This window comes from Abramis brama (genome assembly GCF_963993115.1).
Source record: "Abramis brama genome assembly, chromosome: 16".
NCBI classification, from domain to species: domain Eukaryota; kingdom Metazoa; phylum Chordata; class Actinopteri; order Cypriniformes; family Leuciscidae; genus Abramis; species Abramis brama.
This window is the reverse complement of record NC_139978.1, coordinates 3,131,578-3,203,666: the sequence shown is the minus strand read 5'-3', so window position 1 is coordinate 3,203,666 and position 72,089 is coordinate 3,131,578. Positions and strand designations below refer to the sequence as shown.

Sequence of the window (72,089 nt, the reverse complement as noted above, 5' to 3'; positions counted from 1 at the left end):
TATAGTCTCCTGAGCTTAGGAGAAGCAGCCACATTTCTCCTCTGGGTGGTGGCCATATTCTCTGCTTGCCTTTCACTATTATTAATGTTTCGCACTGAACAATGTTCAAAGTAAATACAGTGTGATATGAAAGAGTAATGCTGATGCCAGTGTATTGCTATTTTATGTTTAATGCAGTATTGTCACTGAATATGTCCACAAGGACCCTAAATTTGGTTTCACATTTGTTGACCCTTGCGTTTGGAATTGATCAGCCAATATTCAGAGAAACAACACAGATGGCAATGCATGCATCAGGGTCTCTTTGGTTCAAAATGGTCCATAGATTGCCTTGTGTTTCACTTACCCTGAGGGATATTAAAGCCTCAGAGTATATTCTCAGGAGAGCAGACTCTTGAGTCAGTGGGTAAGGGTATAAGAGATCAATACTGTAATGGCTAAAGCTGCAGAACTGGTTTGATCTGAGAGCCATGCCGCCTTATTCCTCTTCAGTGTGCGAGTGTGTGAACCAACAGACACTCACTCTGATGGCCAAGGGTCATGCCTTAGGGTTAAATACTTCACTGTGGTCAAGTGTGGATTTTTATTTCTCAATGGTTACAGTGAAGTTCATTTTTGTTCATCGCTTGAGGTAAAAAGTTTGAAATACCTGTGCAGTGATATATACTCTAAGTGAACATCTGACGCCGTCCACGCTGATGAGAGCGACGTTTGGATGAATATGAATAATAATCAACCATGAAGATCAACCAAGACATGCAGTCTTAAAGGTATAGGTCACCCAACAATCATTTACTGGCTCATGTCGTTCCTAAACACAAATGATAAAAAAACATATTTGCATGTTTGTGTGAAAACATTATCATGTAATCACGGGGACTTTCATTCACTCTTTTAAACTTTAAATTAACAATAAAATATCCCTTTATCCAAAAATGAACACAAGTCCAAAGCTGTTTTAGATGTCTCAGATCTAGAGCCAGATTAAATCTCATCTAAATGAAGGGTTGAAGGATGTCAGAGACACAGAAATAACGTTAGAAGCCTCTAACCTTTAACTATATCAGCATGCCTCCACTTCACATTTCTCACTGAAACCTCATTCATGCTGGACTGAGTCTTCTGTCTGATAGATCAATCGCACCTGATTAAATCATCGTGATTCCACATATATTTCACCCATTTAGACTTGAACTCAGACTTTTCAATCTGATTGGTTTTAAGTATGATTCATATCAGACTCTGAAATGTCAGGCTTGCCCTCTCACTAAAACCGAATTTGACAAAAAGCATGGATGATAAAAGATCATAAAAAATAACGTTCTTCCAGTAACATAAATAAAATGTTTCTTTAAAGTTTTCTGTTTTTTTAAAAACATTATTTATACATCGTTCATGGATAGGATTGGGAATCGAAAATCAATTCCAATTCTGGAATCGGATCCATAAGTTCAGGAATCGGATGTTATAAATTTTTTATTAAAATTCCTATTATCAATTCCTTTCTTTGCATTTTATTGTGATTTTTACACCATTCAAGCTGTTCTTGGCTGAATAACATTTGTATTTGTAATGTGTATTTTATTTATAAGGTGCAGTGTTATTTAACATTTGATTTCAGTTTCTGTACCTGAATACCTGAAAATCTTAAAACATGTGTATCTTGTATTTATTTGTATTTATTGTATTAAGTCTTATTGAGTGTTTACTTGTAAGCGTTCTTTAGCCTGTAGATTTTTATTCATGGTATTCAGCTGCGATGAAATGCTTTGCAAAAAGACTTTTAATAAATGTGAATAATATCTAATTTTTTTTTTTTTTTTTACTTTTTGGAATCAATACTATCGATAAGAATTGGAATCGCTAAAACTCGAATGATTCCCAACCCTATTCATGGAGCGTTTTATTTTATGAAATGCTTTAGTTGGACATTCACCTAACATTTTTAAACGTTACATTGTTTCAAGGAACATTCCATAATGTTTGAAGAATGATACAATGTAATTTTCCCTCAACATTCATTGAGATTTTAACATGCAGAGAATACTCAAGCAAATCTAGTTGTTTCTCTCATTTGACGAGCACATAAATGAAGATACTTTGAATGACTTGCTTTCTTGGAGTCTGTGGGCGGGTGAATGCTCAGCAAAAGCCTTCAGTTCTCTCAGATTCCTTTCATCCGGCCATTAAGCCTTCCTTGCTTGATCTGCGTTACAGTTAAATCAGCTTACCTTCAGTAAAGCTCAATACAGTGACAAAACCCCTGAGCTCTAATGTAAAGCATCCATTCAGAAACACACACACACACAGATGTGCAGCCATCTGTCACACAACCTGTCTTTACTGACGCATACACACTGAAGACACTCTTTCTTTCTGAAGGAAACACACTGGATCGATGTTGTCCAAGAGAAACAATGAACCAATCATTGCACTTTCACAAAATCATATGCATTCATGGTAGACGAGCTGTTGTTTTTGAATGATGTGCACCCGCTCGTATGTGTGTGTGTGTGTTTTTGTGAGTACATGATAGTACATGAACAGGTGGCAGGTCCCATTATAGATACAATATGTAAGATTTTTTTAATAAAATATTAAAAAACCACTTGCACAGTGTGATATATTTCATGCAGTTATTATCCTAAAAGTTCCCAAGGATTTGTAAATTCCAGAAATTTCAATAATGTCACATCCCTTATCATTGTTGCCTATCAATGACGTAATATCCGCGCTATCCTTGGTTTCCGCTTGTAGAAACCATATATATATATATATGTAGCGGGTAGGGTGGTTGAGACGGGAAGTGTAGCTTGAAGGCCGGCCCACTGGCACTGATTATTTGGATCAGTTGGACGGGAGAACATTAGTGTGGTGTGAGCTGAAGAGTGAGCCTCTTGGAGTGTCAGCTGTGCAAAGGGAGAACCTCGGCCTGGCGTTTGTTCGTATAGGAGACCAGTATATAGTACACGCAGTTACGAGTCTACAGAAACTACAGAAACTTTGCTGGCATAATAGCGAGTAGTGATTCTACACGGGTTTGCAGCAACAAGCAACGCTGGCGCAAGTGTGCACAGCTGTTAGTCATCCACACCACTGGCCCACCGGTGGGCCCATTTGCCATTGCATGTTTAAAACAATTATATCCTATACTTAACCAGGGGGGTATTCCAGAAAGCAGGTTATGTGACATACCCGGGTAAGTTTAAGGGTAAGTTAGTGGATAACCTCAACTTTCGGTTCCAAAAACGGAGGTAACTTTCTGGGTAAAATGTAACCATAGGAACTTACTCTCTGAAGATAACCTGCTCGGTAGCAGGTTATGTTCCAGGGTTAGTTTGTTTCAGAGAGGTGACGGAGCATGGCGTGCCCTTTTGAAGACGATCCAGTGAATGTGGAAGCACAGATAATACGAAATATTTTCCGCCGTGAGGGTGATACGACCACGTATCGATGTGTTTTCGTATCCAAATGAATATTTACCGTTTTTCAAAAGAATCGTTAATTTATTAAACGAAGATAATGGAGTTAAATATTTAACTCCATTTATTTAACTTTTTTGCGACGGGGAGTTTTTTGTATACAATAGGCGATGCAGAGCATGTGGGAAAGGCAACTGTGTGTAGGGCTGTTCGTACAGTATGCATTGCACTCAAACGGTTCCTACACACTTTTGTGCAGTTCCCTGGCCATAAACCACTGAGGGTCATTAAAGAGGAATTCCACAGAGTGGCGGGTTTGTCCATTCTATGATATTCTATGAAAGACCATTTTAGTTACATAGCACTACTTAATCTATTCATACTGTATACAGTCACAATAATTTTAAATGTTTCTAATTATATAACTTTCAATTTCAGGGTTCCCAAATGTGATTGGGTGCATTGATGGAACCCACATTCCCATTAAAGCTCCTTCAGTCAATGAAGGAGACTGTTAATAGGAAGTCAATCAATAGATTTTTTGGGTGCTAAATGTTTGGGTGTTTAAACCATTAAATCACCCTCATTACTGGTCCCCACTAACTAGGTAATATGTGATGCAACCCCTAATGTTGAAGCCAAATGGCCAGGGTCTGTACATGATGCCAGAATGTTTAGGGAGTCATCATTGTGCCACAAATTTCAACAGGGTATGTTTTGCCTTACACAATGTTTTTTTTTTTTTTTTTATGCAATTATACACTTTAACTACCTTTATATGACACTTCAATGGTTACTTGCTGGGGGACAGAGGGTACCCTTGTCTGCCCTATATGATGACACTCTACCCTGAACCTGAGCCTGGACCACAGGCACAATTCAACCTGGCCCACAGCAGAACACGGGTCAAGGTGGAAATGACCATAGGCATACTGAAGGCAAGGTGTCAGTGCCTGTGTGCTCAGGGTCAGCCCAGAAAGGTCATGTGACATCACAGCTGCTTGTGTTGTTCTTCACAACATTGCCACACTGAGAGGTGAGAGGGCCCCCTTCTCTTGAAGATGGCCAAGAGGAACCCCCAGTGAACCCAGTAGACCAAAGAGATGGCAGGGTGGTATGAGACATGATTTGCCAAAATCACTTTAATTAAAACCAGTTAACAGTCAAGTGTTGCTCATTGTTTCTTTATTTCCTGTAACAAAATACATTTGTATTTATTGCTTTAGATTTCATTCAACAACAAATGACAGATTAATGTTCACATACTGTTTCCCACCTTAAGCTGGTGCTCCAGCAATTCAAGTCTGGCCTTTTTTAGGTTAAGCCTTTTCTCCTCCATTTGAAGCTGTATAAGGTCCATCTCCATGTCACTTTTTCTGATTTGCTTTTGAAGGTGGACCTTATACAGCTATTTGTCAGGCAACTAGAAAGACAGAATAATTAAACATGACTGATAAAGTCTGTAATACAAACACAGGCCAAATATTTAAATGAGGAAGGAGAACTGCAGAACATTTCTTACACTGCTAAGATTCTGTGTGGAGGTAGATGGACCCTCATCTGTATTAAAATCTCCTGCCATATTCTGTAAAATGACAATGACAATTTATTTATTCTCTTATGCAAAAAAGGGGGAATGCATTCTATGCATCATACCTCTATGGGCCTCCCCACATTTTCTGTTTCTGTCACAGCAGAAGTGGTCTCTTCATCGTCAGCCTACAGTGAAAATAAGGAATGCCTGGTCTAGCAAACAGAAACCTAAAGACACTAATCACTTACAACTGTGACAGAGTGTGGTGTTGCAGGAGGATCCAATAATACAATGTGGCCATCAGCAACTGCAAGATAATTAAACCAATAATATAATCATGCATATTCAATACTCAATGTATATTCTAAAACAAATACAACTAATAAAGAAGGACATTAGGAACATCTAAGAGTACTAGTAATACGATTACAGTACACAGCATATGCAGTCAAAGCAGCATGCATACTGCACAAGTGAATCAATGACTGTAAAATGCATTCAAAATGCCTATTTAAAATGGTGACAATGTTGATGATTTTCTTTATTAAAACACTGACAAAAACAGTGAAAACATCAATAAATCATAAGTATTAATATGGTACACCTACATTTTACTAAGCCACTTGTCTTGGTAGCTGAGTCTGACGAACTGCCCCCTGGAATCCCATCGACCACAGGTCACCCTTTATTAAGGGACAGTGCCAGCTCCTCAGCTGGGGTGAGGGAAGGTGGAGGTGGACCCCCACCTGTTTTACGGGCCTCAGCCTTCTTTCTATTGGCTACATAGAAAACTAAATTAGGCTACATTAAATACTAAATTATATTGCTGGAGAATGTTTTTGTGTTTCATTTTGACTTGGCTCACACTTCTTCTGGCTCCAGAAGGATTACACCTGATAAAACAAGAAGCCAACATACTAGCCAATTATGTGCATTACTACTGTAATATTAAGAAATGTATGGAGGCCAGCAAGTAAATACTTGTCTATTTTTACTACATGCCCCAAAGAATTTTTGCGTCACAATGAAAGGGAAAAATAGCCCATTTATAATTTTATAAACTCATGCATTTACTCAGTCCGTTATTTTTTGCCAAGCCAACTCTCTTTCTTTTGCTGATGCAGCAGTATTGCTTTTTTTGTTATAATGGGCTTATAGTCTTCATAAGCAAACATTAAAACCTCCAACTCAGTTTCACCGAAATATGTAGCTCGCTTTTTTTCTCCCTGGGTTTCCATGGTGACTCCTGAAATCGGTGATCCATTGAAAATGTCTTTATGTACTCGCCGTGTGCGCGCATTAACTCTGGGTTACCAATAGGAGGTTGATTAAACTAACTCCTCAAAGGTGTTTTGGAACCGACATACCCAGAGTAAGCAAGTTTGGGGTTAACCAACCAAGAGTTCAAGGTTTATCTGACGGTAAGTTAACCTTGCTTTCTGGAATACCCCCCTGATCTAATATTGACAAACAATATATCGTTGGAAAGCGCTAAGTGTGTACTTTTCATATTTGACCACTGTTTTGCAGGTAATATTATGTAGTGACAAACATTTATCAATTTGTGATGAGAAAGTAGTGAAAAAATCTAAACTATACCAGGAGTTGTGACCGTTGTTCTGAAAAACCAATAAACAAACTTACAGTGACTTAAACTTCAGTTTTAATGCTAATAATCCAAACTAAATATATTTTTGAAAACAATGTTTTGAATAATAAAAAATAAAAAAGGATATCAATCTGTGTTGTGGTGTCAAGTGGTAACAAGTGTCCTTTAGGAATGCATGATTGTCACCTAGTGGCCTTTGTTGGTATAGCAGCTCATAAAAATCTCATTTTTTTATCTCAAGATATTAGTCTCAAATTTGGAACACAACTTCTTTAGAACTATGGCTTTTATTTCATATAATTTTTAGGGTGAATCAAATATTTATTTATACATTATTTTAATAAACTATAAAAGTTTTATTGCAGTACTTTTTTATTACAATAAACTTAAACAGCTATAACTTTTTTGTTATTTAATAAAAAAAACTACTTTAAAGTCTCTTCTTTAAAGCAACACTAAGTAGAAATTGTGTTTTTGTCAAACAGCGACCCCTAGAGTCGCTGTGGAATACTTGCACTGTCGTAAATATATTATATTATAACGTTTTTACATGATTGCAGCCAGTGCTTGAAGTGGGGGGGGAAAGGTGCCGGTACTCTCTTGCCTTACTCTCACCGCCTTCACCCAGGGCCGGATTAACAATTTCCTGTGCCCCGTACAACCAGACTCAAGGAACGCATTGCCGGTGTCGTGCCGAATTTTGACTCCTGCCAAATTATTACCCCCCTAGTATTGGTAGGTTTAGGATTAGGGGTGGGGGAGGGGTTAGGATTAGGGGTGGGGTTAGGATTAGGCAATCAGGTACTGACTTCAACGAGGGGGGTAATAATTTGGCAGGGGGTCGAAATTTGGCACAACACCGGTAACCGCCCCACTTCGAGCACTGATTGCAGCTAAATCACAAGTAAATAGTCTATAGTCTAGGCCCAGGGCCGGCGCGTCCATATAGGCGAACTAGGCAATTGCCTAGAGCGGCACTTTTGTAAGGGCGGCAAAATGTGTGCCAACCGGGAATGAACAATTCACAAAATAGGCTATATGATTTGCTGAGCTGCCGCTCCCCCGCCCCGCCCCGCCCCGCCCCCCGCTCTCACGAGTCATGACTGAGTGATGGGAAGTTCGGATCATTTTACTGACTCTCTTGTTCGATCTCGTTCATAAAAATGAACCAATCTTTATTTGAGTAATTTCGTTAATTTAAGTGGCTTTAAATGTTATACTTTTAACAGCCAAATTCCCCGATCACATCCACCTACGCAATGTTGATCATATTCTGAATTAAGAAATCATTATAATGCAGTCAAAAATAATTTACAGGGAACATAATAATACTTTACCTTCCAAATCTTTCGTTCATTTGTCACCTGACATACGCAATGAACATACGTTCATGAATCGAGACTTTTGAACAAGCACACCAACAACAGAGGGGTTCGTTGTTAAAATATATTGATCCAGGGAGTATTTGCAAGGATGACACGCCGTCAAGTCCACCACAGAACCAAGAGACCGCTACAGCTAACGTTACCGGAAATTCTATAAAAAAAAATGTTGCACACCTGGCATCCGGGATCCCTCTCAAAACCTCATTCGCGCTTGAATATGTTCAACACTATGGTGAAATACAATAGGCCTACTCTTTTTTTTTCTTTTTTTTTTTTTTTTTTACAATCTTATATAGCCTATAGCCATTTTAATAGGATGGACAGTTGAAGGAACCCAACCTAATATATTTGCTTCCTCTTGGCCTACTAAAGTGTTCATACAAGGGAGTATTCTCTGGCTAGAGCAGAACAGCGGAGTGTGTGTGGACAGAAGTGCCTGAGCTTGTGTTTTGGATTAAGCTGCGTTGCTTTGACATTGTGGAAAATAGAATAACAGAAACAAAATGTATTAGTCTTTTTACCCGTTATTATCAATCTAAATTAATTTCGTATTTAATTTAACTTAATTTCGTTTTTCTTTATTTAAATTTCGTTTTTCTTTATTTAAATTTCGTTTTTTCTTTATATAAATTTCGTTTTTTCTTTATTTACATTTCGTTTTTCAAATTTCGTTTTCTCTTTATTTAAATTTCGTTTTTTTCTTTATTTAAATTTCGTTTTTCTTTATTTAAATTTTATTTTTTCTTTATTTAAATTTCGTTTTTCTTTATTTAAATCTACCCTTACTGTGTCAGTAATTTTTTAGTCAGAAAAATATTAGACTACCTTAAAAGTAGCCTTGATTAAGTTAACAGACCTGTGAGTGTGCGTTTAATAAATAAGCAAATAAGTCCTGCCCGCGTGAGGCGCGCCGCTTCCCGCTCGCGCTGATCTGTATAGCCTACTAAAAGTTTATTTATTCTGAACGTGTCGCGTCTCGCGCGTCCATCTATATTGCACCAAGTGCGACACTGTCGACTGATGAACGGTTCTCGAAATAATCAAAATGCAAACAGACAGACAGACATATGGAGATTCCTGCCTTTATTAGAGAGAATAATATGTTTGTTCAGCCCCCTCTCCCCGAAGCTTCAATTTAAATATTCGATGTTCATTACTACCGAAGCTTCGAAGCTCAAAAAAATGGTATTCGGACCAGCAGGGGCGGCACAATTGTTTTTCGCCTAGAGCGGCAGAAGTGCACGCGCCGGCCCTGTCTAGGCCTACTGTATAATTTAATTTGTGTTGTTTTTATTGGAATGTAAACATTACAAAATGCCAGATAACATCAATTAAGTTAAATGTACTTGCATTATTTCATAACATTGGCCGTTATGATGTCATTAGACATGATTATTGCAATTTATCATAATAGTTTGCAAATTGTGCTCGTTTACACTATTTACAACCTCTACATTAGGCTTATTTATGTCCTGATAATTATGTGAGATATTGAAAGCTGTTCTCATGATAATCGCAGGAATCAACGTCAACAGCGTCGTCTGATATCCCTCAGGACTACGTGATAGATACACCTCACAACACCTGAGTTCAGCTGGCAAACTAATTCGTGAGGCATAGCTATCTGATTTATCAAAACGATTCCATTTACACCTGGTCACATAAATGTATTTTTGCGAAACGGATTTAAATTCGATCTCCAGTTTCTCGCACTATATGCAGATTTAATGGAGTGCACGTCACCGAAAGCAACAGATATGAGCTGCATTTTATTGATCATCAGCTAAAATTTCAAAATCAAAGACCGCAATAAGAGAGAGCAGCAACAGCCCTGGTAAGATCATTTCGTTTCTTTACTTTTAATGATGAAGATTGTGTGTTAAGCGTCTGCGACTTACTTTCACTTTGATTTGCGATAGTTTGCACGTTGGCTTGATGCAGTTGCTCATCTGCGGTGATGCGTGTTCCAGCGCGTCGTCATATCTGGATATAACATATAGACACGCTCTCACACGTTTTTATTTTATTTATTTTTTAGCATTTTTGGGAGGAGTACAATTTACATATGTGGTTGCAACAACCATATGCATTTACACTTGTCCAGTTTCGTCTGGAATGCGTCTCAGATCTCCTCCTGAAGTGGTTTGAGGGATCGGACTCAAATCCGTCTTGAATGCGTTTCGGAGGACATTTACACCTGGACTTTTCATGATCAGATAGCTATCCGATCTGAGAAAACGCATGAAGTGGCCAGGTGTAAACAGCCCCATGACAAAAACATACGCACAAAAGCCGAAAACAAACGCTGGTTGGCCTCTCACGTCCAAATTTGACGAAGTGGTGGGGGAAGTGACGTATGCCGTAAAGCAGTCGAATTTTGTAGTTCTTTTTGTGCTCTGGTTACTACCCGAACCCCGAAGTTACATAGTGCCAGTAAAAGCGATACAGACCCCGTCAGGCTATGGCAGACGTGTCATTCAACCTATTGTAAGTCGATGTACCATCACAAGGATCTTGGAAATATATTATGAAGGTTGAAAAGTTACATAGTGTTGCTTTAAAACAAGACCAGAATGAGGATTATATTCAAAAGCGTTCCACAATTACATTCCTTTGAATTTCGACATAAACTTTGCAGGCCTACACTCAAAAGTGATAAGAGGCATTGGTACGGTGCATATATAGCTCTAATTCATCGAGGCTGGTTTCAAAAACGAGGATTGCCTTCGTCTGTCCAACTAGCCACTGTTTTTCCTGGTTTTAACCAGTTTAATTTTTTTCGTTTCTTTGGATGTATGTGTGTGCCTTGGAAACCTGCCACCACCGTTCTGTGCGGACCTGGGCCTAGGGTGGAGGCCTGCTAGTGGTCGCCTGCTAATTTGGCAATCAGTATATCCCCGTATTCGGCCTATGGGCATTGTGCAATATCTCCTGTGGGGACAGTGCTTATTTTGCAGTGTTCACTAGTGTGATGTGTGAACCGCCATGTTAGTGTGTGTGCACGGCCTATTTGGTTTGAAGTGTCTCTTGCAGTGTTGGAGTGTGTGTATTGGCGCTTTTCCATTACCAGTACCAGCTCAACTCGACTCGCCTCGGCTCGGCTCAGCTCGCTTTTCGCTCCGTTTTCCATTGCAGATAGTACCTCCACAATAGTACCTGGTCGTCATAGCGACGCCGCAGGAAACTGCCGTGACTTAATCTTTTACGCGAGACGCGCGAGACACACCCGCTACCCACACACACAGGACAATGGAGGAAATCGAGTGTATGCTGTTTTTGGATGTTTTTATTTTTGTTTTTGCTGTTTTTTTATTCAGGATACTCCGTCTGGCGCGTGCAATGATGACGCAGTGAATAGTGACGATTCTCTCTGACCAATCAGCAATCTGTCGTGTTTTCACGTCACATTTTAGTATCGCCTCAGCTCGTCTCAGCCCGCTTAGAACCTCGCCGGAGGTGGTACGAAAAAAAGTACCTGGAAGCAGGTACAGGTACAACTTTTACACAGTGGAAAACCAAACAGAGCCGAGTCGAGTCGAGTCGAGCCGAGGCGAGCTGGTACTGTGTAGTGGAAAAGTGCCATATGTGAACTGTATCTATTTATTCGACTTCATTCACTGTAGACTAGGTATTATGAGATTTTATACACTGTAACTGATTTTATTGTAGAATGTTGTCCACTGTTACCTACGGGGAATATTTGCCTGCTCTGATTGCCAATCAGCATATTATTGTGTTTAGTGTTTAATAAAGTTTTATTTGAGTACATCAGTCCCATTTCTTTTACTTCATTGGACATAATCTGCCTATATATATATATATATATATATATATATATATATATATATATATATATATATACAGATGATAAATTATCTGATGGTGGGTTAAATGTTCTTAATTTGACTATTTTCAATCAAATCTTAAATTAATTGTCTTAAAAAAAATCAAACAAATATATTCAATTTTTGTTTTTTAAAACTTGGGTTATTTTTTTTTTTTTTTGCAATGTCCTTATTTAACTGGTAAACTTCCTATTGCTTTGGCCAATTATCACAAACAAGCATTCCTGTTCTGCTCACTTTTGTTCAAACACAGTTTTGGTGTTTTATTTGGAACAATGGTGATATCATTCATAATAAGAAGTCGTTGTACATGGAGAATGTAGAAAAGTTAGAAAAGTTTAATGAGGGTAATACAAATAACACCAGGACAGGACGGGCAACACACACTTAAAGCTGCAGTCGGCAAGTCTGGCAGATTGGGTCGACTTAGCGAAAATTTTGAATGTTTACAACTCTCATGCCCCTCCCCCACTACCAGCGAGCACCCTCCCATCGAGGTCATGCTCGTCAGTGCGTGTGCACCAGATTTTCTGTGAACGCGTCCGTCTCTTCAGCATCAATCAACACCATGGACTCGGAGGTAGGCTGCCCTGGCTAATCTATCCATAGATAGCAATAACCGAGGAATTGGAAGCTTGTTAGTAGATTTTCTCTCCGCCATCACGCTTCGTGCAATCTTCAGGCAAACTTCAGGCATGTGCATGTGATTGTAACGTGCGCGAGGGAGGGGAGATCTGTGCAAGTGGTACTCGATGCAGAGCCAAATGGGAGGAGCTAGAGCTCCAGCTCTTCCGCTCATTGTTGCTCCAGCTTCACCTCACTGGATTTAGTGGGCGGGGCCGCGCAGTCGCAGGTTAACTTTCGCGATAAACACTATCAAGGAGTTACGTCACGAACGATCTTTTCACGCAGCGTTGCATTCCGGGAAGGCACCACCATATCCGTTGCCATGGTTACTTCTACAGTGAGGCCGAGAGAAATAGCAAAAGAGAGAGAAAGAGCGGCTTGATATATACGCATATATGCGTTTGCATTTTAGCGATACACCACATTTTCTTTTGAAGATATGGAGAAGGAGGAAGCGTAAGGAAACGGGCTCTATCGGGAGAGACTAAATAACTATGCTAGGCAGCGTTATTTAGAGAGACTGCTTGTCACTAAATTGACAGCAGCAGCGACTACGGACACTCAGCACGATTTCAAAAGCAACATATTTCAGCGCCAGATCGCTTTTTATTTAACACAAATGAACAAAATGAATACTCTGTTAGTCAACAAGAGTTATTTCATTTGTTATATCTGTACCGCGCAAGTTATAAAAAGACACATTTTTAATGACGTGCGACTTTTGTATTGACAGAATGTATAGCGGGTCCGCTTACACGGCAGGTCCAAAATGCACATCCAATTCATATCAGATTTATTTCCACATATTTCCACATATAAATGACGCCTGAAACCTTCCTTTTTTACCGGAGTCTGACACTGCCATTTCTGTTTTATAATTGATAAGTCTGATACTTTTGTGCCATTTCTGTTTTCTTATTTTATATTTTAAGTCCGATAATGTTTTTGCTACTCCTGTTTAAGGCTGCTCTTAGCTTTGCTGCACTCATCTGTGTTGTGCTGTTATGCAAGTATTATTCTCTTTTAATTTTGTAGTTCTGTAAAGCACTTAGGTCAGTCAGTGACTGTTAAAAAGTGCTGTATAAATCAAAAATAAAACTTGAACTTGAATCTACCAGTGGGGGTACTATGAAAAATAATATGCACAGATAGTTAGCTTTCACATTGCCTTTTAAGTCTAGTAATTTACATAATCATATAGCAGACACTTTTGTCTAAAGCGGCTTTAAAAAGTGAGGAAAACAACGAAACTGTTACATAGAAACAAAAAAAATAATACATAGAAACAAAGTTTCAACAGTTTTTAGAAAAACACACACATAGTGTGAGCAATGTTCTTATTAAGTGTTTACGCGTTTGTCACAGAAACGATAAATAATTAATCATAATCATGACAAATATTAGAGAAAAATACAATATTATGTATGCCAGCATCTTGCGCATCAAAACAAACTTGTCTTTTTATCACGGTTGAACTCGCACTAACATTAACAGGCTTGATAGCGCGTCATGTTCTGTCCACTAGATCCAGCGAGGGTGAGCTAGAGCTCTAGCTCCTCCCATTTGATGCTGCAGCGAAGCCCCGCCCACTAAATATAGCGAGGTGGAGCTGGAGCTCCAGAAAAGGGAGAGCTCTAGCTCTAGCTCCTCCTATTTGGCTCTGCATCGAGCACCATCTTGATCTGTGGCGTGTGCACGACCTGTGATTGACAGCCAGATCTCACACCCCCCTGCGCTGATTGGACCCGATGATCCGGGAGCAGTGGATTTTTGCAAAACAAATAACACGCTCCAGGTGGAGGTAGAAGCTCGGGTTTTTTTTCTAAAACCACCTTATTTATGTTGTTATGTCGGATTATAGTGTCAATTTCACTGAATATGATCAAAAAAATGTTGCCGACAGCAGCTTTAATACAACATAGACCGAACAGAGAATGAATGTGAGGGATGAACTATAAAGCAAACACACACGAGGATAATAATAGAACACAGCTTACATGGATAAACTAACATAATGATGACAATTCCCCTCATTTATTTCAAAATATATATATTTTTTTTGTAAATGAAAAAGAATTAAACAAAGTAATTAAGGCTATCCCCAGTGGCATAATTATCTTAACCCAGTTCTCAAATGTATATATTATTAACAATCTTACAAAATCCCCAACTTTTTGTAAATGGTCTCTCCTGATTTGATAAACGTTTTAATAACAATTTTATAAGAAATTCCTTTAATGTCAGATCCAATCCTTTATGTAAATCAAAATGGCTTAAACATCATTGTATATCTTGGCATTACCATATAAATATGTTATTTCCAGAGGTGGAAAGTAACGAATTACATTTACTCGCGTTACGTAATTGAGTAGTTTTTTTTGTGTACTTCTACTTTTTCAAGTAGTTTTTAAAATCTGTAATTTTACTTTTACTTAAGTACGTTTTGTTTGAAGTATTGTACTTCGCTACATTTTAAATCACATCCGTTACTGAGTAAAAAAATAAAATAATAATAATAATTTACAAAGTAAAAAAAAAAAAAAAAAAAATCGCGCTCCGGAAACTGCTACATTGATTGAAGGGCGGGAGAACAAACGTGCAAAAAAGGTGACGCTGACTCAGCTGGAAGAGAAACGCCCTCGAATTATTATGAAGCGAACCATGGCCAGTAGGTTAGGCTATGTGAATATACTTTAGATGTAGGAAAAACGCGTGGTTAGATATCCAATTTGCTGAAAATGTGGACGCAATGTGGCTCTAAAATGAGGAAACATAGACCATCTATCCATGCAGATAAAGGTATGTCCCGTTTGCAGAGCGCATCCCCAAATCCAGTCATGCAAATGGAATTAACATGCAGATGTCACGTAAAACACGCAATGATGTAGGCTATATGAATAAATTGAAATTATAGCTGTGCAATAAATCCAATCGCGACATGGTCTCAAAGCGCAAAAAGACTGCTGTGTAAATGTCCTGTGTGCCTGTGTGAACGAGCTGCTCCGGTTTGTCTACTGCATACTCAAGTATGCCTGATGCTCGTTGTGTTTTCGGCGTCTAACAAACAATATGAGGACATGATTTAATGAATGAACATTTAGAGAGCTGCTCTGAGAGAACGCATAATACACTCTGCTGAAACAGATCTTCACTACCCGTCAAAATAAAAATTTGGTTTAACTAGGAGAAATTAATATCAGAAATATGTTACTATTGTAGGCCTACAATAGAACGTACTTATCAAAATAATAACAATAATATGAATAATAATAAAAATATTATTTAAGGAATATATTTTTTCACCCAAAAATGGAAATTAGCCCATTATTTACTCACCCTTAAGTCATCCTATAGGTGTATATGATATTCTACTTTAAGACTAATACAATCGGAGTTATATAAAAAAAAATCTTTTCCAAGCTTTATTATAATGGCAGTGAATGGCCGTTTCTGTTTTGAAGTCCATAAAAGTGCTTCTATGCATCATAAAAGTGCATCTATCAATGATAAAAGTGCATCTATCCATCATAAAAGTGCATCTATCCATCATAAAAGTGCATATATCTATTATAAAAGTGCATCTATCCATCATAAAAGTGCATCTATCCATCATAAAAGTGCATCTATCAATGATAAAAGTGCATCTATCCATCATAATAGTTAACCTATCCATCATAAAAGTGCATCTATCAATGATAAAAGTGCATCTATCCATCATAAAAGTGCATCTATCAATGATAAAAGTGCATCTATCCATCATAATAGTTAACCTATCCATCATAAAAGTGCATCTATCAATGATAAAAGTGCATCTATCCATCATAATAGTTAACCTATCCATCATAAAAGTGCTCCACACGGCTATGGGAGGTTAATAAAGGGATTCTGAAGCAAAGCAACGAGTTTGTGTAAGAAAAATATCCATATTTACTATAGCTTCCAGCTCTAAAGCGCAATTTATGCGAGTAAGGAGACGTACTGCTGCTATTTACGCTACACAACGCTACTTCGACGTCATAAGTTACGCAAGTTGTGCTTTAGACGCAAGTAGACTCCGTATGGCTGTGTGGCCGGAAGCTAGAATTGTACATTGTAACATATTAATTTTTTTTTTTTTTTTTTTGGAGATCATTTTTTTTTATGAGGAAAACTCATTGCTTCGCTTTAGAAGGCCTTTATTAACCCCTCAGAGCACTTTTATGATGAATAGATTCACTTTAATATACTTTTTTTAACATAACTCTGATTGTATTTGTCTGAAAAAAGAATGTCATATACACCTGATGACTTAAGGGTGAATAAATCATGGGCTAATTTTCATTTTTGGGTGAAATATCCCTTTAATACCATAAACCGTAATATTTTCTGAGACAATATCATACTGTGAAAATCTCATACCATTACAACCCTACACGGGAGAAACCCCCGCTGTTAAAAAAGTTACTCAGTAACTTTTACTCTGAGTAAATTTTAAATGAGCTACTTTTTACTTTTACTTGAGTAGATTTTTTAGACCAGTAATTTTACTTGTACTTAAGTAAAATTTTATTCAAGTAGTAGTACTTTTACTTGAGTAGAATATTTTATTACTCTTTCCACCTCTGGTTATTTCTAATAAAGTAAAAGAAATCATTTCCAAAATTATTCATAGATGTTATCCTGTAAATGCAGCCATTAGTAGATATATTCATACCGTTTGTCATTAATGTACTTTTTGTAACACATAATTTGAAGATATTGAACATTTCATTTTTTATTGCCCCTTTTCTATTTATTTTTGGACTGACTTTAAAATAGACATGACACAAAAATTCAACAGAACTCTTAATTTAGAACCTCATGACATTTTTCTTTGTTTTCAAAACCCATATTTTTCTGAAAAACAAAATTATATGATTAATCTTAGTTTATTTTATTTTAAGTTTTATATTCTAAAACACAAAAATAACTCAAAAGAAACCCTCATATATTACCTTTTATAATATTGATCTCACAATATACTTTGAAACTCTTTCAAACATGAAATCACAAAACAAAAAGCTTATAAAAATATGTTTTAAAAAATCAAAAGCTTTTCAAAATCATGTTACATGCCGTAATATTATATAGCACCTTTTATTATTATTTTTTTATATTATTATTCTTTGTTGTACATACTCTGAACTGGACCACGATGCCTTGTGTTTATCTTGAACTTTTTAAATTGTACTTGTCTGTAATTGTCTAAAATGGTCTCTAATTGGTATAATTGTGATATAATCATATATAATTATGATGCAAAAAGTTTAGAAATTAATAAACACACATTGACTGAAATAATCCGGTAAATGTCAATTATCCTGAAAACATGAATGCTAAAACGGTCTCTAATCGGTCTAATTGTGTGAAGTGGAATATAAATGAAAACTTCTTGTTTATTGATCTGAGTGTTGCTGTAGTGCTGGATATCAGTCATGTGATCATCACGGCCCAATCACAGCCACCGTACTGATATTCAGATCAACAGCACTCTTACTCATGTGATATGGATTAAATATTGGAAACATGATGAAAGCAGGAAGATCCAGATCCACAGGAGTGACGTTTACTGACTGTTGACCGGTAAGATCCTCAGAGAGCCAGAACAACAATAGAAGAATGGAAAGAGTGTGTGAGTGAAGGTGGTTGTGAATGTTTGTAGATGTGTGTTAGTTACAGGATCAGAGAACGACACCGTTCCTCCGTCATAGTCCAGATTCACTCTCACACGATCAAGCTTCTGTTTAACATGAAAAACAGAACTAGAAGACACTCCGTACTGATTATACCACACTCTCCAGACATCAGTCTTGAAGAAAACACGTCCCTTCCTCTGGTTTGATGCTGTAGTTACTCCAAGATTCCAGATTTTACTCTCTTTAACCTCCACATCCCAGCAGTGTGTTCCTGAGTTAAAACCCTCTGAACCCAGAACACAGGGATACCGGTCAAATCTCTCTGGATTATCAGGAACAGGTTGATAGCCCCCGCTGTATCTCACACTGGTCAGATCATCAGACACGACGAGATGTGAATCTGCCGTGTTTGGATCCAGAATCACAGGAGCTGATGAGACACAATCAACAGATGCTTTTATTCTGATCTTCATAAAATGATCAAGAGTGAACCCAACACAGATTATTATGAATTATGACACTCGTCCTGTTAATCAAACACATTTTCCTCTGATCACTGTCAGTGCTGTTATTAGTTTCACACTCGTTTTTATCATCGGCGTTTAACGGCATCAACTACAAACTGTAGAGGTTTGAAATCTTGAGATATGCAATGGCTTACACTAATAACTGTCTAATATTATTCCAAGCAGCTAACGTTAGTCCCATTTGCAGTGTCCATTGCCAGCCCAGCAACACAGTTCAATAAATCCACTTCAGAAACGTTGTTGAAATAAAGATGAAAATCTCCGGTTTTATTCCTTGGTTTCAAATTTACAAAAAAGAAAATGTGAGCTGACTAATACACTTATTCTAGTTGCTAATGAAATGAAAGATTCCTAATAGAAGTAGCTAGAAGTTAGCAGTTAGCAGGTAAGAAAACCATTCGCTTCCACAGCTCTCAGATCTGAATCACATAATGAGAATCAACGTAATATAGCCGGAGTTGGCCTTTTCTTAAAGAGGCAGTGCACTATTTTACCAATATGTACCAAATCCTATAAACACATGAATTCTAGTATGCTTTTAACCTTTTAAGTATTATTTAACATTTTAACCATTACATGAACTTCTAAATGAAATTATTTACCTTTTTAACATTAATTCTTATTCACATTACTATGAATTGTACTTTGGCCTCTACATACCCGGCCCCTAATTGCCTTCTATCCTAGAAGCAATTACAACTTTAAATGTCTTTCTTTTGAGTAAAACTCAGTAACAGTCCTTCTCATACTGCTTCCTGAAGTAAGCAGAGTTTAGTTATCGGCCTCTCAAGTTCATTCGTCTTTGTCTTGACTCGAACCTTGCGGACCACTCCATGCTCGTCCTCCATAGTCTTAACGATTCTTCCCATCAGCCATGATCCCCTGGGTGCTGATTCATCGACAATCAAGACTACATCTCCCGGGATGAAGTTCCGTGATGGATGGTTCCATTTCTGTCTCTTCTGGAGTTGAGGCAGATATTCCTTGGTCCAGCGCTTCCAGAATAGATCGCTCATATACTGGACTTGCCTCCATCTTTTACGCGCATAAGTATCATCCTTATGGAAGAGTCCTGGTGGTAAGTTGGGGTTAGTCTTGAGCAGGAGTAAGTGCTGTGGGGTAAGAGCTTCCAGATCATTAATATCATTGGAAGGCATGGTAATAGGCCTACTATTCAGAATGGCTTCACATTCACAGAAGAACGTCTGAAGACCTTCCTCATCCAAGTTTTGTTCTCTCAGCGTAGCACCCATGATTTTCCTGATGGAGCGGATGATTCTCTCCCACACCCCTCCATGGTGGGATCCGGATGGTGGATTGAATAACCATCTGATGTCACGTTGGAGCAAGCTGTCCTCGATTTGTGAAGTATTCCACTCCTTTATTGCCTTTCTAAGCTCATGATCAGCTCCAACAAAGTTGGTCCCATTATCAGATCTCATCTCCTTCACCTGACCTCTTCTTGCAATGAAGTGACGCAGAGCTTGAATAAAGGAGTCTGTTTCCAATGATGTTGCCATTTCTATGTGGACCGTCTTCCACGTTTAATGTTGAATGGCCCAAATAGATCCACTCCAGTTCTGGTGAAGGGTGGCTCGTCTGATACAACTCTGTTTCTTGGTAAGTCCGCCATCATTTGTGTGCCTGATGCACCATGTTGTCTTCGACAGATAGTACACCGTGACAGCATTCTTCTGATTGACAAGGGAGCATCGATAATCCAGTACTTTTGACGTACATGAGACAAGACATGATTACGTCCACTGTGTCCCAGCCACTCATGTGAATCCTGGAGAATCAGATCAGCCACACGATGGTTCTTAGGCAGGATCATCGGGTGCTTGGCTTCGGCTGGCATGGATGCTCGACTGAGCCTCCCTCCAACACAAAGGATTCCCTCTTCAAGTTGTGGATTTAGTCTGAAGATTCGACTACTTTTCTTGATGGAGTCCTTTCTCCGAAGAGCAGATATCTCTTCCTGGAAACTACTTTGCTGACAATGGCTGATGATATCCGTCTCAGCTTGTCGCAGATTGTCCACAGTCAGGTAAGTCTGTTTGAGACTCTTTTTGTAGCTCAACATCTCCCTGTTCACCCGTTGTTGATCACTGTACAATCCATTCATCTCCTTTCTCTTCCTTGACAGATTTACCAGGGTTCCCTTGAGTCGTGTGAGCCACGCCACAGCCTTCTTGAGGTGTATCCATGAAGAATAGTATCCAATTAGTTGTTGCATTGCATCAGTGCTTTCTTCCGCTGTTGTAGCATTGACAAGTATGCCTTTCTTGACCTCAGGATCTTCAGCCGTGAGCTCTTCTAGGTAATCGTGCTTGTCTGGCCATTCCCTTTCAGGTTTATTGAGGAAGACAGGCCCTGCAATCCAAACTTCTTTCTTCATGAAGACACTCACCTTTTGTTCCCTGGAGGCACAATCAGCAGGATTCAACTGACTGTTGACATTGCTCCATTGCTGCACTTTTGATGCTTGCAAGATTATGGCAATCTTGTTGGCCACAAATGTCTTAAATCTGATGTTCTCATTTGCTAAGTACTTGAGTACGGCAGTACTGTCCGTCCAAAACCTGGAATCTGACAGTGGCAACTGTAGTTCTTTCTTCAGCATGACATCCACCTTCACAGCTAAGGCAGCCGCCGTCAGCTCCATCCGCGGGATAGTTGGTGGTTTGAGAGGGGCAACCCTTGCCTTTCCCAAGACAAATGAGCAGAATATTTGGTTGCTACTGTTCTTCTGGACTAAGTAAGTAACAGTACCGTAGCCTGTTTCGCACGCGTCATAAAAGTGATGCAGCCGAGCTTGCACTGTTTTCCCAAACTCAGGTGGCTTAAAGCACCGATCCACTCCAAAGTCAGTGAGCTGTTGAAGTTCTTCAGTGCACTCCGTCCATTGTTGTGCGAAATGTTCTGGCACAGCGTCATCCCAGCCTGTTCTTAGTCTACACAATTCTTGCAGGATGTTTCTAGCAGGCAGTATGACTGGCGACAACATTCCCAGTGGGTCGTAGACTGAACTCGTCGTAGACAGGATTCCTCTCCTGGTGAGAGGCTTCTGCTCTACAGATGTGGCCTTTAGAAACGCGCGTTTTCTCCCGCGGCATTCGGCAATTCGTCTCGCACAGCCTCGCAGAATTCTGCAAGTGCTTTCGGGGGGCCTACTTAAAAAATCCCTCAATGTGTTTCGCTTCACAGAATATCCACCAGGTGGCGCATAAAAAAACAACAACTTTACATTAGATTTTTTATTTTACTACAAATTACGTCATGATTGTGAGAAAACATCCACAATAAAATATAAATTATAAATAGTAATAGACACAAATATTTACAGTAGGCTACTGTATTATACAGACATTTGAAAATATTTGTAAATGCAAAAGGTTCATCAAAGTTGTCTTAAGACAAGAAGGGGTATTGGACAACGTTTACGAATTTTTATATGCTTTGTCATTGTTGTGGTTTCCAGGAGATGAGTGCATGCAGAATATTTAACATTGCTTTTATTAAAACAGCAAAGTGACGTTCTTGCCAGCGCATAACTTTTTTTGTACAACTATTAAGATGATTGTGCATGCAATGCGTATTTATATAAGTGCAACAGAGAATTTAGTGTGAGCATAATACACGTGACTCTGCCTGTAAAAACCCAGCAGTATTTTTTTATATATATACACAAAATCATCCTAACATAATGAAAGGCTTAAATAATGCGACTTACCCAGATTCTTAATTCGTGCAGATATTTCTTGTGTGATTGTTCTTGGGCAGATATTTCTTGTGAGGTAATGTTGCAGCACAACGCGTAGCATTTATATTTTGGGCGCATCTGATTTGCCATTACATTATTAATAAATATTTTAATTGAACTGTCTTAATGCATTAAGCATAAAGATTTTTCCACGTTAGTCTCAGAATGTCCGGGGTTGGTTTGAGGTCTTGCCGACAGTTTGTAAATCTTCTAAATATTCATATTCACAAATTCCATATAAAGGGTGATCAACAGTTATGACTTCTAAAATAAAATAAAAATGACCAGATAAGAGGTATCTGATTGACAGTTTGACAGATGTTGTTTTAAAAAAATAATTACAACATTATGGGGAAGTGGTATTAAATATTTGGTAACACATAATACAATTATTTTAATTACGCATTTTGTTCAGTTTTGCTTTTACAAAATGTTCCCTGTTTTTTATATAATTAATTTAACCTGAGATGTGTGTTATATCGCTTTTTGATCATTCTTTGTGTTGTCGAATTTTGACAGTTTCATTATTTGTTCATAATAATTTGATTCATAATTATGTCATTTTTTTCTAAAAGTAGCAATATTCTAAAGAGATACAAAGACAGTGTACGTGTACCCACCAGATTTCGTCATTAGTCATTTTGTACCCACCACTTTTAACTTCCGTTGACCGTTTTCAGTGGTTATGAGGAGCAATATGAGAGAAAAATTTGGTGTATGACACAACAAAAAAACATTATAATATTAATTTCATTTTAATTTTCGTGTTCGCATTTATGAGGGAAAAAACAACGTGTCAGTTCACGGTTATGGACGCGAGCGCTCTTGAAAGCGGCATTAAAAGACTGCTTTAAAACTTTCACAGAGACCTCAAACAGAACAGCTGCCTTTCTTTAAATTGAATTTCGTTTTTTATTAATTATTTCTTAATTTTAATCAATGTTTCGTGAACCAATTGCCTGGATTTAAGAAGTAAATATAGCAGACAATCACGACATTGGAGGCGCCGGCGAGTGAACTGGAGTTCGTCTCATAAATGAACCGAAACTCGGCGTATAATGCACATTCACAGCGTATTTAGACATTTAGACATATTCATAATCATTACTTTTACCGGTTCTTTGTGGCAAGCTTTATGCGTGCGGTCGTGCGCTTGAGTGCGGCTATATTATAGTAAACGGCATGGTTCGAATTACGTGGGAGCCAGTGGGAGCTGAGCTCCCATAGAGAGAGTATGAGCTCCCATGAAAGCAGTAAAATCATACACCTGTGGGGGTCTCTAAAAATCATCAGCACCATTATTTTAAATTACAAATAAAGCACTTTTTCCTTCAGACTACTGTAGCATGACTTAAAAGATAGGACAAGATGCCAAACACATGGATCTCGCGGGATCTCGGATCGTCATCACACTACGGTACATCCTTATGCTTAAATCAAGTGATAAAAGTGCCGCTGCGATCATTGGCGCGGATACTGTGTTTGTTTGTGGCTCGCGCACAGTCTTCACTCGGGCGCGCTTCAATCCGTTGTGGAGACTCTCTATTCGTTCCAGTAAAATTACAAAACAAAATGCACACAAACGTGTCTCTGCCTGATATAGAACCACTTATAAACATAATCGGATTTGATGAAAAAAAAAAAAAAAAACTTATATGAGTGCGGATTCGAACCCAGAACCTCTAACGCGTTTGACAAATGTTCTACCACAGGACCACTTAAGTACACGGTCGAATCTGTCGGATCTATCTATTTACTCAGGTGAAAATTCTCACAACTAACAGCATATATTAGACCTCATTAAACGAGTTCCATTATTTCGGGGTATAAGAAGAAAAAAGTATATACTGTATTGATAAAACAAAAACACATAATTGTACTAGACATGTGGGAAATGAATGTGGGAAAAAATAAATACTCTGAACCATAAGTAGATTTACACAAACTGAGTAAACTGAAGTCAAAAAGCGTTACTTTGTGCCCCGCTCTCCCCCTATAGTAGATTTGCTTAAATAGCATTTAAACAAAGGAACGCAAGGGATTAAAACCCCGTCCACGCGCTGGTGAAAACAGGAAAAACCGGTTTTCTTTTGATTCCCTGAGAGGAGATCGATTAGCATTGGGGGTTGAATCGGCAGACCTGGGGGGTGGGTGTAATTTCTTGACTCTGTGTCAATCGGTAGCAGCTAAAACAAGCAGCTAAAACAAAGACTGTGCAATTAATTACATTTTGGAAATAACTTCCTTCATGTCGTTTTATTTATACACTGTAAAAATATTTTTTTTTGAATTTGTAAGTAAAGTATTAAATATGTTTTACAAACAATTGGTTTACAAACTCTTGGAGGTTTGTGGTTACCATCATTCAGAAGAGTGGTGCTTGTGTTTAGACTTGTTTTACATGATTAAATCAGGAAGATTACATTGGTTTCTGTCCACACGAGACGCATTTATAAGACGATTTAATCAGGAAATGGAGGCACCGGCGCGATATAACTTGCATTGCTCGTGAACTGAGCTCGTCTCATAAATGAACCGAAACTCAGAAATGTATCTAGAAAGCTTGAAATGTCCACTTTTAAACAAAACAATTCTGTGGTCACCCGCGGTTACGAGTCATCCAAAAATATTTTTAATGATATTCGGGTTGCGGTCGGTCGGGTCGTTTGAAATAAAGATGCCAATTAAACCTTTGTAATTTATATAGTACGAGCATATGAGCAGAGTGGAGCGGTGAGAATCTCCGCTCATCACTCACGGAACTGTTCACCCCTCCGCTCCCCCGCTCAAAGCTACATCAGGCCGCTCCGCTCATTATCGCTCAGCGCTCAACGCAGTTTGCTCCGCGCTCCACTCAAATCGCCCCCCCCCCCCGCTCGCTCCAAAAAAAGGAAAAGAAATCTACATGTATATCACTTTTAGCTTAGACCACAGCCTTACCTCCTAAAGAACTGAGCAACAACAACATTTTTCAAATAGAAATGTTTTATTTCAAATTACAAATTAGGCCTATGTAAGAAGGAATAGCCTACAAAGTCCTGTAAAATTAAACAAATAAATGGGCCTAATAATATAAATAACAATTATATAAACAAAAACATAGCCTACATAAAAATTTTAAAAGTAAATTTTAAAATGTTAAAAGTTTAAAAAAACTATTAAAGTTTATCCATTGTAGGCCTACACACAAACTGCTGTAAAATAAAACGAATAAATGGGCCTAATAATATAAATAAAATTTATATAAACAAAAAATATTTAAAAATATAGTAGCCTAAACGTTTTAAAAATTAGCTATTAGGCCAACATTCTAATAACTGAACTTTTGCGCAGCGCGCAGGATTACAATTTAAAAATGGGCTTGTATCAATTGTTTGAATATTACGCTATATTCAATTTACACTTTGTTACAAGTTACCGTATTCAATTTGCGAACCTTTTGCCAAATTTCTCTCTCATATTGCTCCTCATAACCACTGAAAACGGTCAAAAAAATCGAACCAAAAGTCAAATTAATATGGACTGAAGTTAAAAGTGGTGGGTACAAAATGACTCATGACGAAATCTGGTGGGTGCGTGCCCACCGTCCCCACCGAAATCGACGCCTATAAGGGAAACATGATAATATAAAAAGTACTGTAGGCTACAGTAATGCAGAAAAGCGAATTACAACCATGTTAAAGCTATTTAAAACGTTAAGATGCAAAAAGGAACTAAATTTAAAATTAGATAATGATATTGGGCAAATGCTCTCGGTCTCTTCAAAGGTCTTCGCAAATTATTGTGCTATAAGACTCAGTTATCATACATCATGTCTCTTCTACTGTAAGTACACAGAAAAAAAAAAATAAGAAAAATGATGCGCGTTTGAGTCGGATTTTTATGAAGAATATGTGACTGTTTATGTAACTGGCAAAATAAAACATTGTCTTCGTCATACTTCGTCAACTCAGTATGGCCACATGAAACACGACTGCCATCTACAGGTTTTAGTATTTCCTGCGTCCAACACCTAATCCCCCTTCTGCACGATCCCGCAGAATTTCGGAAGTGCTCGCGGCATTCTTCTCTCTGAGAGATTTTTAAAGGCCACATCTGTATGTGCATGTGGAACTTGAACTGATCTGACCGGATACACCACTGTACTCCCAAAGCTCTCTTGATGGCGAGTGAATCCTGGTCAAGATCGAGATCTTTGACTTCTCTTGCCCGGTCCTCAAGTGGAATGTTTAACAACACATTTCGATTGTTCGTTGTCCATTTTGTCAGTCTAAAACCTCCTGTTTGACAGATGGCCTTCAAGTCTTGGAATAGTCTGACTGCTTCTTGTTCAGTGGCAACTGATCTCAAACAATCGTCTACATAAAAATTATTTAAGACTGTATCCACTACTGCTGCACCAAACATGTTCTTGTTGTCCTCGGCACACCTTCTCAATGCATAACTCGCACAGCTTGGTGAGGAGGTGGCTCCAAACAAGTGTACCTCCATTCTGTACTCTTGCAGCTCTTTTGAGGTGTCGCCGTCCGGCCACCACAAAAACCTGAGGAGGTCAGCATCTTCTGGTGGGACTTTGACCTGGTGGAACATCGATTCCACATCCGGCATGATTGCGACTCGCTCTTGACGGAATCTAGTCAAGACACCAACTAGACTGCTTGTCATGTCAGGCCCTTGCAGTAATGATATGAAGCGCCACAGTCGAATACTACTCGCATTTTATGCTTCTTAGGGTGGTAGACACCGTGATGCGGAATAAACCACACCTTTCCATCACTCCGTTTTAGTTCTTCATCTGGGACCTTTACAGCGTAGCCCTTCTTTATCGCATCATTCATGAAGCTGACATAATCCTCTTTGAACGTCTGATTTCTCTGAAGCTTCTTTTTCATGTTGAGCGCTCGTTGCTCTGTCATTGCTCTGTTGTTGGGCATTTTCACATCTTTGTTCTTCAACGGCAGACCTATAGAGTAGTGGCCGATGACCAGCTTTGCCGATTTGGAGACTCTGTCCATAAACAGTTGGTCTTCCTTAGACATTTCTAACTGTTCTCCTTGAGCATTCTCAGGAAAATCATACTTGAGTTGCTGAGTCCATAAGTCTTCGAGTCGAGCCACTGAGATCCGATTCATCTGGATCTGCGGGTATCCATTCTTTGTCCAGCTTCTGATGTTCTCACGCAGCGGCCCGTTTACTGTCCATCCCAAGGCTGTGCGTACTGCATACGGCCCATCCTTGACACTGCGGATGCCTATCTATCAATGTCCTCTTCTGGCTCCAAAGCCTTTGCCACATCAGTCCCAATCAGAAGACCGATATCCGCGTTGATCGATGGAATTCGTACACCTCGTAGATGTGGCCACCTATCCACATCTTCTTGGGTTGGAATGTTCTCTTTACTTGCGGGGATAACCTTTTGTGCGAAAACACCTGTAAGCTCGATAAAGTCATCACCTTCTAGGCTACTCACTTCTAGGTCTGATACAGCTTTGCATGAGACTGTCTTTTGGTCTCCCATAGTAGTGAGTAGGATGTTCACATTTTTTCCTTGCAGGTGAAGGTCATTCGCCAGCTTGTTAGTGCAGAAGGAGGCGTTGCTCCCTGGATCCATGAATGCATAACAAGTCAGTACCTTGTTGCCTTTCTTTGCCTTTAATCTCACAGGAACGATGGCGAGGACACTACCTGTACCCCCGACCCCAGTCTGAGAGCATGCTTCCCCTGCATCCACGAATCCACTCACAACGGTTTGCTCTTCCTTTGGAGACTCCTCTTTTGGCTCCTCCTGTGAAGCCTCTTCCTTTGGTAAGTCTTTAAATTTCTGCTTTATGTGTAAGAGTGTAGGGTGTGTCGCTGAACATATCTGACAGCTCTTCTTTTCTTCACAGGCATTACTCATGTGTCCTCCTATAAGACAACTGAAACAAAGTCCTTTGCTCTTAAGGAATTCAAGCTTTTCTTTGTGCAGCTTTCTTTGGAGTTTCTTGCACTGTTCCATGGTATGATCTCCCTGACAGAAGATACAAGGTTTCATGAAGGCTTTGTCCATGTTTGTTCCCTTCTCCTGAGCTTTCTTGTTTCGGGCACCAGCAGCATTTTCTCAGCTTTCTGTTCTTTTACTTCAGTGGCTAGTGTTGTGATGTTTTTCTTTCCACTTGACCTTTCAGTCTGGCACTTTGTTTGTCCTGAGATTTCACCAAACACAGGGTGTGCTGCTATTTCAGCCTGTGTGTTGACAAATGACACTACGTCTTTGTCCGCCGATCTTGATTTTTCTGAATGTCTATGGCGACACTCCTGAATCTCTCTCTCAGCCTGTGTGGGAGCTTTGAGATGATCGTGCGCATGTTAGCAGCATTTTCCATCTCTTCTAAGTACTCCAGATCTGACATTGCATTATTGCAATTTGTCATAAAGAGGGCGTATGCTTCAAGTGCCTTGGTGTCATCTGCTTTAATGGCAGGCCAGTTTAAAGCCTTGTCAAGGTATGCCATGGATATCTTATATTTATCACCAAAGCGTTCCTTTAGCAGTCTCTTGGCTTCAGGGTAGCCCTGATCTGGATCCATATGAAAACAGCTGCGCACTAAGTCATTAGGCTGCCCATTTGTGTGCTGTTCTAGATAGTAAAGCCGATCTTTGCTGTTTTCAGTCTTGCTTTCTATGCGGTGCTCAAAGGCTCTCATGAAGAGACGATAGTCTAATGGATCTCCCTTGAAAAATGGAATGTTCGGTGATGGCAATGTAGATAGCCTTTGCTGCTTTATTAGGCTTTCAGTGATGTCGTTTTGCCGTTGCATGACGGTAACCAGATTATCTGTGTGATTATCTGAAGTGACAGGAGCTCGTATCGCATCTGCACCTCTTCCACTAGTGTGGCTATGCCAAGTTCCACTGCTAGCTACACTTCTCTTACTGTGGCTAACATCATGCTTCCTTGGCGCAGACATCAATATTTCCACCCTACTGCTTTTGGTTCTACTTGACACCTCTGAACTTTCATATTTTCTTAACACGGCTAATCGTGCATCAGTTGCAGCGAGCCCTGCTTGCAGCTCCAACTGTTCTTTTTCAACCTTGAGCTTTAGTTCGTGCTCCTCTAAAGTCTGTCTCAATGTAGCTGACTTGGCTAACAGAGCAGCTCTCTCTAATTCGACCTTTAAGCGCTCAGCACGAGCTGACGATGTTGCAGAAGTAGCAGAAACAGACTTAGATTTTCTAGACTTACTGGATGTGACTGACACACTATCTTCAGGATGTATCTGCTCACTAACCTTGTTAGCCTCTTCTCTGCGTAGTATTGCATTCTGTATCCATGCATTCACTTCTTGCACAAATTTTCTGTGCTCCTTATTTCTTGGCTCAAACCAATCCCTTTGATCTGTGTTCAAATTCTCTACTCATTCAATCTGGCAGAATATGTCTTTAACGTCAGCATTTATTTTACTGAATTCCTTTTATCAGTGTTTCATATTTGGGCAACAATTCCTTTGCTATGATTTCCACGTTTGCATCATCATCCATTAAAGCATGCAATTCGTTCTTTTTCTCAGTAAGTTGTCCTAGTATGGCTCTTCTGGAGCTTATTTTCGTTTGCAGATTATATTCCAATGCTTTAAGTGTTGGCTTAACCACTCGTTTTTTCTCAGTTAGGCTTACCGTGGCTTCTGTTCCTGTCTCCATCATGATTGCTTTGATAGTCCGATTTTTTTACAGGTTCCACTTGCAACAGTCGCGCAGCAGCAACGACGAACTCTTGAGACCGTTAGCAATCCACTTAGCACTCACCAGCCAGGAGTACAGCACATGATCAGGCTAGTTGAGAAAGTCAGTCCCTCATTGAACCTTCATTCATGTTCCGCAAACCTCTCCAATGGCTCGTTGTCCAATGTCAAGCAGGTTTTCTTACTAATGTAGAGGTTTGAAATCTTGAGATATGCAATGGCTTACACTAATAACTGTCTAATATTATTCCAAGCAGCTAACGTTAGTCCCATTTGCAGTGTCCATTGCCAGCCCAGCAACACAGTTCAATAAATCCACTTCAGAAACGTTGTTGAAATAAAAGATGAAAATCTCCGGTTTTATTCCTTGGTTTCAAATTTACAAAAAAGAAAATGTGAGCTGACTAATACACTTATTCTAGTTGCTAATGAAATGAAAGATTCCTAATAGAAGTAGCTAGAAGTTAGCAGTTAGCAGGTAAGAAAACCGTTCGCTTCCACAGCTCTCAGATCTGAATCACATAATGAGAATCAACATAATATAGCCGGAGTTGGCCTTTTCTTAAAGAGGCAGTGCACTATTTTACCAATATGTACCAAATCCTATAAACACATGAATTCTAGTATGCTTTTAACCTTTTAAGTATTATTTAACATTTTAACCATTACATGAACTTCTAAATGAAATTATTTACCTTTTTAACATTAATTCTTATTCACATTACTATGAATTGTACTTTGGCCTCTACACAAACATTAAATATGAGATTCAGACATTTGTGTCCATCAAGAGAAACTGATACTTTGGGAAAGTTAAATAACAATAAATCACTGAGATCTGTTGAGATTTATGCTGTAGATGAAAAACTGTAAGTGTGTGTCTGATCTTCAGCATCTGATCATCTTCATTTTATTGGCTCTTATAGTCTATGTTTTGTTTTAAATTAGTTTATTATGACTGTCTGTTGTGTTTGACTTACAAACATGAATCACCTTCAACACTTCCTAGCCACACCCTAGCAACCATTGTCGAGCACCCTAGCAACCCAAATCCAAAGAGGGACATCTTCTAATCTGAATGTCATAGAGGAGTTGCGGTTGGTTTATATACTTTCATACTGGCAAGCAGCCTTTGAAGTAACATCATTGGCAGCTGCCAAGCCACTCCCTAGCAACTAAACAGAGTACCCTAGCAACTGTTCAGCAAGATCTATAACTCTGCAACAGAACATCGCTGAGACATGGTGGTTGGCTCCTTTGACTAATGCTAGCAAACAGGACTTCCATCATGCTTCACATGCTAGCAGAATTGCTACATGCTAATAGCGATTAAGTAAGTGTTGAAACATGTCAACAATGCTAACTAAAACGCAGTAGCATCATTCTAATCATGTTAGCACCATGTATGTTAACATGTTAATTATGTAAGCATCATGTTTACAACTTGTTAATCATGCTAGCATCTTGCTAAAACATGCAAACAACATGGAGATTGTGTTAGCATCATGCTATCAACATGCTGATCTTGTTAGCATTTGGTTAAAAGCATGTGTGCAAAATGATAATCATGTTAGCATCATGCTAAGAACATGCTAATCATGTTAACAACATGATAAATGTGTTAACATCATGTTAGCAAAATGCTATTTGTGTCAGCTTCTACCTAGTTTCAAGTTTTGCCACTGCAAGCACCACTCACATTTTCTTCAGGAAATGTACATTCTAGTTATTATTATTAATATTATTATTATTATTCTGAGACTATTTTTTTTTATTGTAACCTCCTAACAAACATCAAACTCTATCTATCTATCTATCTATCTATCTATGTCAAGAAAGAGCCTTTAACTCTCCACCCATCCATCATGTCCAGCTCCGATCTCCTGCCGTCAGACTCACTGTTTTGGACGATGTCCTGCATCTTCTTCCAGACTCTGAACGGCAGGTTGCCCAAGTATCGTGGCACATGAATCAAAGCTCCAGAAGCCATCTGTGGATCCGGCTGTGAGCTCTGGACTCTGGAAGAACATTCAGGAGTCAGAACTGCAGTGGCTTTGGATCAGAACCAGAGAGACCAGAGACAGGAGCAGATCACTCACCTTTCCATTGAGACTGGAAACTCCTGCAGAACAAACACACCATTTATCATCAAGAACTCAATCAATCATCAATCAACCAATGATCTGAAATCAGACCTTCAGAAAGCAGACATCATTGGCTTTCATCATCTCCTCCATGTCTTTGATTGTGTGTGAAAGAGCTGAGATGTGCGTGTTCATCTCCTCCAGCTTCTCCTTCATCCTCTGCTTCTTCTGCTCCTCTTCCTCCCTCAGTGCAGTGACTGTAGCTTCTTCTTCATCTCTGAGAAACTGATGAAGCTTCTCAAACTGCTGTTTAATCTGACGCTCTGTGTGCTCAGCTTGAGACTGAAATCAAAGCACATTCACTTCAATCATCTCAATCGACACACATCATTAATATCCAAGATACTCGGATACCCGACATAAAACGGATCCAGAAGCAGATTGCTGCTAGACATTTACAGAAAAAATAAACTTATATCCATTATATCAAATAGGGATCGACCGATATGGATTTTTTAGTGCCGATGCCGATACCGATTTTTTTTCATCAGCCTTAGCCGATGACCGATACGGGCTGCCGATTTTCTTGAGCCGATATTTGGAGCCGATACTGCTTTTTCTCCCTCAATTTACATCATAAAAATGACACAATGATCATGATGATAACATGTTGCAAGTCTCAATCTTAGACCCCTCTCGTGGTTTAAACAAATAGGGCTGTGCAACAAACTGAAGCTCCTCTTCTATAATATATATACGTTGTGCGTCGAGTCAGGGGTTAGTCTTCCACCGTAAATCGATGCGTGTGGTCGGTCGTCTGGCTGAAGCTAGTTATTTTAGATTATAAAGTTATAAATATGGGTATTTTCCTTACACAAACACATGGCTTCACTTCAGAAGGCCTTTATTAACACCCTGGAGTAAAAGTGGAGCACTTTTATCATGGATGGGTGCACTTTTTTGGGCTTCAAATTTTCTCTAGCCATTCACTGCCATTATAAAGCTTGGAAGAGCCAGGACATTTTTTAATATAACTCTGATTGTATTCATCTGTAAGAAGAATGTCATATACACCTAGGATGGCTTGAGGGTGAATAAATCAGGGGCTAATTTTCCTTTTTTGGTGAACTATCCCTTTAAAGACATACATCATTCTTATGAAAATACCTAAGATATCGCTATCATGTGTTTGTCTTCATGTTTCTTCAGTCAAATGTCTCTATTTGCATGTTATTATATCCACATTGGCATTTCCTGAAACGTCATAAGTGAATCACTTCTATGAATCTCACTTGTGGACTTTCTGCGCGAGGTATGAATCAGTGTGTACTGGGCTTCCAGTATGAATGACACAGAATTGACATGAGAGTGTTTAGCGCTCCATATCGCTATCATCTCCCCATTTTGGGTAAAAATAGAAAAATAATACTAATAAATAAGTACTTTGTAACGTAGTTACTTGAGTAGTTTTTAAGCAAACTACTTATTTACTCTTACTTGAGTCATATTATTTTTCAGTACTTCTACTTGTACTCAAGTAAATTATTTCTTAAGTAGCAATACTTTTACTTAAGTACAATTATTTAGTACTCTTTCCACCACTGATGACCAGTGTTCGTAACAGCTACCGTATGCATACGAATAGCCTACAACTTCGCGTTTTCCATTTGGACCCACAAACTTGCTTAGCTATAGTTGCACGCACATATAGAGCTACGTGTTTCCACTTTCAAAGTGTATGGCAATATTTCAGCTAAGTCAAACAGTTAAAAGATGCTTTGGAAGTTTAAAACGTATCGTTGTCTTGAAGAGCAGATTCCAGCAGCACTCTGCTAGTGGAGGAGGGGCAGTGCAGCGTCTCCAGCAACACAGAGCTGCCTGCGGACGCCTGTCTGTAAATAATGCCGGGAAAAAACTATCGGCGAACGCAGCAGTGTATCGGCCGATGCCGATACACGTAAAAAATGCAAATATCGGTCGATCACTAATATCAAATCATAACTGTATATAGTGATCCAACAGCTGTAATAAAAATGACTCTCGTTTCTGTTTCCTCACCTTGATCTGTTGAACTGTTTTCTCAAACTCTGCTTTCATTTCTTCATTGTGTTGAAGTTTCTCTTGTAAGGACTTCAGTGCTGTATTGAGCTCCTCCTAGAATTAAACAAAAATACATAAAACTCCAGATTACAGTGAAGAGAAGACAATACAGTGATATGATGATATAATGCAGTGAAAAAGTATTTGCCCCCATCCTGATTTCTTCTGTTTTTGTGTACATCTCATACTAAATTAGATGGGTGGGCTCTGCATTTTCTGGATCAGATTCGGGCTCAAATTGATAAGTTTGTACGGTACCGACATTATCATCTGTCATTATTGCTTTGGGAGCTGATGTTACAAATATGGTAAGGGGCGTGACATTTCTGTCACACGCTTAAGGTATTTGGGCCAATCACAATGCACTGGATCGCTGGCCAATCAGAGCACACCGTGCTTTTCATAACGATGAGCTTTTCAGAAAGGCGGGGCATAGAGGAGCAACAATAAAATTATTAAATATTACAATAATGACTTTTTTTTAACCTAAAACCCTGTAAGCCTATTGCATTAAACCAAATACACAAAATAATGTTCTTTTTCGAACTGTCATATGACCCCTTTAAAAGAGCAAATTTGAGCGACATTTGTTGCAAAATGCCGTGCCACGAGTGTTGCTCCTGCAGGCTGTAAGACTGGAAAAACTGGAAGAACTGGCTAAGGAACGACCATTCCTCGAGTAGACAAAGGACCTTGTTGGAAATTAACATTTGAACTCCCCCTTGTGCACTATCGAGACGAAAGTCTCACCTCTGAGTCATCCTAATCTACATTTCATTCCCTCATCCCTCTCTCTCTCATGCTAAGATCACCTGAATTCACCCAATTAGGTATTAACATGGTATTATACATGTTTAGTATCATTTTAAATGCCTCAGGGCGACTGGTACAAATGTCTCATTTCCAAATAAGTAAAACAAAAGGTAACAAGTTTTTTTTAAGAGTTTAGAGATAACTGGCACACAAAGGAAGGTGGTCTCTAGGCAAATGGCCGAGACTCTCAGCCTCATGTATTTTAATGTCGGGTTTGCATCTCTTCTCTTTAATCCAGAGCTTTTGATGTTTTGTATTTATTATCTTTGAATTGATTCTGAAATTGTCATGATACATTTACCTGACATAATAAATTGTTACATTTGATTATTCTAACTGACTTTGACATTATTTTCATTAAAGAGTTATTTAATAACTCTTATATTTAATATTATTTTATTATTTAGATATCTTATATTATTTATATTTATATATTTAAATATTACTTTGATGACACTATGTCTCTGGCTGCCTCTGAAGCGGAGGACTGAGCGATCTGGCCATTGGATAGGTCGGTCCTGCAGCCCCATTATTCCTAGAAGTCCATGAAGAACTGAATAAGTCATGGTGCGCTCCCTACTCATCACACGTCCACTATTCCTCCTCTTCTGCCTTCACCTTTGTTGACGGCGCGAAGGAAAAAGGATACACCAAGCTTCCCCCATTGGGAGAGACCGTCGCCCACGGCCCTCGGCTGGAAGATTAAAGCTGCCCATCCCTCTAAGCCGTGCAGAACTAGATCTGCCCTCGCGGACAGAGAGTATGCAGTGAATGTTCAAGCTGGATCTGCCCCTCATACAATGGCGGTCCTTCAAGTCTACCAGGTCAAGCTTCTCTGCACTATGGATGAAACTGGCCTTGACCCGGCAGCCTTCAAAGAGCTGTGCAGCGTGACCGACCTCACCCTGCGTGCCACTAAGTCTACGGCCCAAGCGATTGGTCGTGCCATGGCCAATTTGGTGGACCACTTTTGGCCGAACCTGACAGTGTCAGAAATAATCAAACGGAGTTACTCACTCCAGTTCTCTCGCAGGCTCCCCTGCTTCAGGAGTGTGACTAACACTTCAGTCTCGGACATCGACGCTCACGTCCTCCGAGCTGAAGCACAAGCTCTGCTAGCGAAGGGCGACTCAGGCTTTTACAGCCGCTTCTTCCTCGTTCCAGTGAAGGATGGCGGCCTCAGGCTCATCCTCGATTTGAGATGTCTGAACCGCGCTCTGGTAAGACGGCCGTTCAGAATGAACTTTGAAACAAATGCTCTCACAGATCTGATTGTTTTTTTATCAGTGGATCTGAAGGACACATACTTTAATATCCAGATAGCCCCTCATCACAGTTCTTGAGATTCACGTTCGAAGGGGTGGCTTACCAACCTACAGTCCTACCATTCGGACTGTCTCTTGCTTCGCGCACTTTTATGATATTCGTGGATGCGGCCTTCTCCCCCTGAGACAGATGGGAGTTCGCATCCTGAATTACCTCAATGATTGGCTGCTTTTGGCCTAATCGAAGGCCTGATTGCACAAAGATCTCTGCTCTTCACAACGGCCGACCTTCGGCCTCTCTCGCTAAAGACGCCCTTCTGCCGGCTCTGGCATCGGTCAAGCGAGTTGGTGATCTGCAGGCTCTTTCAGTGGACACATTCTGCCTTGAGTTTGGGCCTAATGACAGTAAAGTCGTCCTTAGACCAAGACAAGGCTATGTGCCTAAGATGCTTTCCACACCCTTTAGAGCTCAGGTCATAAAGCTCTCTTCTGCTCTGCGCTAGTAGCACAGCACTCTTGGATTGCGTTCCCCATAAGTGTCAGCTATTTATGCAAGGTGAGTGAACAGTATCGAAAGGGAATGTTCCAGTTACTAACGTAACCCTGTTTCCCTGAGATAACAGGAATGAGTATTGTCTAGTTTGTCGTGCAACTGTACACAAGTCGACGCTTGTCTGTCAGGTGCAGAGACGTGAACCAATCAGGCTTCAGTATTCAGGAAAAAACTAAGTTTTCCTCATAAGCGTCAATTACTGATGCAATGCTCATGATCTCAGCGAACTGAGGATACGTTAGTAACCAGAACGATCTGTGTTTATGACTCGTTATGATTCTTTACATGTGAATCAAGAAACATTTGTCTTACCTTATATGATGAAACCATTTCACTGATGGGTCTGAATTTATGATTGTCATGTTGTTTAGAATCTCTGCACACTAAACACACAGGCTGTTTGTCCTCCAGACAGAAGAGTTCGAGTTTCTCACTGTGTAAACTGCAGATCTCCTCAGACCCGGATGAACGCCTCTCATTTCTCTCCTCCTGATGTTCTTCTACAGATACATTTAGTGAAGCCATTTTCACTGTTTGAGCTCCAGCAAACTAAACTTTACTTTAACTTTCTGAACAAAGGTTTAAAAAACAAATCACCACGAGAATCACAAAGATCAGAAACAAACTTGTTCAGAAAGAAACTTCTCAAATTCTTCTGTAAAGTTTTCCCCTTCGTACTCCACTGATCGCTGATTCTTTATTGCTTTTGTCGAGACAAAGTCAGTATGGCAGAAAAGAGAAATAACAAGTCAGCCTCTTCCTGGTTAGTGTTGTAAGAGGGTGGAGCGTCTGATCAAGGTGTGTTGAAACAGGTCAAACAACAACATCAGGGGCCTGTACCATGATGGTACTGTAGTTGAACAAACTCAGGGTTACAGGATGATTTGACGAAATCAATCCAACCAGGCTTTGTTGGTACCATGATGCTGTTCATCAACATTCTCTGTCAGCTCAGGCTTTGATCCTGAGTTTAGGAGTTTAGGAGTGACATCAGTAGCGAACAGCCAATCAAAGGCTGAGAAAGAGGGAAACTGAGATTCATTTCTCATGAGAGAAGCAGCGCGATTCACTACAGAATATTAAGAGATTGAAAAATATAAAGAATTTAAACAAATTTACACAAGAAGAAAATAGCTGTGTATGAAAGAGGACAACTAAAAGAAAAAGTCTTGCTATTTCAGTGCAAGTAAAAGTTGTGAAGTTAGTTTATACAGTTGATAAAGGTATAGAGAGAATTGAACATTTAAGCTCACATGCAGTCATTTTATAGCTTTATCTATTGATTATAAAGCGTATTTATATTTCCTTAAAGCTGCAGTCGGCAAGTCTGGCAGATTGAGTGGACTTAGCCAAAATTTTGAATGTTTACAACTCTCATGCCTCTCCCCCACTACCAACGAGCACCCGCCCATCGTCAGTGCGTGTGTACCTGATTTTCTGTGAACGCGCGCGTCTCTTCAGCATCGATCAACACCATGGACTCGGAGGTAGGCTGCCCTGGCTAATCTATCCATAGATAGCAATAACCGAGGAATTGGAAGCTTGTTAGTAGATTTTCTCTCCGCCATCACGCTTCGTACAATCTTCAGGCGAACTTTAGGCATGTCGTGTGCATGTGATATTGTAATGTGCGCGCCTGCGCGAGGGAGGGGGGATCTGTGGCGTGTGCACGAACAGTGATTGACAGTCAGATCTCACACCTCCCTGCGCTGATTGGACCCGATGAGACGGGAGCGGTGGATTTTTGCAAAACAAATAACACGCTCCAGGTGGAGTTAGAAGCTCGGGTTTTTTTCTAAAACCTCCTTATTTATGTTGTTCTGTCGGATTATAGTGTCGATTTCACTGAATATGACCAAAAAAATGTTGCCGACGGCAGCTTTAATATATTTATACAATTAAACTGTGCGTAATAATAATAATAATAGTTTAACTAAAATTGTACATGTGTGATCGATTAAGGGTACAATTACATAAATAATATCTAAATCATACAAAATTATGATTCTAAATAAGCATTACTAAAAGCCGGACGATTTTGTCTCTAAAAATCATTTGCTGTGTAGTGATCTTGGAGTGGAAACAAGTGGAGTGACTTTATCGCATCAGACATGTGTCATTTTGCTCACAGCTGATTGGTCCAAGTTTGGTTTGCAACCTCTCACCTGGAACATCACCTGACCCGGACCAGGTTACCGTGGAGCGTTAGTTACTATGGCGATGAACACGCTGAAAGCCAAACCACTTTCATCCCAGTTAACACAGAACGTTCCCCTAACGTTAGTTTTTGGCTCCCGTTTGATTATTTTTTTGGGAACCAAATTCTAGAGTTAGGGGAACGTTCTTTTTTGGTTTTATTTGTATGTAACCATAAAATAACATTCCCAGAACGTTGCAGGGTGGTTACTTTTAAATAGCCTAAAAATAATTTATAAAGAACGTTCCCAAATGGTTAATTTTAAGTTATTATTTTGCAACCATAAAACAACGTTCCCAGAACGTTGCTGGAAGGTTATTTTTTGAAGAACCTAAAAACAACTTATAGAGAATGTTCCCTAATGGTTATTTTTAAGTTGTTATTTTGCATAATTGACTGGAACCAATTGTAAGACTTAGTACCACATACTGCCCTGTCACTGAACGGCACATCAGGGACCAAACGCTGCATATTATATATATCTGTATCATGTCTTATAAGGGTACAGACAGAGAGTGATAAAATACTATGAAAATCTGGACAAAATAATACAAATAAAGAAACTGTCATTAAGAGTGGAACACCGTGTACTCAGCTCACTGAGGTTATAATTAAACAGGTTTTATTAAAATAGGAACAAATGGAACAAACCAAAGTTTTCAAGATATTTTATCTGATTATCAAATAATTCCCTCCATCAATTCTACTTTTATGTAAATGCTGCGTGACTTTTACGTGTTTTAATAGGAGCGTGCGCTGAACATTCGAGTTGCATTTCAACCAGGGGGGTAATCGAGCTCTCGGATAGCGTACCATCCCCGAGGGCCGCCATTAGCTAACAAGCCTTCACCTGCTGTTAGCATTCCATTGACTCCCATTCATTTTGACGTCACTTTGACAGCGAATAACTTTACATCTGAGGCGTTTAAAGACTCCATTTGTCCATTGTTTATTTCTAAAGAAACACGACAATGTATAAAAGGCTCCATTACCTTGAATCTTACGTTATGGCCCCGTATGGCCCCGTAAATTACCGTATAGACAGGAGGAGAAGCTCGCAGTCAATCGGGGGGACGTGGAGGCATAAAGTCCGATAAAGTCAAGGGAGAAGCCCATAGAGAGTCATAAAGTTGCTCCTGCTCCTAGCTCATGGACAACTCCTACTCACACTCTCCGTCTCTGCAAGATTCGGAAGGGAATGATTCAGATTTCTCTTGGCACAGCTACTAGAAGACAGACGGGTTGCTCACGTCACATCTACGTCGTTAAGCTCAGCTTGAGTCTGCGCAGTCGCTCAGCCATCAGGAAGCGAGTGCCTCTAATTTACTTCACTTTTCTCCGTTGAATCCAATGGGGTCGCGGTGTCCAGTTTATAAACTGTCTATGATCTGAACTGGAGCGGAGGGCGTTACCATGATAACGTGGGCAGCTCAACTGACACAAGCAGTAACTCCGTCTCTCACTGCTGTTTTCACTACTTTCAGGTAAGTTTAGTCCCCAAACTTAGACAAATAGTACATACAAATGCTTCTGACACATTCTTTCATGTATATGACACGCTTCCGTTGAATATTTACTTTATAGTCCGCTTTAAAAGTCCGCTAGCATCTCAACAGTTAACTGTTACTAGCTAGAGGTAGGTTAACTTGAGCTGTAAGTTTAGGCTTTTAATCACATCTTATGTGTATATGAGAGATTTTGATAGATTTGAAAAGGTTTTGCTGGCAATTTTTCAATGTGTGAATGAAAGTAAACTAATTTATTTAACTTAAAAATATTCACTGGACGGTTAATTCATTGTTTTCACGTGACGTCACACCATTATAGGAACGCCCACCTGGAGGGCAAATGAAAGGGGTGTTATAATGCCATTTGTGCCTAGTATTAACATGAATGTCACGCAACCGCTTAAAGTCAGTTGAATAACCGATACCGATAACTCTTTACATTTGAAATCCGATAACCGCAATAAATCTAAATTCAAATTTGTATATACTTTAAAAGCCTGAATACATAAACAAAAGGCTCACCATTAAAATCCATGTCCCAAACACTTCAACATCAAACATATACAATACAGTAGCCTAGTTTGAACCAGTTTAAACCAGTTTCCTTAACTTTTAAAATTAATTTTATACTCATATGGCCAATTCTCTCTTTAGAGACATTTTGTTAGCTTTAGTTAACATGAACCAACAATTAGTGAACAATTAGTTAACAAAAAATAAACCATAAAAAATAACGTTCTGAGAACATTATGGGAACCAAAAATTGTTAGCAGACATGTGACACTTTTCTTACAGCTGATTGGTCCAAGTTCGGTTTGCAACCTCTCACCTGGAACATCACCTGACCCGGACCAGGTTACCGTGGAGCGTTACCCAGACAGCATGGTAACATTGATTCAATATTGAGTTTTGATCCAAACCATCATTTTGGTTGACATCAAAATTTCAATGTTTAAAGTGTGTTGGATCAGCATTGAAATTTTGATGAAAGGGAACAGCACACATGGGTGAAGACAGTGACATTGAACTAACAGTGAGTCTTAGTTTATGAGCACAATATCTTGCAGGCATGTATCTGTGCAAAACACTACTGGGTGTTTCCCAATCAGTGGGGCGTTTCAGTTCATGATGGGCACTTTCAATGGTGTTACCTCATTTGCTCTAATACACTGGGGGTTTGGTTTAGGGGTGGGCCCTCATGATTTTAGCAAGTCTTTTGAAAAATGGTTGAAAAACACCAATTGTAGTTTGAAAATTGGCACTAATTGGTATATGCCCATTTTGGTTTTGCATGTGGGCTTCTCAGTAGTTAATTGATGCTTCCTTATTAGAGAGAAAACACAAGGTGCATCCTGTACGGAAGTCTTGTGTGTTTGACATGCATGAACTCTCCGAGTTTCAAACAATGGTGCATATAATGTATTTCTGTTTTTAGCATGCTTTTTACTTGCATTTTATGTATTGTTACTAAATCTACTAACATACATTAATTTTCAAAGTAAGTAAAGTGTTGAAATAAATCGCACAGATAGCATGGGAACATTGATACAATGTTGAGTTTTGATCCAAACCATAATTTTGGTTGAGATTGACATTTCAGTGTTTAAAGTGTGTTGGATCAGCATTTACATTTTAATGAAAGCCAACAGCACACATGGTTGGAGACAGTGACACTGAACTAACAGTGATTTGTAGTTGATGAGCACAAGATCATTCAGGCATGTATCTCTGCAGAACACTAGTGGGTGTTTCTCTATCAGTGGGGCGTTTTCAAACCAAAATGGGCATTTTCAACCGCTTTACCTGATTTGCTCTAATCCACTGGGGGCTTGGTTTAGGGGTGGGGTGGTTTAGCAAGTCTGTTGAAAAATGGTTGAAAAACATTTATTGTAGTTTGAAATTGGCCACTGATTGGTAAACGCCCATTTTGGTTTTGCATGCGCACTTCTCAGTAGTGTAACGCTTCCTCATTAGAGAGAAAACATAGGTGCATCCTATACAGAAGTCTTGTTTGTTGAAGCACCTGACATACTTACATGACTTCTCTAGCACAGTTTCAAACAATGGTGCATCTACATACTTAAAAAAATGCACATTGCTTTAGTAAAGTTTATTACAAATTTCCTGAATAAAGTTCTAACGTAATTTAACACATTTCTTGAAGTGCAGGAGACATGAACATAAGCAAGAAAGTTACACTGCAAACATAGCCCATGTCTTCCGTCAGTGCTTGCATGCAGAGCACATTGCTCCTTTAGTAGGAATGAAGGCCGACGAAGATGGACAATAAAAAAAAAGCACCCCCCTCCTGAAAATGCTGACATTGATTATACACCGAGTTGCTGTTGACAGCATAATCAGCTGACCTGGGACTTGATGATATCCTGTGCCTTATCACTGCTTAATCAGGTAATCATTCATATTCCTAAATCTGTATTAAATTTAAAAAATGTAACTGATTTCCAATCAGTTTAGCTTGATTCCACTGAAACACAATAACAAAAAACATCTTGTGTTTATTAAGAAAGTGACTGACATGGCTATTTTGTGATACCGTGCTGATGGCTTACACCCAAGCAGATTCGGATCGGATCTTCTGTCAGATAACATCTCCAAAATGTTAAATACCTTTTGACTAGTAACCAAAAGTTCAAATCATAGTCTCTGCTGCACCAAATTAACTGATATAAATAGTGTAGAACATTGCATAGAAACTGTGTCTATTCCTCGTTTAGTGAGATCAAATAATAAATCTACTGCAGGATCTAGAAAAAATCTAATTGTTATTAAACCAGAAAATGTTGCTATTAGTAAACAAAAACAATTTCTAAAGCTAGGTCTTCTAAACATTAGATCACTCACACCTAAGGCAGTTATTGTAAATGAAATAGTCACGGATAATAGCTTCGATGTCCTTTGCCTTACTGAAACTTGGCTTAAACCTAATGATTATTTCGGTCTAAATGAGTCTACTCCATCAGGATACTCCTATAAGCACGAACCCCGTCTGATTGGTCGTGGCGGCGGTGTTGCAGCGGTCTATAGAGATATTCTCAATGTTACTCAGAAAACGGGTTATAAGTTTATTTCGTTTGAAATACTTGTACTAAATGTTACGCTCTTAGATGTTAGAAAAAAATCCATATTATCTCTAGCCTTGGCTACCGTATATAGACCGCCTGGGCCTTACGCTGATTTCCTAAAAGAGTTTGCAGATTTTCTCTCAGATCTATTGGTCAATGTAGATAAAGCATTAATTGTTGGAGATTTTAACATACACGTAGATAATCCAAATGATGTGTTAGGGGCTGCGTTTATAGATTTATTAAATTCCTTTGGGGTCAAACAAAACGTCACCGGACCAACTCATCGTCTTAATCACACACTCGATTTAATTATATCATATGGAACCGATCCAACCGATATAGATATCATTCCACAAAGTGATGATGTCACTGACCATTACTTGGTAACTTGCATATTACGTACTGCTGTAATATGTCATGCGGCGCCGCGTTTTCGACCAGGCAGAACAATCCTTCCATCCACCATAGATAATTTCTCGAGTTGCTTGTCTGATCTGTCTCAGCTGCTGCCTGAACCCAAACAAACAGATGAACTAGAAGAACTAACTAGCACTATGAGCACCATTCTCTCTAGAACATTGGATGTTGTTGCACCCGTTAGATTAAAAAAGGTCACAGAGAAAATTAAAGCACCATGGTACAATAATACTACGCATGTTCTAAAGAGAGAAACCCGTAATTTAGAGCGTAAATGGAAACAAACTAATTTAGAGGTCTTTAGAATCGCGTGGAAAGACAGTATGTCACGTTATAAAAAGGCCCTAAAAGCGGCCAGGGCTGAGCATCTCCGCAAACTAATAGAAAACAACCAAAACAATCCTAGGTTTTTATTTAACACCGTGGCTAGACTAACAAATAAACAGACGTCACCCGAACAAAATATCCCGTTACAGTTTAGTAGTAATGATTTCATTAACTTCTTCACTGAGAAAATAGAAAACATCAGAACCACAATTGTAAACGTTCAATCCTCAATCGCACCTTATAATTCAGCCTCAATTATCCCCCCGCAAGAACAATTACAGTGCTTTACAACTATAGAACAAAAAGAGTTAAATAAACTTATCACTTCATCTAAAACAACAACATGTTTATTAGATCCTATACCAACTAAACTACTGAAAGAAGTGTTACCTGTAGTAGAAGAGCCTCTCCTCAATATTATTAACTCGTCTTTATCTTTAGGTCATGTTCCAAGAACATTTAAACTGGCAGTGATAAAACCTCTCATTAAGAAACCACAATTAGACCCGCATAATCTAGCAAATTATAGACCCATTTCAAATCTACCTTTTATGTCTAAAATACTAGAAAAAGTTGTGTCCGCTCAACTGGGCTCTTTCTTGCAAGAAAATGATATCTATGAAAAGTTTCAGTCAGGATTCAGGCCGCATCATAGCACTGAAACTGCGCTCGTTAAAATCACAAATGATTTACTTTTAGCTTCTGACCAAGGCTGTTTCTCAATACTAGTTTTACTTGATCTAAGTGCTGCGTTCGATACTATAGATCATACAATACTCTTAGATCGACTACAAAATTATACTGGTGTTCAAGGACAAGCATTAAGCTGGTTTAGATCATACTTATCTGACCGCTACCATTTTGTCTATTTAAATGGAGAAAAATCGATCATAATTCCAGTAAACTATGGAGTGCCGCAGGGATCTGTGTTGGGCCCTCTATTATTCTCAATATATATGCTGCCACTTGGAAATATTATAAGGAAACATGGAATTAGTTTCCATTGTTATGCTGATGACACTCAAATATATATTTCATCACGGCCGGATGAAAACGCTAAATTATCCAAATTGACAGAGTGTGTTAAAGATATAAAAGATTGGATGACGCGTAATTTTCTATTATTAAATCCAGACAAGACAGAGGTAATACTTATCGGTTCAAAAAACCGCCCACAGAACCTCTCACAATACAACTTTGACATAGTAGGATGTCCTGTTACTTTATCCTCTACAGTAAAAGACCTGGGTGTTATACTCGATTGTAACCTGTCTTTTGAAAATCATATTTCGTATGTTACAAAAACAGCCTTTTTCCACCTTAGAAACATTGCTAAGCTACGTAATATGCTATCAGTTTCTGATGCAGAAAAGTTAGTTCATGCATTCATGACCTCGAGACTAGATTACTGTAATGCTTTATTAGCCGGTTGTCCTGCATCCTCAATAAACAAGCTACAGTTAGTCCAAAATGCAGCCGCTAGAGTTCTTACTAGATCAAGAAAATATGATCATATAACACCGATTTTATCATCACTACATTGGCTACCTATAAAGTTCCGTATTAATTACAAGGTATTGCTACTGACTTATAAAGCCCTAAACGGCTTAGCTCCAGTCTATTTAACGGATCTTCTATCGCCCTATAATCCATCGCGCTCTTTAAGATCAATAAATTCAAGGCTTTTGGTCATACCTAGGATATCCAGATCCACCAAAGGAGGGAGAGCATTTTCACATTTGGCTCCAAAACTCTGGAATAGCCTTCCTGATACTGTTCGTTGCTCGGACTCACTCTCCCAGTTTAAAACTAGATTAAAGACGCATCTCTTCAGCCAGGCATTCATATAATATTTTTAATCTTACAGTTAAATCCGGCCTCTAGTTCATAAACGCCAGAGGAGAACTGGCCCCCGACTGAGCCTGGGTTCTCCCAAGTTTTTTTCTTCTCCATTAGGTCACCTGATGGAGTTTTAGGACACCATTAGGTCACTTGATGGAGTTTTTCGGTTCCTTGCCACTGTTGCCTTTGGCTTGCTCAGTTGGGGATATTTTGGGGATATTTAATTTTATTCTATCAATCAATAAATTCCACTAGAAACAAACTTTGTTGTATTATTTTATTTTAATACTGTGAAGCTGCTTTGATACAATCTGTATTGTGAAAAGCGCTATACAAATATACTTGATTTGATTTGATTTGATATTTAAAGAGATTAAGGTCTACATAAGGTGAATCTGCAGCTTTAAAGGGATAGTTCAGCCCGAAATGAAAATTCTGTCATCATTTACTCACCCTCAAGTTGTTCCAAACCTGTATGAATTTCTTTCTTCTGCTGCACACAAAAGAAGAGAGTGAAGAATGTTGGCATCCAGACAGTTGATGGTAGCCATTGACTTCCATGGTATTTATTTTCTACTATGGAAATCAATGGCCACCGTCAACTTTCTGGTTACCAACATTCTTTAAAATATCTTCTTTTGTGTTCAACAGAAGAAAGAAACTCATACAGGTTTGGAACAACTTGAGGGTGAGTAAATGATGACAGAATTTTCATTTCGGGCTGAACCATTCCTTTAAAGAAATTTTCATTGAAAAAACCTAAGCTCTTTTATTCTACAAGATAAACTTGTTACTTGAATGCTATGTAGTTTCATAGAAAATGAACTGAGATATAGTTAATGGCTATAGCTCACAGGTGTTTGTTCCTCTTCATGAAGAGTTTAGCTCCAACACCTGCCTGGAAGTGTTCATTGATCCTAATTACCTTGATTAGCTGCTTCAGGTGTGTTTAATTAGGGCTGGAGATAAAATCGGACACCCCTGCCATAGTGATTTCTTTTGATATTGAAGCATTAATAGATTTTAGAAAAATAAATGAAATAATCAGAATTTAACGATACTTTAATCATAGTTAGAATATTTTGTGTTCAGCAACTTTTTTAAAAAGTGAATCATGTTGTGTTTAGTATATTAACATTCTTGAATGTGCCAACTGAATTGACTTGTTCTCGAGTAACATCATGCTTTCTTTTTCAGATTTCAGAGAACCCAGAGGAAAAGAGGCAGTAGTCTGATGTAAGACAGATTTTTAAAGACCTGAAGCGTTGGACCACCTGTAGTTATGACATCAGACTTCTGAAGCCAATTTTATTTTTAAAGGTTGAAATGCTTTTGTCCTATTTCTCCCCCTTTCTTTTTTAAAGAATGATCTTTTAATATATTTTTGTCATTGATTGATTGAATAAAATAAATTAACTCAACTGCTGGAAAGGTGTAATTTATATTTTAAAAGGTTTTTGCCAAATGTTTGGTCAGGAATTTGTTGACGCATCATTGAAGTATAGTTGAAATATTAATGTTGTTTCAACATTAACTTAGTACATCAGATGGCAACATTGGTTGACATTCCTTTTCAGTGTTTCAACAAAATGTATTTAGAATCAACATCACATTGTAACATTGATCAAACCATATTACCAAAGATTATTTCTGTTAATTTCAGTGTTGATTCAACAGCAGTGATGTAGATTCAACATCATAGTGTAATATTGATTCAACAATATTACCATTGATTATTTTTGTTAATTTCAGAGTTGATTCAACAGCAGTGATGTAGATTCAACATCTTAGTGTAATATTGATTCAACAATATTACCATTGATTATTTTTGTTAATTTCAGAGTTGATTCAACAGCAGTGATGTAGATTCAACATCTTAGTGTAATATTGATTCAACAATATTACCATTGATTATTTGTGTTAATTTCAGTATTGATTCAGCATTGGTGATGTAGAATCAATCATAGTGTAATGTTGATTCAGTAGCATTACTATTGATTTTTTGTTCAACAGTTTCAATATTAACTGAGGGTGCAAAAGTGATGTTGATAAAAAATCACTTTGTAATGTTGAAGCAATACTATTACCGTTGATTTTTGGTTGAAATCTCAACATTGCTTCAGCATTAACTGAGGGTGCAAAAGTGATGCAAAAACAACATCACTTTGTAATGTTGAAGCAATATTAACACCATTGATTTTTGATTGAAATCTGAACATTATTTCAATATTAACCGAGGGTGCAAGAGTGATGGTAAAACAACATCACTTTCTAACATCATTTCAATGTAATCAGCGTTGACGCATCAACATTGTTTCAATGGTTACATGCTATCTGGGTAGTTACTATGGCGATGAACACGCTAAAAGCCAAACCACTTTCATGATGCCTAAAACCCAGGGTTGGCGCAAACTATCCTGAAACACACCTGGCTATCCCCCTAAACCGGCTTCATAGTACAGGCCCCTAGACTATACCTGTCATGATTCCTGTCTTGTGTTCCCCTTGTCTTGTGTGGACTTTTGTTATTTGCTGTTCTGTGGCATGTTTTGTAGTCCTTTGTAGTTCTTCTTGCTGATTTGTTCATGATTGTTCCCAGGTGTGTCTTGTTCGCCAATCTCCGCTTGAGTGTAAATATACCCCAGTGTTTCTCATGTTCTTTGTCTGGTGTTGTCCTTCTATGGATGTTTTTTTTTTTGTGTGTGTGTGTGTGTGTGTGTGTGTGTGTGTGTGTGTGTGTGTGTGTGTGTGTGTGTGTGTGTGTGTGTGTGTGTTTTATTATGTTTGTTTGAAAAAATGTTTTCTGCATCTGGATCCCACTCTCGTTCCTCAACAGCCACCGTTACAATCCCACTGAGCAGTACATAAATAACACACACATATTTATTGCTGCGTGAATACTGTAATAATCACTGAGTGTCTTTTACTCACATCATATTTATATTGTACATGTTGTTTTCCTCAGCGTGAAACGGGAGTTTTCCCTTGTCATCGTGGTTTTAGCTTTGTTCACTGGGGGTTTACGACACTTTTCTGTTCTCTGTAGAGCGATTTGTAAAGCACTGTACAAATACATTGGAAGTGAATTGAATTTCATTATTAAAAAAAACAAAACAAAAAAAAAACATGAAAACTTCTACTGTCTATTAACCTTTCCCATCTCTGACGTTTCCCATGTTTGTGGAGCATTCATCAACCATTTACAAGTCATTGCAAAATAACAAGCTGTCGAGTGATTTTTACAAAAGGCCGAGTCTGTGTGTTTGTGTGAGGAGGAGAAATAGAGCCGTGGATGGATCATGAAATTAAAGAAACAGAAAGAAAAGGGAAGAGAGAGAGAGAGAGAGAGAGAGAGAGAGAGTGACCCTGCCTGTCTCTGACTGAAACTTCACCATGTAAAGCGATTCATCCTAAAACAGCTGTACGCCACTGGAGTCAAGATGGATATAAAGCAAGTATTATTTTTTTTGAAGAGAAAAATCTATAGCGTATTTTATTGCATGCTATAGTTATATACGGTATGAACACTTTAAATAAGCAGTATAAATTACACAATATCTACTTTAAACAATACTGTGAATGGATGAATCTCAAAAGGAGTCAACAGATTTCCAAGTCATATTGTACTCCAAAAACAAGGAAATTATTTCATTCTTATTTTCACTCTTATTTATTGGATTGTGACGTCATTCACAGTGATGCGTGTGTACATGACATGAACAGGTGGCAGGTCACATTATAGAAACAATATGTACGATTTTTTTAATAAAATATTCAAAAACCACTTGCACAGTGTGATATATTTCATGCAGTTGTTATCCCAAAAGTTCCCAAGGATTTGTAAATCCAGAGAAATTCCATTTTTAAATAATGGCTCGTCCTTTGTCATTGTTGCCTATCAATGGCGTAATATCCACGCTATCCTCGGTTTCCGCTTGTAGAAACCATAGAGATATATAGAGAAACCATATATGTATATATACAAAGATTCCTCATTAGCGGCCGTTTCAATATATCTATGATATTGCAGATGCTGTTGTGTCGTTCAGTCATCATGGATCACGATTATTGATTGCGAGTTCAGAAATTCCACAAAAAAACGTAAACCTTGATCAACTGAGGCAAGCAGGCTTTGGGAAAAAAATAGAAATAAAACAAGGATCAATATTGGCGTGGAGTTTTCGAGATGGAGCTTCATGACAAACTTGGACTTGACAGAGACTCAGCTATCGCATGTGTTTTAATAGACAGGTAAGCAAATATATATGATTTATTGTAGTACACATATTATATTCCACTTTGTTTGTAGCCTACTTCAGTAATGTTTCTTATCAAGTATATGGCAGTGAAATTAAATACAGTATGTGTTGCACAAAAACATTAAGCCATAACTTGCAAATACTGTGGTTTCGTTCAAATGTACTTTTAGTAAGATTGTTTTAAACGGGTAAAACTGCGCAGCATTAAAGGATTAGTTCACTTTCAAATAAAAATGTCCTGATAATTTACTCATCCAAGATGTTCATGTCTTTCTTTCTTCAGTCGAAAAGAAATGAAGGTTTTTGAGGAAAACACTCCAGGATGTTTCTCCATATAGTGACTTCAATGGGGTCCAACGGGTTGAAGGTTCAATGTCAGTCTCAATCATAGGTCTCAATGCAGCTTCAAAGTCTCGACACGATCCCAGGCTACTTGACAAATGAAAACCACAAACATGACACTTATTCAAATAATTTTATAAATCATCATCATGGCTTGGCTTCGTGAACGAAGATTTAGGAAGGACATCCACGTCATCTACAGGCACGCTGATGGCTGACGAGGCCTATGCGGGACAGGAAGGTCCTACCACAACGGCTGCAGGTAAAGGTCTGGTCCAGGATAGGTGCTGAGGGGACACGGTTCTTTCTTCTTCTCCTTTTGTCCTCCGTACTGGCCCTGCGGGCATCTTCAAAGAAGGAGGTAGCCTGATGGACTGTGCACCGCCAGGAGTCGCGATCAGCTGCTTGTGCTGCACATTGACGGTGATCGATGCAGCAAGCGGTGAGGGACTTCTTCAGGGAGTCTTTGTATTGCTTTCGTGGTGCCCCGATGTTGCGGTAGCAGGAGGACAGTTCCCCGTACAGCACGATCTTAGGTAGGCGGTGGTTCTCCATCCTGGAGACATGCCCTGCCCAGCGAAGTTGTACCTTGAGGACCATGGCCTCGATGCTGGTAACCTCTGCTAACTCGAGGACTTCAGTGTTGGCGATGAAGTCACTCCAACGAATGTTGAGGATTGTGCGGAGGCAGCGCTGATGGAAACGCTCGAGGAGTCTCAGGTGATGACGGTACGTGACCCAGGACTCCATACAGGAGAGTGGTCAGCACAACAGCTTTGTATTCACTGACCTTCGTGTCTTTTTTGAGGTTGTTGTTGTTCCAGACACGCCCGTATAGTCTGCTGAATGCACTGTTTGCCTTGGCCAGCCTGTTGTCAACTTCTTTGTCGATCTTGGCGTCAGACGAGATAGCGCACCCCAAGTAGCTGTAATGGTGGACAACCTTCAGTTCTGTTTGTTGGTGGAAACTCTAAATGATTTTTAGATTGTTAAAACAGCAGGTCAATACTATTTAAAAAAGTTAAATATAGGCCTGCCCTACACACACACACACACACACACATAACAAACGTTAGGTTACAGCTCTGTCCATGAGGGGGAAAATAGCAGCAATTTGATGTTTTTGACTGATTTGATGTAATTGAACTCTGAAACCAGAACTAATAAAGTTCAAGACTAACGTTAAAGATTGTTGCTATATGACCGAACATTTTACTGTACTAATCTTGTGAATGGATCCTAACATTTTGCATACAGGAGAAATGAGCTGCCCTGTCCAAACCCATGGGCTTCGTCACATAAATGCAGTCCTGTCAGACAAGCTGTCCCACTTCACTGTCATTTTCTGATTAATATTTACTAATTTAGTAATAGGCCTATTATTCGTGCAAATAGTGAGCAGTAAACTGGCGCATTTCAATTGCCTTATTATTCTCTGCATTTTACAATTTGATGCGAAAGATACAATATATTTTGCGATATACGCGAACATTTAATCTTTCACTCTGAACATTAAATCACATAATCACATGGGTATTATTTATTTATTTAAAACACATAGTTCAAGGGGTTATCACTATTAGTCAAACTTTGTCAGAGATTTCAGTGAGTCGCAGAGAAACTGATCTTTTGTTGTGAGAATCAGATTTATAAACATCTGAATCAAGTATTTCTATATTAAGTATTTCTATTTCTTTCAACATCGTTGTGGTTCAGCAAGAGCCTTTACATCCATTTATTTCAATGAACAAATGATCATTTCACCTCTATAACTTCTGATAGTCAGCCATACAGTTATATTTGATTGAAATTCTTTGGTTTCAGTCAATATTTCATCAAAAGTGTAAAAACGATGGACTATGTCAGTAATATCTCTATTAAACTCGCTAATATCTCCCAGATTTAAATAAACCGAGACATCTCAGTGGTGGCAGTGGCTCAGTGGTTCATGTAGGTTGTCTTCAAACCGAAAGGTTGGTGGTTCAATCCCCGGTTCCACCTGACCAAGTGTCGAGGTGTCCATGAGCAAGACACCTAACCCCATCTGCTCCCGACGAGCTGGATGGCGCCTTGCATGGCTGACACTGCCGTCGGTGTATGAATGAGTGAGTGAATGGGTGAATGTGAGGCTATGTAAAGCGCTTTGGTGGCCATAGGTCTGTGAAAGCGCTATATAAATGCAGTCCATTTACCATTATCTGACGGCTGTCCAATTTCTGCATTCCTGTTTTTAGTTAGCTCAAGTGTTGAATAATATGATAAACACCCTTTAAAAGGTATTGAAATTCATGAAAGACAAATTCAAATATCGCAATTTGCTGATGACACGACAATTTCTCCTAATGATAGTTGGCTTTGAAAACCATTAATAGCTTCTCAAAATTCTCCAGATTGAATTTAAATTTGTCTAGATCAACTTAAAGACAACAACCAATCCACTGTGTAATATTCCTGTTAAAAGTGTGGTAGTAATTAGGGAATTAAAATCACTAAAAACACTGATGTAACACTGATGTAATGGTCAAGTCTAATTTCAGGCCTGTTATTGAAAAAATGCAAAAGAAATATAACTCATGGTTAACAAGAGATCTTTATATTTCAGGGAGAATAGTGAGTAAGGCAGAATGTATCTGGAGAGCAGCTCTTCTCTCTTCATTAGTGCCTCAAAGGAGAAATGCTCACAATAGAGGAATTACTCTTTCATTTCATCTGGAGAAACAAACCTCATAAAATTAAGAAATGTGTCCTTGATTATAAATTATCTGATGTTCTTAATTTGACTATTTTCAATCAAATCTTAAATTAATTGGCTTAACTTTTTTTTAAATAATCAAACAAATATATTCAATATCGTCCCAATTTTTTGTGTGTGTGAAAAACTTCGAGTATTATTTTTTTTGTTGCAATGTCCTTATATAACTGGTAAACTTCCTATTGCTGTGGCCAATTATCACAAACAAGCATGTAAATAATGTTTTATTTGGAATAATGGTGATATCATTCATAATAAGAAGTCGTTGTACATGGAGAATGTAGAGAAGTTAGACAAGTTTAATGAGGGTAATACCAATAACACCAGGACAGGACGGGCAACACACACTTAATACAACATAGACCGAACAGAGAATGAATGTGAGGGATAAACTTATAAAGCAAACACACACGAGGATAATAATAGAACACAGCTTACACGGATAAACTAACATAATGATGACAATTCCCCTCATTTTATTTAAAAATATGTATATATATATTTTTGTAAATGAAAAAGAATTAAAGTAATTAAGGCTATCCCCAATGGCATAATTATCTTAACCCGATTCTCAAATGTATATTAATTTATTAACAATCTTACAAAATCCCCAACTTTTTGTAAATGGTCTCTCCTGATTTGATAAACGTTTTAATAACAGTTTAAAAGAAATTCCTTTAATGTCAGATCCAATCCTTTATGTAAATCAAAATGGCTTAAACCTTATTGTATATTTTGGCATTACCATATAAATATGTTATTTCTAATAAAGTAAAAGAAAATTATGCGAAGGCATAGCGCGTCGGCCCTGGAGTCACGCCTCTGGCAGGCTGAAGAAAGGGAGTTGTCTCCGCGTTGGTGGAAAACCACACTTCGCCGTTTCTCCAATCCACCCAGATCCAGGATCCTCCGAATCCTCCTCGCCTTCAGTGGAAGCTAGAGAGGATGATGAGGGTGCCACATCCAAATCAGGATCTGACTCTCCTGAGTCTGTGGTGTCAGAGGGGGAAGACGATACATCATGCAGCTCGCTGGAAGGGTCAGGGTGCATAATCATCTCTAAAACTTCACTACAAGTCAAGCCCTTTCTCATGTTGCTTGCTGCTCTTCTCACCATCAAATGAGCAGCAGGCTTGCATGCACGCGTTTAAATCCACTTGCTTTGTTTTTGTTTAGTCTGCATTTCTCACCATCAAAAGGCAGCAGATGCATAAATACACTTACTTTGTTTTTGTTTACTCCATGTAGTTCTGAGAGCTGAGGTGCATATTTTGATTTTCTCAGACGCATCAAGGTGAGTTCACACACACACACACACACACACACACACACACACACACACACACACACACACACACACACACACACACACACACACACACACAAACAAACACACACACAAACACACACTTTATTATGCTATTATACTCCATATAAACTCCATATAACTCCATGTAAAAGCCAGAAACTAAGCTTTTTTTTGCACAGGCCTATCTAAAGGGTTAATGGTTCCACCTGGTTATCAACAGTAAAAATTACAAATTTTACCTCTTCCCAACAGGGAAAACCACCAACAATCAAAAATGCATGATTATATGGTGTCATGACTTTGCAATCAAAAAATGTGGTTATAATGGAAGTCAATGGGGCAAAAACAGCCACGAACAGTAAATGAGGGAGAAAAAGTTAAAATCTGATGCTACACAAAAACTAACAATGCATCAAAACCAATGTTGTTTCTAATCTTTGACATGTCCAAGACTGTGATAAAAGGTAAAAAAAAAATCCAGTCCACAATCACATTTTATATTGAAAATGAGTCATTTTGTGTGTGTTTTTTCCCAAATCAGTGACATCATTTACGAATTTGGCAATTAAAGAGTTAAAATCCTGATTTTTTTTTTTTAAACATTTAGTATTTTTGAGCAGGACTGAGGTTGATTAATAGATTTATGCAAAAAAAATTGAAAAAAATATTTATCTGATACATTTTTACAGCAGTTTAAAGTAGTGGCTGTTTTCAGCCACGAACATAACAAAAGGGTAGTGAATTTGCCCACAGTGTACTGTTGAGCTTTTGAAAAATTTCAAAGCATTTTCCCAAAATATGTGTCAAAATAAGATTTGTCACCAAAAATCATTCCATTTGCTGAAACACAGAGAAAGTTATGGCCAAATTTAGACTCAAAAATACCCCATAGTGGATGAAAACATCCCCAACAGCACATAAGGGTTAAACTGATCAAAAGTTACAGTAAAGACATTTATAATGTTAGAAAATATTATATTTTAAATAAATGCTGTTCTTTTGAACTTTCTATTCATCAAAGAATAAAAAAAAAAGCATCAAATCAAATTTCAATTTTCTTGAGCATCAAATTTCTTGAGCATCAAATCATCATATTAGAATGATTTCTGAAGGATCATGTGACACTGAAGACTGGAGTAATGATGCTGAACATTTAGCTTTGATCACAGGAATAAATTACAATTTAACATATATTAAAATAGAAAACAGTCATTTTAAATTGTCATAATATTTCACAATATTACTGTTTGTTTTTTATCAAATAAATGCAGTCTTGGTGAGCAGAAGATAGGCTACTTCTTTTAAAAACATTAAAAAATCTTACTGACCCCAAACTTTTGAACGGTAGTGTATATTTTGACACATTTTACAGTGTCTGCTTTAAGGGCCTGTTTCTATTTTTTCACGCTGTTTTTCTGCACATTCCTTGCGTTTCTTCTCCATCTCGCTGACGATTTTGACAGATACACACTGACACTGCTGCACGCTCGCTCACTCGTTTAAAGTTGTGATTGGCCCAGCCCAGTGTCAATCAAGAAAAGAACCAATGGGCCGCTGATCTACGTGTTTCATGGACTGGTCTGTCAGAAGAAAAAGAAAAAAACCTAACGCTGACTTTTTCTGACCAATGCATTACACCAGCACAAACCCAGCACCGCCAATTAAGCAAAACAAAACGAATGGGCCGCCGATGTACAAATTGTATGGGCTGTTAAAAAGAAAAAGAAAAAATAATAATAATAAAAATAATGTATGAGTATGAGATGTATCGGCCCAAAAAGCACGTCGGGCCACCGGGAAAGTGCACGGTATGCCCGATGGCCAGTCCAGCCCTGGTTGTACAAGCTGTTAGCACTAGTAGAAAGAGCCAGAAGCCAGAAGACCAAGAGCAAAAATTTACCGACATAAAAAAAAAAAAAAAAAAAAAAACTAATTTCGCAGATTCAACCACTGTCTTGCATAGCCTACCTGTTAATGCGACAGTATACTGTGAGTGATGCTGCGGAGCGAGCGGGAAAACCTGGAGCGGATTAGCAGAATCAGCGGAATGCTTTGAGCTTTGGTGGGGGTGGGGAAGAGGGGCACCTCAGTCGATGAGGGCAGAGGGGCAGTGGCTCTAGCCACCGGCCCACCCCCCTGTGCACGGCCCTGTTACCTTTTATAATATTGATCTCACAATATACTTTGAAACTCTTTCAAACATGAAATCACAAAACAAAAAGCTTATAAAAATATAAAAAAAAAAAAATCAAAAGCATTTCAAATTCATGTTACATGCCGTAATATTATATAGCAACTTTTTTTTAATTATTATTATTCTTTGTTGTACATACTCTGAACTGTCCCATGATGCCTTGTGTTTATCTTGAACTTTTTGCATTGTACTTGTCTGTAATTGTCTAAAATGGTCTCTAATTTACGGTGGCCCAGTAGTGCACAACACAACGAAATTTAAAAAGCAAACATAAGTTCACAACACAACGAAATTAAGCCACAACACAACAGAAATAAGCCACAACACAGCGGAAAATGTAGCCTACAACCATAGTGTACAACACAACGAAATAAAGCCGCAACACAACGGAAATGCCCCCGACCACTAGAGGGCTCTCGGATTGCGGTAAAGTTAGTTTTCCTTGCCATTGTTCTATAGAGTCGGCAGTAAAGGGTTTAGTTTTTACAGTGTAACCATTGTATATGACATAAAATATACTTCAAAATCACCTACATGAATTATATCTGCGTATTTATACTGGAGAATGCTTTGACGCGCTACAACAGCGCATGATCCCTAAGGGAACGTCTGGCAATTCCACCAAGTGGTTAAAACGTTGATAAACGTTTGATAAAAATAAAAATCATTTGGTGAATTGCAGAATTACAGGAAGGTATTGGCACAATTTCACCTGTAATAAGTCAGTCTGGTCACTAGGAACCTACCACAAGCTTTGGGACATGAAAAAAAAAAAAACCTTTAGGTGAATTACAGTAGGCCTAATGTTTTTATAAAAAAAAAAAAAAACTAATTTGGAGCTATTGGCACAATTTCCGTTGTTTGGTTAATAGGAACTACAACCTTTGAAACATGACACAAGAAAAAAAACTTTTATTATATTACAGAAATTTCCTTAAAAAAATAATAATTGTTTACTGTAATAAAGGGAGGTATTGGAAAGAAATCAGCTGTAGTAAATCAGTCTACTACCAATACAATCAAGCTTTGGATTTGGAACATTTCTGTTTTTGAATGTTAAAAGTAATTTTAATTGATACAAATTATACGTTTTAACAACTTGAAGGAATTGGCGGACGTTCCCTTAGGGATCAAGCGCTTCTAGAGTATAAATATGCAGCTATAATGCACGTAGGTGATTTTGAATTAATAAATGTCGATATACAATGGTTAGCTACATATTGTTAAAACTAATAGTGGTGTTGTTAATTTTGTTGTCAAGGAAAATTAACTTTATCGCGCTCCGAGAGCCCTCTAGTGGTCGGGGGCATTTCCGTTGTATTGTGGCTTAATTTCGTTGTGTTGTGAACTTATGTTTGCTTTTTAAATTTCATTGTGTTGTGCACTACTGGGCCACCGTACTAATTGGTTTAATTGTGTGATATAATCATATATAATTATGATGCAAAAAGTTTAGAAATTAATAAACACACATTGACTGAAATAATCGGGTAAATGTCAATTATCCTGAAAACATGAATGTTAAAACAGTCTCTAATCGGTCTAATTGTGTGAAGTGGAATATAAATGAAAACTTCTTGTTTACTGATCTGAGTGTTGCTGTAGTGCTGGATATCAGTCATGTGATCATCACGGCCCAATCACAGCCACCGTACTGATATTCAGATCAACAGCACTCTTACTCATGTGATATGGATTAAATATTGGAAACATGATGAAAGCAGGAAGATCCAGATCTACAGGAGTGACGTTTACTGACTATTGACCGGTAAGATCCTCAGAGAGTCAGAACACCTGAAGAATGGAAAGAGTGTGTGAGTGAAGGTGGTTGTGAATGTGTGTAGATGTGTGTTAGTTACAGGATCAGAGAACGACACCGTTCCTCCGTCATAGTCCAGATTCACTCTCACACGATCAAGATCCTGTTTAACATGAAAACCAGAACCTAAAGACAGTCCGAACTGATTATACTCCACACTCCAGACATCAGTGTTGAAGAAATCATCTCCCTTCCTCTGATTTGATGCTGTAGTTACTCCAAGACTCCAGCGTTTACTCTTTTTAACCTCCACATCCCAGCAGTGTGTTCCTGAGTTAAAACCCTCTGAACCCAGAACACAGGAATCACAGTCAAATCTTTCTGGATTATCAGGAACAGGTTGATTGTTCTCGCTGTATCTCACACTGGTCAGATCATCAGACAGGACGAGTTCTGGTTCTGCAGTGTTTGGGTCCAGAATCACAGGAGCTGATGAGACACAATCAACAGATGCTTTTATTCTGATCTTCATATAATGATCAAGAGTGAACCCAACACAGATTATTATGAATTATGACACTCGTCCTGTTGATCAAACACATTTTCCTCTGATCACTGTCAGTGCTGTTATTAGTTTCACACTCGTTTTTATCATCAGCGTTTAACGGCATCAACTACAAACATTAAATATGAGATTCAGACATTTGTGTCCATCAAGAGAAACTGATACTTTGGGAAAGTTAAATAACAATAAATCAATGAGATCTGTTGAGATTTATGCTGTAGATGAAAAACTGTAAGTGTGTGTCTGATCTTCAGCATCTGGGGCCGGTTGCACCAGCTGTGCGTAAGTTATAACTTAGCCTAGTTTTGACGTAAATGGACACTAAGTTACGACTTTTACTTCTAAATATTTTTGCGTTGCACCATTAAACTTAGTTGAATCGTAACTCTAGGTATAAACTAAATATTTACGGCAGCCTCCGATCAGGAGTAACGGATGGAATAAAATATCAGACAGACTGAACTGCATCAATAAGCTCTTCTTTTACCTGACAGACTTCAATTCTTTAGACATATATGATTATGCTGACATTTACACTCGCTTACATTTTAAGAGAGAGAACATTATGTGAAAAGATTACTTTGTTAGCGGCTATCTTTAACACAAACCCATCCTAAACAGCACGCCGCTGTGCGCATCGGTCCATGTTGTGCATGTCAAATATCAGTCATAATCAATAAACGTAATTTCTTATGCTTTTTGCATCAATATTTATTTATTGATCCTTATTCATTTCATTTCAAATACAGTTTCTGAATGTTATTTACATATAAAAACACTTATGCTATTCATGATCAAGTATCGTATTTAATGGAAACTTATTTTTACCGTTAGTAACGTGAGGCAAAAGAATGAAGGATAAACTGAAATTCACAGCATTTCAACACAACATCTGCTCACGTATTTGAAGGCTGCTATTGGATCATCAAGGCTAAACGTCATATTATGCGACTACGCATTACTTTACGGAGAGCTTACGACCTACTAGCTATGTTCTGCCTTACGAACAAATGGTGCAACGGAATAAAGTTCAGAGTTAGTTACAAACTAGCTAGTAGTTACTAAGCCTCTAGTGTGGACTTTACGTTCCAATTTAAGAAAGAACTTACGAACGACTGGTGCAACCCTACCCAGATCATCTTCATTTTATTGGCTCTTATAGTCTGTGTTTTGTTTTAAAATAGTTTATTATGACTGTCTGTTGTGTTTGACTTGTAAACATGAATCACCTTCAACACTTCCTAGCCACGCCCTAGCAACCATTGTCTAGCACCCTAGCAACCCAAATCCAAAGAGGGACATCTTCTAATCTGAATGTCATAGAGGAGTTGCGGTTGGTTTATATCATTCATACTGGCAAGCAGCCTTTGAAGTAACATCATTGGCAGCTGCCAAGCCACTCCCTAGCAACTAAACAGAGTACCCTAGCAACTGTTCAGCAACACCTATATCTCTGCTACATAACATCGAAGAGACATGGTGGTTGGCTCCTTTGACTAATGCTAGCAAACAGGACTTCCATCATGCTACACATGCTGGCAAGAATTGCTACATACTAAGAGTGATTAAGTAAGTGTTGAAACATGTCAACAATGCTAACTAAAACGCAGTAGCATCATTCTAATCATGTTAGCACCATGTATGTTAACATGTTAATTATGTAAGCATCATGTTTACAACTTGTTAATCATGCTAGCATCATGTTAATCATATTAGCATCTTGCTAAAACATGCAAGCAACATGGTGATTGTGTTAGCATCATGCTAGCAACATGTTGATCTTGTTAGCATTTGGTTAAAAGCATGTGTGCAAAATGATAATCATGTTAGCATCATGCTAAGAACATGCTAATCATGCTAACAACATGATAAATGTGTTAGCATCATGTTAGCAAAATGATAATTGTGTCAGCTTCTACCTAGTTTCAAGTTTTGCCACTGCAAGCACCACTCACATTTATGCTCACATTTATCACACTCACATTTAGACGGTGGGCCGAACGCGTTTTTCGTGTTGTTGATCAATCTCCATCGATAGAGTATACGCTTCTTTTATGTACGATATTAAGTAATTATATGTAGTCAAATAAAATTTGTTGGCAATTCTGGTTTGATCATATATTTTCACAAACGTATGTTTTGATTGTCAGTGTTCTTAGGCAAATCGCGGGACAGCTCTAGTAGCTGAACCAATCGGATTGGAGTTTTTAACGTCGTTAAAAATACTAACCAATCGCAGATGGCCAGACTAGGACCCCGAAATGGGCGGGCGGGAGTGACCTTATTAGACATTCTCTGGACATAGCGATAATTTTATATTGTAGGCTAGGCCTAACGTTATATTTATGTATCTAACATAAATTTGACACGATTTATCTTGGATAATGGAGTATAATAACATATATTAAGTTAATTATTATATATTTATTCTTATAAAAGGCTACTATAGACACAGCGACATCTGGTGGACACATTTTTCAACATATAGCGACTGAAAATGTGCTCCACCAATCAGATGAGCAAAATATTAAAGGGTTAGTTCACCCAAAAATGAAAATTCTGTCAGTAATTCCTCTCCCTCATGTTGTTCCAACCCCGTAAGACTTTCGTTCATCTTCGGAACACAAATTAAGATATTTTTGATTAAATCTGAGAGCTGTCTCATTCCTCCATGGGCTTCCCTGTGATCGAAACTTGCTGGCCTAGAAAATGTATTAAAGACATCGTTAATATAGTCCAAGTGACTACAGTGACTCAATCTTAAGTTTATAAAGCGACGAGAATACTTTTTGTGCGCAAAACCCCCCCTCAAAAATAGTGACTTTATTCCACTATTCATTTCCTTCTCTCTGGGCCTCGAGTTGGTTCACGTAGTAGCGCAGCGCTTCTGTGTTGTACGTCACACGCATCACACACATGACCAGCGTCGGCCAATAGTGAGCCTACGTGGTGACGTGCAACACAGACGCGCTGCGCTATTACACTACATAAACTAACTCGAGGCCCAGAGAGAAGGAAATGAATAGTGGAATAAAGTTGTTATTTTTGTTTTTTTTGCGCACAAAAAGTATTCTCGTCGCTTTATAAACTTAAGATTGAGCCACTGTAGTCACTTGGACTATATTAAAGGACAAGTTCGGTATTTTACACTTAAAGCCCTGTTTACAGATCGTTTCTGATGAAATAGAACGGTTAAGATTAAAATTTGGACACATGCTGCTGTCCCGAGAATTTTAGGTTTCTTTGGTAGCACCCCCCCACCTCCAGAATGGCTGCCTATGGGCACTGGAACAATCCTTCCTAAAATGCATTAAACTTTCGTTTACAAAGACGTGAAACTCACCGAGTGGTCAGGGGTGTTCACTGATATGCTCACACTGCAAAAGATGCTTTCCAACAGGTGTTTTACCATTCGTTGAGAGCTTGAATAATAGACACTCCAGCCCAGTTGGTGGCGGAGTAATACCGTACCTCACTGCACATCCAATACAAGTCAATGGAGTTGGACAAAAACTACGATAAAACCTGTTGGAAAGCATCTTTTGCAGCGATTTTTGTGTGAGCATATCAGTAAACACCCCTGACCACTCGGTGAGTTTCACGTTTAATGCGTTTTAGGAAGGATTGTTCCAGTGCCCATATGCAGCCATTCTGTAGGTGGGGGGGAGAAGCGAAAGAAACCTGTCTAACAACAAATAACTGTGCGTAATAATAATTGATAAACTAGTACAATTGTACATGTGTGATCAATTAAGGGTACAATAATTACATAAATAATATCTAAAACATAAGTTTGTTTGATTCTAATTATGTATTTCTAAAAGCCGGACATTTTGTCTTTAAAAGTCATTTGCTGTGTAGTGATCTTAGAGTGGAAACAAGTGGAGTGACTTTATCGCATCAGACATGTGACACTTTGCTCACAGCTGATTGGTCCAAGTTCGGTTTGCAACCTCTCACCTGGAACATCACCTGACCCAGATCAGGTTACCGTGGAGAGTAAGTCACTATGGCGATGAACACGCTAAAAGCCAAACCACTTTCATCCCAGTTAACACAGAACGTTCCCCTAACGTTAGTTTTTGGCTCCCGTTTGATTATTTTTTTGGGAACCAAATACTAACGTTAGGGGAATGTTCTTATTTGGTTTTATTTGTATGTAACCATAAAATAAAATTCCCCGAACGTTGCAGGGTGGTTACTTTTAAATAACCTAAAAATAATTTATAAAGAATGTTCCCAAATGGTTATTTTTAAGTTATTATTTTGCAGCCATAAAACAACGTTCCCAGAACGTTGCTGGAAGGTTATTTTTTTAATAACCTAAAAACAACTTATAGAGAATGTTCCCTAATGGTTATTTTTAAGTTATTATTTTGCATAATTGACTGGAATCAATTTTAAGACTAAGTACCACATACTGCCCTGTCAGGTAACGGACCTGCGTGAAGTTGGCCCCCCACCCAACGCAAAACGTCGTCAAACTATGCTTAATTGTTTGTGCTCCGTTTGTGCTGGTTTGTGCTGTAAAAAGTTTTGTCTGTGCTGTTTCGTTTTTTTAGATATTAAACGAATATTTTTAGGTCATTCTTTGGTCACTCAGCCCCCCACATGCTCCAAATTTACCCAAAATAGGCTCGTTCGTTTGTGCTTCGTTTGTACTGGTTTGTGCCGGTAAAAGTTTCGTTTGTGCTGTTTCGGGTTTTTAAATATTATACATTAAATTATTGTTGATGACGTCACCAACCCAAAATAGTCTCGTTCGTTTGTGCACAACTATCTGAATGGGAGAGACACTGAATGAGAGAGAATTATAGACGGTGCACCATGCAGCCCACTTTTTTTTAACAGTAGGCTAGTTGAAGTAACAATTAAGACCTAAAGAATCGGCAAACCAAATCACAATATTCACTTAGGTTATGTTGTCCCGTGCGTTTTCAACTTTTAACGAACACTGCGGATCAGGATGTGGATGCAACACAAACTTCAAGGTAAGTGTTTTTACTTACTGTATGTTGTGTTTTGTTAATAACATATATGAAAATTGTCACAAATACACGCACCATAATCTGTTTGCTGTGTTTATACACATGTGAAGGCCTATAGGCTACAGTAGGCTTGGGGTCAAAAGTTTGGATTCTTCTTCTTTTTTTAGGTCTCTTAAGCTCACTAAGGCTGATTTTTTTTTATGAAACATACACTGATATTGTGAAATATTATTACAATTTAAAGTAGCTATTTTCGGTTTTAATATAATTACAATGTCATTTATTCCTGTGATGTAAAAGCTGAATTTTCTGTATCATTAGACCTACTCCAGTTTTCAATTTCACATGATACTTTAGAAATCATAGTAAAATGTTGATTGTATGCTCAATTATTATTGGTGCTCACTGCTCAGTTAAGAAAGGTTCTTAATTTTGATCAATGTTGATCAACTTTTTATTAATTTATTATGTCCTTGCTAAATAAAAGTATTATTTTTTATATTACTTAAACAAAAACTTTGAATTGCTGTATATATTGGTTTTCAGAAGAAGAAAAGAACAACTGTTTTCAACATTGATAATGTTTCTTGAGCATCAAATTCATAACATCAGTAGCTATATTAGAATGTTTTCTGAAGGATCATGTGACACTGAACTAATGATGCTAAAATTCAGCTTTGATTACAAGAATAAATTACTTTACTATATATTCACACATATATATGTAATAATGCTTTACACTGCAGTATTACATTGAAATAATATTTCACAATATTACTGTATTTTTGATAAAATAAATATAGCCTTAGTGAGCATAAGGGAACATTAAACTTTGAGAAACATTAAAAAATAAACTTTAAATCTTTTGACTGGTAGGCTACTGTGTGTGTATTTATGTGTCTGTGTTTATATATATCATTTAATTACTACTATTATTATTATTATTATTATGTATGTGGAAACTCATGACTCAATTAAGTCAAAATGATTTAACTTTTGAAATTTAATTATGTACTATCAAACATCCATTAACAAAAAAAAACCAAAAAAAAACTTTAAAACTTAAACTTAAAAACACTTAATACTGACAAGTTACAATCTGTCTTCAAACCAAAGATACCACACAAAATAATAGACTTGAGTGCAAACTTCTATAAAATAGCACACTACTTCTCCTAACAGGAGTAGGAAAACAAGGGTGTGTGGCATACAAAAAGTTCAACAAAAATAATTGAACTTGTGAAATTAAATATAAATAGTGCAATCAGTCTTTTGTGTATAACACAGCATGTGGGCATATTTTGTTTTTATCTGACGCTCCTGTCACTCCACTTCTCAGGTCGTCATACATCTCCCAGACACATGGAGACCTCCTGCAATAGGCCACATACAGTAATGTCCAAGAGCATCCTGGGTTAAGCCTCCTCTAAAAGCAATGACTGCCCGTTAAGTAAATCTCTTTCCCTGGAGCATCAGATTGGAGGGAAATTCACTCAAAGGAAATTCTGTGGAGTTGCTTCCCAGGTCAGTGTCAATCCACATAAGTTCTCCCAGACTGTAACTGTGAGAAACTTTCCCTGCACAGAGCACTTTTTCTGAGGTATCTGGCTTGATTGCAGAGGGACACTGTGACGGACTTTGGATCGGCCTGAGGCAGGGGGACTCCGGAAGGTCAAGGCCTTCTTCCACTGCGGTCTGAAGATGAGCCATGCCAGAAGCCTGCAGTACAGCAACAGAAGTACAAACAAATGCAATTTCCCTTGTGACTTGTTTGCTGAGACCACAATACTGTGAAGAGCACTGTTTTGTTAATGAAACACAAGTGTGTTTTGTCATTGACTTTTCAATGATAGTGGAGATGTGGCATTGGGCATCGATTTGGAGGGCACCAGACTTCAGTCGGACAGCTTTGAATATTTCGCTTAGCAGTTCTGCCCTCTGTATGTAGGCCTGTGCATTCAGACCCTTTGCGGTGATGGATTTCACTAGCTGGAGGAGGTTGTTGAACAATATTTTCAAAAGTGACACTATCACAGTAAGCACAACATATGTGTTCAGCACAGAGATTCTTGATTTCCTGAGTTTAACAGGCTGTTGATTATTTCCATTTCTCAACAGGTCCACTTTGAGTCTTTTCCCTCTCACAGATGGATCTGCATGGAGCCATTCAGGACAAGGAGAGAGGTATGAAATCCTCTTCCTCTTTTTGGGTGGAACTGCTAAGCCTCTCCAGTTTTCAACAGCTTCTTCATCTGTTGGATGGATGTTTGTGACAGTGTCAGACTTCCCAGAGCAGGAAGCATCCATTTCTGGCCTTCCATCTACACTGGAGGTTGTGGTTGGTAGTGGATTGACTCCTGTGTCGATCACTGTCGCAACAGCCTCATCCTCTTCACCTTTTTCCACACTCTTTTGTTTTGCAGAAAAAATACGCATGTTGCCTTCAATGAAGGACAGATGTCGAGCAATGAATCGATCCACTCGAATAGGCAAGTGTTCATGCTTGAAAAGGCCGCGTTTGATGTTTTTAAACTTGGCTTCGACATTGGCTGAACTTGCGGTGATTTTGGAGCTCCGGAAGTGAGGGATCATTACCCCTGTCCAGAGAGGTATGTAATTTGCAAGCCAGATTATATGTGGAATAATCTCAGGGAGGAAGTGCATATTGTCATGATCACCATTAGATGTGGCAAGTGACCTGCTCTCCTCACATATATCTGTTACCCACTGCTGCAGGTCTGTCTGTGTTTGGTCACATGGATCCACTTCTTCCAGGTCTGCACCCTCTACATCTGGAATGATGACACACTCTTCTGCAATTCGGGCTTTTAGGTATTTCTTGCACCTTTCTGAAATGAGGGGGGCTCCAGAGCAGTCGTTGCCCTCTGCTTCACTGAGAGCCACAATAGTAATGCATCTTAGTAGCTCTCTTGCATCGTCCATGGATTGTGACATGAGAAGCTGAGCTATTGACCTAACAAAGAAATCTTTAATGCGATGTGTTTTTTTTTTTCCAAGCTGTTCCACCGGCAGATCATCTTGATGCAGTGTGCAACATCAACCCGCACAAAACAAGGTGGGATTTTTGCTAACTGTCTACCGAGTAAGACACCACAACACTCATTGATGTAGGTCTTAAGATCAGGATGAGAAGTAAAAGCCTTGACCAAAGCTCCGAGCAAAGCCAGAGAAAAGTCACTTACAACCTCTTTTGGAGTAGGTACACCTGTGCATATCCATTCTGTCAGCCAATGTGTTATGGCATTAACATCATGTCTCTCTGACAGCATTTGCACCACTGGGACACTTGAGCTCTCACCCCCTGCCACAACACCCTGATATAGGAATATATGGCCAGACTTGCCATTTGGTCTCTGTAGTTTCCTCACCACTGAGCCAGTTGCATCAAAACTCACAGTGGGGTTAGTAGATGTCTTTAATAATGTCTTGTACATATACATTTGTGTTTGACTCCAATAGTGACAGAAAAACTTGTCTAGTCCAATGTCTTTAATGCTACCACTGTGAGGTGCACTGTATTTTAACATCTGCAATGACAGAATAGGATCCTTGTCGCCTAATTCTAAATCATTTCTCTCTTGCTTTGCTTTGCTTTGCGCAGGGTGGCCAAATTAGGCAGATGACTTGGCTCAGGATCTCCAAAATCCATCAGCTTTGTTGCCTCTGATGCCCTCCATACATGGGGTTCCTTTCTTCCCTCACACAGTTCTTTGGATATCTGTACACGCAAGTTACCAGACATCGCACGCTTGGAACAGCCAGTATGCAGGGAGTCATCAGTGTTTTTCAGTGAACACCTGAACGTCATTGTGCTGTTTATTTCAGGCTTTTTGTCACATTGTATGTGAATGTGGCCACGACACTCCTTACAGTTGCCTCTGATAACAATGTATTTGTCTGTGGCTGATGGATAGACCTTGGCTCTTTTAAAAGCAAATGTGCAGGGGCATTTCACTTCTTGCCAAATGTGATGATTTATCACATGCGTCCAGACACCAGGCTTCAAAATTGTGTATTCCCTTTTGTTTTTGTTTTAGAGAACTTGTTTTTGTATGTTACTGTTTCAGGCATGAATTCAATCCATTTCTGAAATGGAACTTCAGAATCAAAAGTGCAGCAATCTTTTGGACTGGAGGAAAGGGACCCTGGCTCAAAATCAGTGTCATCAATACTGCCACTTGTTTCATTATCACTTTCATGAGTAAACCCTAAAGCATTCCAGATGTTGTGTCTGTTTAATTTAACAAAAGTGTATAGTGCCTTTGCAGTGATCTTGTTGTCTAGCTGTTTACTAAGCTCTGTCCAGATGCTCAGATTAGGAGTAGCTATGTTGCCATTTTGGACTATGGCCTCTTTCGATGAACACAGGACTGTGAAAATGGAATCCCTATCGACTGCTGGTTTCTTGGGCATCTGGCATAAACAAAACATAATTACCCTCAATTATCCTGACTCCCAAAAATATCATGTACAGCATAAATTTGTTTTAATATTACTGTATTGGTCTGAATATAAGGATAATATAATATAGTAAGGATAATGTAGATGGATAATATATCTTATATTAGGACCAATATGGTAATGTTGACCCTTAGATTGTCAGTGTTTATTGAACCGAAAACTCATTGCTAACACTAATATCACTAATTTAGCTATGAAATGTTAAATACAGTTGCACATGTGACCCATGGTCGTTTTTTAATACTAAAAGGCAACTTTGTGCAACTGTGAACCAGTTTAAGATTCCTTAACTTTTAAAATTAATTTTATACTCATATGGCCAACTCTCTCTTTAGAGACAATTTGTTAGCTTTAGTTAATATGAACCAACAATTAGTGAACAATTAGTTAACTAAAAATAAACCATAAAAAATAACGTTCTGGGAACCGAAAACTAACGTTCTGAGAACGTTATGGGAACCAAAAACTAACGTTATGGGAACCAAAAATTGTTAGCTGGGATGGTGCCTAAAACCCAGGGTTGGTGCAAACTAACCTGAAACACACCTGGCTATCCCCCTAAACCGGCTTCATAGTACAGGCCCCTAGACTATACCTGTCATGATTCCTGTCTTGTGTTCCCCTTGTCTTGTGTGGACTTTTGTTATTTGCTGTTATGTGGCATGTTTTGTAGTCCTTTGTAGTTCTTCTTGCTGAATAGTTCATGATTGTTCCCAGGTGTGTCTTGTTTGCCAATCTCCGCTTGAGTGTAAATGAAGAGTTCAGATGCAAAAGCCTCTAAGTGCCATCTGAATTTTTTTAATCAAATTATCATTTTTATCAAGCTTGTATATTTAAATTCAGTAATTTCACTTAAATGGTATTGAAAATGACCTATTATTTGTCATTTAAGTGAAATTACTGAACTTAAATATACGAGCTTCATAAAAATGATAATTTTAGAAGAAAATTTCAGATGGCACTTAGAGGCTTTTGTATCTGAACTCTTCAAATATACCCCAGTGTTTCTCATGTTCTTTATCTGGTGTTGTCCTTCTATGGATGTTTTGTGTGTGTGTGTGTGTGTGTGTGTGTGTGTATATGTGTGTGTTATATTATGTTTGTTTGAAAAATGTTTTCTGCATCTGGATCCCACTCTCGTTCCTCAACAGTCACCGTTACAATCCCACTGAGCAGTACATAAATAACACACACATATTTATTGCTGCGTGAATACTGTAATAATCACTGAGTGTCATTTACTCATATCATATTTATATTGTACATGTTGTTTTCCTCAGCATGAAACGGGAGTTTTCCCTTGTCATCGTGGTTTTGCTCACTGGGGGTTTACGACACTTTTCTGTTCTCTGTAAAGCGATTTGTAAAGCACTATACAAATACATTGGAAGTGAATTGAATTTCATTATCAAAAAACATGAAAACTTCTACTGTCTATTAACCTTTCCCATCTCTGACGTTTCCCATGTTTGTGGAGCATTCATCAACCATTTACAAGTCATTGCAAAATAACAAGCTGTCGAGTGATTTTTACAAAAGGCCGAGTCTGTGTGTTTGTGTGAGGAGGAGAAATAGAGCCGTGGATGGATCATGAAATTAAAGAAACAGAAAGAAAAGGGAAGAGAGAGAGAGAGAGAGAAAGAGTGATATACGGTATGAACACTTTAAATAAGCAGTATAAATTGCACAATATCTACTTTAAACAATACTGTGAATGGATGAATCTCAAAAGGAGTCAACAGATTTCCAAGTCATGTTTTACTCCAAAAACAAGGAAATTATTTCATCCGGTAACACTTTAGAATACTGTTCCTTCATTAATGAATACACAGGAGCAAATGAGTAATGCATTAGTAACACAATAGTAACTACTATTAACTAACAAGAAACTCTGATTAATGAATTAGTAAGTAATAGCGCTCAGTCGGATGTGGTAGTTCACTATTAGCTAATCAATAACTACTATTTTTTGTACCTCACTAAAGACTATAAGAACTACTATATACAGGTTAATAAATATTTATAATGCACAATGTTTAATATAAGGTAATGGTAGCCCATTAGTAATGAATCAAGTGTTACTACATCCTTCTAAAGGAACTACTAATTATTTGGATCAGTATTCTAAAGTGAAGATCATGGGAACACACTAGTAATGACTAAAGTGTTACCAAATCCATTGGAAGAAATTGCTATTCAAAATCTTACAAAAATCTCAAAAGCTTACAATGACTTCAGTCAATATTAGGTTGTTATCATGTTTTTCACTTTAGATACTGATCCAAATAATTAGTAGTTCCTTTAGAAGGATGTAGTAACACTTGAGTCATTACTAGTGGGTTACCGTTACCTTTTATTATAAATTATGCATTATTCATGTTAATTATGAACCTGTAGATAGTAGTTCTCTGGGAGGTATGAAAAAAATAGTAGTTATTGATTAGCTAACAGTGAACTACTACATTCATCTGAGCGCGATTACTTACTAATTCATTAATCAGAGTTTCTTGTTAGTTAATAGTAGAATGTTAATAATTCTTTACTCGTTTGTTCCTGTGTAATTATTCATTAATGAAGGAACAGTATTCTAAAGTGTTACCACTAACATTATAAGGGCACCCCAGGAAACATTCTAAAATAATAAAATAATCCATGCAATGGCACCTTTAAGTCTTACTTACAGGTTGTGGCCCAACAACTGCTGTCTCTGGTTGTAAAGTTGGAACTGCTTCATGTTTTAACAGTTTCTTGTTGAATCCGGCATTGAATTCGTGGAGATTCTGGAAGCTGTCTTCCGTAAAATGAGCAGCACAGAGAGCTAAATTACGATTGTAATTTTCAGGAACATAATCAAACATAAATTTTAGCCATTGTTGACGAACTACAGCATCCGTATGAAGCCCGAACACAGAAGACCTGACAGCTGGGTGAAAATAACACACTTTCGACGGCATGGCTACAGCTCTCCACTATAACTCATCCTCTTCGACAAAGCCGCAGAAATATGGCCATGCCCCCTTTTTTGCATATTCCGGAGGGAGGGTTGATGTAAATTTATGGGTTAGTTACGTATAAAACCCGGGAAGTATCTCGTTGTAGTCCCATTCGATTTGTTTTTGTAGGCATTAAACTTCCTGATTTTTAAAAGACGATATCT

At 38.4% G+C, this 72,089-nt stretch overlaps 1 protein-coding gene and 1 long non-coding RNA gene across 2 annotated transcripts; both read right to left on the bottom strand.

Annotated features, from left to right (window-relative positions):
• Window positions 1-4,846: 4,846 nt before the first annotated feature.
• Window positions 4,847-6,248, bottom strand: LOC311066519. Its single transcript, XR_014603098.1, has 3 exons — window positions 5,565-6,248; window positions 5,079-5,263; window positions 4,847-5,007 (listed from the first exon to the last, which is right to left on the bottom strand). It is a non-coding gene; the product is annotated as an uncharacterized lncRNA (long non-coding RNA).
• A 10,148-nt stretch (window positions 6,249-16,396) lies between these two features.
• Window positions 16,397-37,669, bottom strand: LOC311066107 (zinc-binding protein A33-like). The gene is made up of 6 exons (XM_084087109.1): window positions 37,218-37,669; window positions 34,233-34,328; window positions 32,286-32,516; window positions 32,190-32,212; window positions 31,990-32,108; window positions 16,397-18,506 (listed from the first exon to the last, which is right to left on the bottom strand). Exons 1-6 carry the CDS (start codon window positions 37,428-37,430, stop codon window positions 18,007-18,009), a joined length of 1,182 nt encoding a protein of 393 aa, XP_083943235.1. The 5' UTR covers window positions 37,431-37,669; the 3' UTR covers window positions 16,397-18,006.
• Between the last annotated feature and the right edge of the window lie 34,420 nt (window positions 37,670-72,089).

What these genes read in the sequence shown, in the direction of transcription:
- LOC311066107 (XM_084087109.1), bottom strand. Translation starts at nt 37,430, where the DNA reads ATGGCTTCACTAAATGTATCTGTAGAAGAACATCAGGAGGAGAGAAAT. An exon ending in TTTCCAGTCTCAATGGAAAG is followed by an intron (nt 32,109 to 32,189) that starts GTGAGTGATCTG and finishes ATGTTCTTCCAG; the next exon opens with AGTCCAGAGCTCACAGCCGG. An exon ending in GCAGGACATCGTCCAAAACA is followed by an intron (nt 18,507 to 31,989) that starts GTGAGTCTGACG and finishes GTGTCTCATCAG; the next exon opens with CTCCTGTGATTCTGGATCCA.